The 72,089-nt window shown below is 36.2% G+C and overlaps 2 protein-coding genes across 2 annotated transcripts in view; both read right to left on the bottom strand.

The window, feature by feature from the left end:
- The window catches only part of Kiaa0408 (KIAA0408 ortholog), a 21,120-nt gene extending 11,195 nt beyond the window's left edge, over positions 1-9,925 (bottom strand). Inside the window, exons 1-2 of the mRNA XM_076858273.2 lie at positions 9,725-9,925; positions 4,006-4,256 (exon numbers count right to left, since the gene is read on the bottom strand). Of these exons, the coding sequence (XP_076714388.2) occupies positions 4,006-4,140 (135 nt within the window). The 5' untranslated portion in view covers positions 4,141-4,256; positions 9,725-9,925. The remainder of the gene's footprint in view (positions 1-4,005; positions 4,257-9,724) is intronic.
- Positions 9,926-21,838: 11,913 nt separating this feature from the next.
- Mtcl3 (MTCL family member 3) lies at positions 21,839-57,671 on the bottom strand. Its single transcript, XM_076858272.2, has 6 exons — positions 56,559-57,671; positions 55,874-56,098; positions 54,039-54,197; positions 27,464-27,535; positions 23,335-24,510; positions 21,839-21,949 (listed from the first exon to the last, which is right to left on the bottom strand). Exons 1-6 carry the CDS (start codon positions 57,669-57,671, stop codon positions 21,839-21,841), a joined length of 2,856 nt encoding a protein of 951 aa, XP_076714387.2.
- Between the last annotated feature and the right edge of the window lie 14,418 nt (positions 57,672-72,089).

The following is a 72,089-nucleotide window of genomic DNA, read 5'->3' as shown; positions in this document are numbered from 1 at the left end:
TAAGTCTGCAGATGCTCAGCTCACTCCTAAAAGGGGAAGGAAGTAGGCTTTTCTTTAGGCTTGACTCTTGGGAAATCTATTCAAATATCCAAAGAGACTGTCAGAAAAATATTAAAGCAAATGACTCCATTTCGCAGCCATCATCAATATCTGCATTACATGTATTATTCAAGGACTTCAACAACAGTTACATTGCTGCTCAATATTTGCCCAACACTCAGTTGAGAAAAGCACTACACAGAGTTGATCCCTGAAAGATACATGGTACATTTATTTTCCTAATGATTATAAATTTAAAAGCACTCATTGTATAAAGCAGCGTATCACCAATTAGCGCTGTGACTCAATTGTTTTGGTATCTATAAAAATAACCTGAGCTGCTGATGGCATTATGATCTGGGTTCACCATGAGGGTGGTTATGGTTTACATATGATGTGTTCCCCAAAAACTCCTGAGTTAATGCAGGAATGTTTAGACGTAAAGTGATTGACTGTGAGAGTTATAACCTCATCTGTCCATCCTAGTTTGAATAGACTGACTGGTAACTGTAGGAAGGTTGGGTGTGGCTAGGTTAGGTGTGTCACTGGGAACCTGTCCTGAAAGGTTCATCTTCCCTGTGACCCTGGTGCCCTGGTTTCTGACCCCACTATAAGCTGAGCAGCTTTCCTCTGCTGGGTTCTTCCATCATGATGTGCCACCTCATCCTGGACCCAGAGCAATGGAGTCGGCCACATGTTCTGGTCATGTATTTTAGTCACAATGAGAAAAGTTCATTAAAAAATGGATATGAAGAAACCATGTTAAATCTAAGGAGGCTGTTGGTGATGTTACCCTCCTTTTGAGAAGTCATGAGTGAAAACAATATTCCTATAGTTTCATAACAAGGGGGAGAAGTACTATTCCTAGGAAATAGGTTAGTTTTTGGTCTCTTGGATGTTGAGGAATATGCAACAGATAGTATTTGCGGTATTTGCTAGAAAGACAGATTTATTTCTGCATTTCACTTCCTTCTGTCTTCATCTTATTTATTTTTGTTTTTGTATACTTGACCATATGTGTAATTTTGAGACATCATATATTCTCTTGGGTCCTTAGCTAGTAAAGAATAACAAATAATATGCTGTAATTAATGGAAAACCATTTGCTTTGTATAAGTGACTTTATCTGATCTAGCACTCAGCACTTGTCAATAGCTTTCTGATCATTCCACCAAAGGAAACAAGCCATAAAGATTGCGATGTGGAAAAAACAAAAAGTTAAAAAAAAATAATATCTAAACAATTCAGAATTTCTATCTGTATTACTCCAAATTTCAAATGATTCAGGCATGATTGTTTTGGCTTTCCAACAGCAAATGCAATGATTATAGATAGTATCAATAGTAACAGAACAGAGATTCATCAGCATCTTTTTTTTTTTTTCAGAGAACTTGAACAGCTTTCTTTATTTGCCAAAATGGGCCACAATTTTGAGCAGCAACCTTCGTCCAATATTTCCAAGATCAACAAAAATGAACATTACAGAATTTTCTGGTCATTAAGAAGAAATATCCTCAAAGGAAAGTATGATCTGTTAAGCTTCTATTAACTGCTGGAGATTAGCTGAAGAGCTGTGCACATATAGAACCTGTATGAATTCACTCCACAATACTGATGTGCAACAAACATCATATTTTGGCTCATAATAGCCAGGATTGCTGAGAAACTCAGTTTCAATTCTTGCTGGGGAGAAATAAGCCCCTTCTCTGCCCTTGGGGAAGCATCTTAATGCCCAATGCTGGATGCTTTCATTAGGTGATAAATCACTTGAAATCTCTGAAGTTATAAGTATATGCCCGAGAGTTTACAATTCTCTAGCATGATTCAAAAATTTGCATCTGATTTATAAAAAAAATTTGTAGTTGTAGATGGACAGAACTTTATTTGTTCATTTATATGTGGTGCTAAGAATCAAACCCAGTACCTCACACATGCTAGGCAGTCCTGCATCTGATTTTCTATACAGATTTGATGATAAATGTTAAACAAATACTGTTGATTATGCTTGTGACATGCTGCAATATTTCCAAGTCCTGATTTCTAAATTTTAGTTTGAAAAAATTGTCTTGATTTGTGATAGGTGAAAACACTAAAATATTTTCCTCCTATTTTTCTTTTTGTACCAGGGATTGAGCCCAGGGTACTTAGCCACTGAACCACATTTCCAGCCCCCCGCCCCCTTTTTAAATTTTCATTTTAATATGGGATCTCGCTAACTTGCTCAGGGCCTCGCTAATTTGCTGAGGCTAACTTTGAACTTGGAATCCTCCTGAATCCAGCTCTAGCCACTGGGATTACAGGCACATGCCATCACATTGAGCTCCTCCTATTTTTCTTAATCTTTTTACCCTAGCTTTGTAGCCTGTAAGAAGGTGTGTGTGTGTGTGTGTGTGTGTGTGTGTGTGTAAAATAAGGGGAGCAAAGTGTTAGTTTCAGGTATTGAAAAGTATCCTTTGGCATTCTTGGTGAACACGTTGTTATCTATAAACATATTCCCAACTATGTAGCTATATATCACAGATAGCCAGACATATATAGCATGTAGCTACTCTGAGGAAAAAATGTTAGAGCTCTTCTCTCTTCCTGATGCAAAAAAGGAGAGTATCTCCGGTAGCTATAGTTCTGCTTATAGCATGTTTAATGCCTGCTGGTTGATAATGGCTAATGTTATCTATATATGGAATCTGTAGAGTTGTTAGAATAATTATACAACAATAACAATTTGACCAGACAGCAAACTGTTTTAACAACATGGCTTAAAAAATTGATTGCATCCCTTAATTATTTTGCTTGGATGCTAGAATTGTTTGATACTGTTACCAACTGAATCTCCCCCAAGTCTTGGGGATCAAGTGACCCATGACTGTCAGTTTCTGATTGAATTAGCATTTTAGATTCTGGTTTGACTTAGGCATTTCTTTGTTGCTCTAACGTCAGTCTCTGGAAAGAGACAGGAGATAAGGGAGCATGCAGAACACATTTTCAAAATATAAAGGGGGGAATAGTAAATTTGTCCTCTAATCTCTTAATCAGATATTTGGTGACTATCTTCTCTCTCGTTCATTTTTTTGTTTTGGCATACCAATTTGATGGTTTGTTTGTAAGTCGTTAGGTGTTATTAGGAAAAATTTAACACTATACATATATAAGGCACTTTTCTTGCAAAGAAAGGCCCAAGAATCTTTTAAAATAATTGTTTTGGTAAGATACATAAAATCATATAAGGCAATACTGTGGATTTTATCAGAATAAAGCAAGATAAGTATAACTAGTTCCCAGTTAGAGCAAGTAGGAATCTATACCAGTGCAAATGCTTGAAGGAAATATTCCAGGCCCAACAGGCTAGGGGTTGTTAATGAGAATGACTGTGTTAGAGTCATGATATGATATGTCATTTTTCATAACTCCTTTCCTAATAAATGTAGCATACCTTACCAGAAAAAAAACTCATGTCCATTATCATTTCCTGTTTGATATGTGACACTCCTTTTTACTATACTAAGTTATCTGATATGTAATTTCCTTTAGTAGACATTACTTATCATTTCAGGAAAGATATTCTAATTGGGCTATATTCTAATGCCCAATTATAATTTTGCTAATATATGTTCACCAATTATGTATTTCTTGCATTTTCTTCTGAGGCTGTGATATTTAAAAACTCATGCAGAATACATATATCACTTTGGACATTAAACCTCTCTGGCCAGAATATGGTAGATTAATACATTTTTGAGTGACTTTTCAGGGTCATACTTTTCATGCAAGACTATAAAATAAGCATAGTCCCTAAGATGCCATTAGGTAAGCTTATGCTATTTTTAGTATAGTAAATGCCAGTGAGACATGCAATCTCTTTGGTGGAATAAGGAAAATAAAAATGGTTTCTAATATAAAACAAACTTCAACAAAAATTTGATCCTGAGCTTGAAGTTTACAGTATATTCAAAACAAATCAACTTGTACCTCTTCTATCTTCTTCTGCATGATCTTCCATTGACTTTCCCATTCCTTTCTTTCATTGTCAAACTGGTCCAGTAATTCCATCTTTTCCTTATGCCAGCTAGTTTCTGTGTTCTCCCACTGCTTATGCAGGTCCATGGCAACCGTGTGTCAACGAAGAAGTGTTTCTGCTCGTCTCCGCCTTCTCTTAACTGTTTCTTGGAACCTTGGAATTGTTTTATTTGAAGCAGTCTCACTTGCCTTTAAAATAAAGCCTAATATAAACAACAAGAGAGAGTTCCAAATTCATATGCTTTTTGGAAACACATTTTATCATTTTATCAAAGGGCCATTGATGTAAACAAACTATAGGAAAATTGGACTCAAAAGAAGAAGTTATAAAAATTTGCTTAAGAGGAAAAGAACACAGTCAATAAAGTAATAACTATTGTCCAAAGATTTTTTTTTTCCATTTTGGGGACCAGACAGCAAAATTATAGTGGACAAGATGGTTAAATGCACATGTAAGATATAAATAGGCCCTTAATTAACTACCTAATCTAAAAATAGAGTATTTTGTAAAAATCTAAGCTTTTAAGTATGAAATTCAGCTCTATGATCACATGTACATAACTGTGGCAGATTCTGCTACAACAGAATAACTCTGTTCTGATGCAACCTGGTTATATACTTGTGATTCAGAGTCTTGAGCCAGTGCTAAACTATAGTCTCTTCTGTATTTAGATCAAGCCATGCCAAATGTGCTCACTCTACCAACTGAGACCTCAAAGTTGGCTGTCTATTTGGAATACAGAAGTATAAATAAGAAAGCAACTTAAATCATAAAAATATCATTATTTTACCTCATCGAGTATGAACTTAAAGCATCAAAACTATCCTGTGAGATGTATGTTAAAACTAATTCAAAATTTCATCTCATAGGCTATATATTATAACCTGTTTAGAAAACTGAATAAAGAGAACTGAAGGGAACCTTTTGCTCAGTTTGCAGAGAATCTTCTAGTCCATAAAGTAGTAACTGAAATAATTAAATTTTTAACATTCAGGATATGTACATTTAGGGTTTGAAGATACAATTTAAAGTACCAGATATGTAACTTTGTTATAAGTCATCTAAAATATCTGAGATTTAGTTTATTAGGATTAAAATGAGGGACATTCACAGAACTGTTATAAATACTGACATATTGAATGCAAGGCAATGTGAAAAACTTTTCAAATTTCCTTAATTATTTTGCCTTAAAATATTGCTTTGATTTCACTTGAAAGTAATCTTATTATCAAACTCATTTTTTTATATTTATTTTTTAGTTATAAGTGGACACAATATCTTTATTTTATTTTCATGTGGTGCTGAAAATTGAACCCAGTGCCTCATGCATGCTAGGCAAGTGCTCTATCTCTGAGCCACCACCCCAGCCCTCTAAAAAAGTATGTTTTAAATATATGAATCTGTTTAAAATAATTAAATAATTAAGCCTACAAGAGATTTAGGGCTAGGGGTAGCTCAGTGTAGAATGTGTGTTTAGCACATGGAATCTCTGAGTTCAATCCCCAGCACCCATCCCCCTACAGAAATGTAATTCTTCAATTTACCAAGCCATTACCAAAATGCCATAACGTACTAATATCTACTTATGTTAATTATGGACAAAGTTCTCAATAGTCAATATTCAATGAATGCAGGCATTGCAGAATTAAGCCGATGTAACCAAGCACCAGGCACAAGTTTATATTCATAGGAGATATATGCACATTTCATGTCCCAAATATCAGCTAAACATCAAAGGCTAATTTTATTTCTGTCAGACTCTTCTGTACATACATATCTGAGTGGTAAATGGTTTTAAATATATATGTGTTTATACATATGCAAACACACACACACACACACACACACACACACACACACACACACACCGGACTGTAATCTATCAATATATCACAACACACTATGAGGATTAAAAAATGTTACTTCTATATGCAGAGTTCTACCTCCAAAAGCACCCTAGTAATACTAATAATATTGGGAGACATATTCTCACTCTTCTCCCAAACTATTTGCTATAGACACTTGGTGAATTTTACCTATTTCTTTGGCACTCACAATATCATGATTAATTTGGTCAAGAAAATAATTTCAAGCTTAGCCAAAAAGATGCCATCATGTCTCATTTTATTCACATAATCATACTCTAACTTTATTTTTCATCCCCTCTATCATGTCATCTTTCTTTTGCTACCCTCCATACTTACAAGCCAGTAGGAACAAGTATTTATCCTTAATGTCAATGAACATTTAATAAAATGAAGATAGTAAAGAATTTACAGATTTGTGTTTGTTTAGATCAAGTTAACATTCACTGGTCTTCCTTACCTAGTTGACTTTTAGTTTCATCTAGCAACTGTTCACAGGAAATGCAGACAGTGTTTATTTTGAGACTAACAGACTGCTTTAAAACTATATGTAATTAACTGTGAGCTGAAACAGTCTTGCTGACCAAAAGTTACTTGCCACTGGTTCTGCTTAGGAATGATGGAATGATTTGAGATTCTAAGGGAGAGTTGCAAATTTAACCAAAGAAGTTATAAAAAGAAACAGACTAATTATAAGAAAACTGGAAAAAAGTTGCTATGGCAGTTCATTTTTATCCCAATTATCTTGAATATGGAAATGTTCAGAAATCATCTTCATAGAGTTTTCCCACAATTTTGCAGCAAACAGTTCTAATTTTTCTTTCCAGTCCTATCTTTTCTTGAATAACTTCCAATTAGAGTTAAAAAGGCACCAGGCTTCTTTTTTTTACATATCAGAAGATCACCCTGAGATATTCTAAATCAGTCTTGTTCCTGGTGATAGGGCTGTAATGTGAGGCCAGGTCATGCTCCTGATGCAGTCTGAATCCTGCGCTTTTCTGCAAAGGGCCAAACTCATCACTTAACATGAAGAGGGGCCAATCTACAGAGCTTCCCCTTTCCAGAGCCAGAACAACATCTAGTGCTAGGAAATATAACAGTTATGGATCAAAAAGAAGTCTTTGCAAGAACATTTCTATAGAGCAGGGTCTGTGCCAATTCTTGTGGGAGGATTTAATTAGCCTTTCTAGCAACTCAGTCTTATAAACATAAATATCATACAACTGAATATATTGTTTCTGCCTCTAAACATAGAGTGGGGGACCATAGAATTACTTTGTGGATTAAGTGAGGAAGAGAGATTCCTTAATAAAAGTGCTTAAATGCTACTTTGTACCATAATGAACACTCGATAAAATGATTGTTTCCTGGCTTCTCCCTGCTATCCTTCCCCCCCTCTTGTCTTCCCTCTTTTCCTCCATCTATCCCTCTTTCTTTGTCTATAATTAAACTGGTTATTTTGACCTTTATTTAAATATAAAATTGACAGAAGAAAAACCTAACTTGCTTGTGTGAATGCTTAGATTCTCCATGATTTTCCTTTGCCATCACTATTTTTCAAGTATTTTTATAAAGAAACATGTCAAGGGCTGGGGATGTGGCTCAAGCGGTAATGCGCTCGCCTGGCATGCACAGGGTGCTGGGTTCGATCCTTAGCATCACACAAAAATAAAATAAAGACGTTGTGTCCACCGAAAACTAAAATAAATAAATAAATAAATAAATAAATAAATAAATAAATAAATATTTTAAAAATTCTCTCTTTTTTTTTAAAAAAGAAACTTGTCAAGTTCAATATTTAGAAAAAAATTTTCATTGCTAGTAAAAAACTGAATGCAACTTTATAAACTGCATTTGTTATAATTTTAATTAAATATTTTAAAGATCCAAAGGGGTAACTTGGTAGGGATAGAATGTTTTGTGATAAGAAGTTATGGGGTAAAGTGGTTCAGCAGATTCAGATACTCAATTTTAGTGCTTTCCACTGAGGCAAATATAAAAGTTCTCTTTGTTTTCAGTTGTCGCTCTTTTCATCCCACAGATCTTGGCATCTTTGTGGGAGAGAAGGGAGGATTTCTGTGCTGCACCCCCTTTTCCATGACTCTTTGCTCTCCATTTCATTTCACTCCTTCCAGAATTTCATTCAGAATAAAATTTTACTGGAGCAAATTTTAAAAGGACAGAGTGAGCTGCATTACTTAGTCATGCACACGTTCTTCCCCTAACAACTCTAAGCTAGCATTACATAATCTCTTTTAACCTACTTCCCCTCTCCCAGGCTGGAGGCCAGGATTGTAAAGACTTGTGAGTGGGTTGCGTAAGTGGTGACGGGAGGCAAATAGTTTTGCTAACCTTTCAGCCCCACCAGTAAGCAAAATTAAAGAAAGAGCAGCAAAGGGGTCTCACAAAATGATTTGCATCCCCCACAGTAGCCTCAAGTCGGGACATGACAACACTTCTCCATCTGAGAGGTCTTCTATTCTTAATTATAGCAGGCTCATTACCATCTGAACTTCCATCCTGCCCACTGAAAACTAGATGTTAGTAAAAATAAACTGAACAGTGATAGTGGTTACTCCATTGCTATTTTTCTCTTTGGAGATTTTTGTTCAAAAGGCTTTTTTTTTTTCTGTCTTATTTCCTGTTGCTTTTCATATAGTTGAGGGTTTTTCAGTTTTAAAAGGACACATATTTCAATGAGAATGTCATACACAGCTGGTACTGCCAATCTCACAATTCCTAGAAAAAGTCATTTGGCCTGAAGAGGCTTTGCTTCTGATTGACTTTGAGGGGTTAAGAATCCCCATGCTTATATCTATCAGAGTAAAGTACCATTTGCCTCCAAAATTCCGTAGCCCTCTCTCCAGGCTATTGTCAATCACTTGTATCATTTTAACTAATTAATTGATTACATTCTTCCCCACTATTCATTAGTAAATGCATATATCTAGAGATCACCCTGATTTGATTTTGTTAGAGGGCAAATTTTTTTTTTTTTTTTTACCATTTATTGTTATTTCAGCACATTCTTCTTGTTCCAACAAGGTCAAAGATAATCACATGCAATTCCAAACAAATCATTTTTGCTTTCTCATTTAATTACCATTTTCTTCCATACTTTCTCTCCAATTATTTACTCATCTAGAAAACATCCAAGTTATAGGCACAGCAGTTTTACTTTTCTTAACTTAGAAGCTTTGATAAAAACTTCTGATGTGGATAAACAAATGTCTAAAATAAATCATCTCAAACAGAAGATATTGTGGTAAAATTTCCTCCTAACATAGGTTAAGCTACTAGGAAAGTCTCAGATTACAGAAACACAACCTGTAGTACGTGCACCATTGTCTTGGATAAAACATTTATTTATTTTTCATTGCAACTTTCAAATACCAGTCATCTCAAGGGTTGTGAACTTTAATTAGCAAATACTGAAAAACCTTCATTCTAACAAAAATTGCATCCTTAAAAGTATAGCTAATGAAAATCCCATGGTGGGCAAAGTGCTTTTTGAACAACTGAGAAGCAGTGTTTGAGAAACACAGCCTCAGAAAGCGAATGGCACTGTCAGTTCAGACTGGGGGAATCCACCACAGCAGCTGAGCGGCCTCTTTCCCAGAGTCAGTACAATCCGTTATGCACCCCGCCCACTGTTCTTCAGCCCAGACATAGACACCAGTACAGGCAGATGTTGAAATCACACTGCACTTAAAAAAGATGCATAGCTTAAAATGTGTCAGCAGCAGCCTTTCTGTGTTTTGCATAATTAACCACTTGCTTTCGAATTTGCCAGAAAGAAACATACCTTTTTGCCCTGGGGGGGCAATCCTACAGCAGCTGGGCCATGGTCAATCTAGTTATGGAAGGAAGCAGAGTAGAGGGCTAGTTGTCTAAAGAGCAAAGTCTTAGCTCGGGGAATCTTGATTCTTTACAAGAAAAGGACATGCAGCCTGAGTCCAACCATTCTGCAGAGCAGTACTGAAAAGTTCCTTTGAATCCTTCAACACTTTCACAAGTCAAAGAGCTGCTCAGCTCGCTGTCACAGCAGCAGCTGAGACTACTGTGACGTCAGTTACTTGGAGGCGGCCTTCAAGCCACTACTTCCAACCAGAGCTCTGTAACTTTAGAGCAGCTCATACTCTGGGTAAACAACTCCAGGTCCAGGACATTTTTAACTTTTATAATGGAGCCCAGTATTTTCAAACTTGCCAAAAAACTGGTTGTTAACATCACAACAGCCAATTTTAGATTTGTTTTATTAGGAAAGTAAACTCATTTCTTATGGGCAAGAAGTATCTCTCTCCTTGCTTCTTTCTCCTTCTCAGCTAAAGCAAGGATGTACTCTGTAGTGCCATTACAAGTTTGTGCACAGATGTGGCAGAACGTGTAGTGATTATATATTACATAATTATATATTATATATTACTCACACACACCACACATACAGAATAAAATCATGTGTGGCGAATGTGGGGTGTGTGTGCATATATAATATCAAAAAGTTTGTAAAAACTTTAAAAACATCTTTCAATAAAATAGGACATATGTAAAGACCAGCCTCATAGCTCCTTTTGATTCTTTGATAGTATGTTGCATATATCTATAATAATAGTGATGTCTTTACATTACAGGGAATTCAAGTACATGGGAGAGAATACTAGTTACAGGAGTGAAAGAAAAACAACAGTAAGATACCCATGTACTTATTTTCAGTTGGGATGTGCTGCAGACAAAATGGGGGGGAAAAAGTAGCCCAAGCATATGAAAAAGTTCCCTAAACATGATTAAATTGGCTTATTGTGGAAATGCTAGGAAACTTTCTTTCTTTCAGCAATATTTCTAGTGTGTATTTGTGTGTACAGGGGGTTGTACATAAGTGTATATGGTGATGTGTGGTTTCATTTTGTCAAAAGAGTCTCTAGAGTAATTTTGTGTCTAATTTGGCAAATAGGTTAAAGTTTGAATAATAAGATCTTGTCCCCAAGGTGAAGAGCTTACTGATATGGTTCTTAAATCATTATATGTTCATTTTCACATTATTTTTGCCTACTTCTCAATTCTATTTCATAGATAACTAAAGCATTTAACAATAGTAACTTGTTCATGGTAGGATTTTAATATATGTAGGAGAATTGAAAGAAACTCTGGTTTCATAATCTCGATAGGAAAAACATCAATTATAGTAAGTATAATAGTAATTATTCATTGAGATGCAGCTTTCTGCAAGGCTCTGAACTGAGTACTTCAAATAAATCCTTATTTTACTTCACCTTCTTTTGTGGGGGGAGGGTACCAGGGGCACTCAATCACTGAGTCAAATCCCCAGCTCTATTTTTGTATTTTTTATTTAGAGACAGGGTCTCACTGAGTTTCTTATCACCTATATGTTGCTGAGGCTGGCTTTGAACTCATGATCTTCCCTTCTCAACCTCCTGAGCAGCTGAGATTACAGATGTGCACCACCATCACGCCAGGCTTAATTCACCTTTTTAACAACAATGCATGTTGTCGTTACTCTAAACTTATAACAGTGGCTTAGAGATGTAATAAGTTCACAGAAACACTCCATGTGGAGAAGGGCTTGGAACTGGTTTTCCTAATTGAAGGCACTAGAATTTTGTCACAGAGATCTAGGTTTCAATTTTATGATCATTACTTACCTTATCTTGGAGCCTCTATTTCTTGTTTAAATGAATCATTACATGTACTTCATGAGACTGTAAGACTATGAGGGGATACATACAGTATCAGGCACACAATAAATGTTACCTATTGTCTTCCCCCCTTCTTATGAAAATAGAAATTCAGAAGAGTAAAGGAAGAGGCTGCTCAAAAGCATTATTACAGAACCATCACATCACATTGTTTCTTCATTCTTTTCCATTTCAGATAATTTAATTCCTATGTGGTTTTTGTAAATCAAATTAAAACTCTTTCCCAAGTCCTATCAGAAAATTATAGGAGAAATTACACTGGATCATACTTCAAACTGTCACTTAACAGTACTTGTTTCAATAACACTTTTACTGGGTGTCCTGGTAACTGTTAATCAGTTTCTTGTCTTAGGAAAGCTGATCTTAAATTGTACCTCAAATCAAAAACTAGTAAAAGATTTTTAAAAGATTTCAATCCAAGTTTATTACTTTTTCTAGTATTTACTAAATCTTTCTGTTGAATACATATGTATATGTGCACACATACACACACACCACACACACACACACACACACACACACACACACACACACACACAATTTCCATGCTGTTTCATACCAAAAGACTTGGGTAAATCAGTTAGATGTTAGGATACAAAGATAACAGATATTTTCAAACATTTCCATAAAAACGTTTAAGAAAACTTGGTTTTAAGAAAAGTTCCTTTGTGTGTATAAAATAAATGGATTTAAAAGACTGACAGTAAAAGTCAGATATCTCAAGTTGCCTGACATTTCCATGCAGGTGTCAGATGGCTGAAAACTTCTATGGGAAAAAAAGCAATATGTTGCATAATTCAGGCTATTTCTTAGCCATTTGAATATTTCAATCTTCAACTATTTAAAATTCACCCTAATTACTGCTGTTATGATTTGGAAAGAATTACAACGTTCATACCTGTTGACATACTAATCTGCTTTCAATGTATAACAGATATGTAAATAAATGTATATAACAATGCTTAATGAAAAATAAATGTAGAAAGACAAGCTGCCATCAAGATATCATAAGGAAAATTCTAAAAAGGGTTTAAAAAACTATATTATATATTATATTGTATTATGTTACATATGAGCACCTTGGAGAGGGTGAAAGAGGTTATACTCACTGCATAAGTGTCACTAGCAGGTGTTTCCAGACTTATAGAAGTTTAGAGCCAGAAAGAGCCTCTGAAATCATCTAGCTAACCTTCTCATTTTACAGCTGAGGTCTGAAGAGGCCCTGATGTTAAGTCATCTGCTCAAGGTCACAAAGCCATTCACTGGGGATGCCAAGAATAGAATCCAGGTCTTCTCATTCCTGTTGGAGTGTCTTAAGTTTAGAATTCCAAGCAGTTCCAGAGAAGGGAATCCAACCCAGGGATAAAGGGTGTTGATGTGAGAGAAGAGTGAGAGATTGATTTTTGGATTTTTCAAATTTTAAATTCAGTTTTCTTTTATGTCCAGATGAGAGACATGATATTCTGTCTTTCAGGTATGACATAAGAGTCATAAAGCAAAATATTTATTTTGTTAACTATTTAAAGAAACTTGTTTCCTTAGCGAATATAAAATACTGAGCCCAAATACAAAGACAGGAGTTTTTTTTTTTTTTACTAATTACTAAGCTATTTTAACTTTTACTAGTTATTTTAACTTAGTAATTCAAAAAAATCTGGGGATAAACAAAGCAGTGTGGCCTTGAGCATGCCTGTACATATTTAATCTATAGTTTTCTATTGCTAGGATGATCCTGAAGCATTGGAGAGCAGTTACTTAACCTCTTAATGCTACAAACTTGGTTATTCTGAGATTGGGTGAATTTTGACTTCTTACTTAGATAGCTTTTTAGTTGATTTTTCCTTTATCCTTAAACATATTTAATAGTTAAAGAGTGTGGTATTTACATTTTCATTAAGAAGGAGATGAAAAAGATATTAAAATTACTTTTTAAAAACAAAACTAATCCTTACTCATCTTAGAGACTATTAGATGACATATTTTAAGTAAATCAATCCTTCTAGAATAATATCTACCCTTTGCAATTTTTAAAGTACTTGTTTTAGTCACCTTTTTCTTTATTATGATCAAAAGATCTAACAAGAACAATTAGTGGAGGAAAAGTTCATTTGGGACTCTTTCTTTCAGAGGTCTTACTCCATAGACAGCTGATTTCATAGCTCTGGGGCCCAGAGAAGACAGAATGACAAGGGGCATGGTGGAGGAAAGTGGCTGAGGATATGGCAATAAGAAGCAAAGAGAGGACTCTGCTCATCAGTAATGAAATATAAACCCTGAAAGGCACACCCCTAAGGATCTCCTTCCTCCAGCTTCACCCTATTTGCCCACAGTTATCACCCAGTTAATCCCTCTTAATGGATTAATGCACTGGTTAGGTTAAAGCTCTCATAACCCAATCACTCCCTCTCTAAACTTTCTTCCATTGTCTCACACATGAGCTTTGGGGGGACACCTCCTATCTAAACCCCAACAGCACTTTGAGATACAGAATTTCAGTTGTTTAGCAGAATTCTTGAATCTTAAACAATCTTTAATTCCTAAGGAAAAGTCTTGGGTACTTGAATCACATTCCCTTTAACAAATATTTGTAAGCACCAACTCTGTGCCAGGTTAGACCATGGGGATTTGAAGAATAAGACAAATCCTTGTCCTCAAAAATCTTGTTCAACTCTAAAGGTGACCTAAAATGAAAGCACAGCTGCATTCTAAGCAGCCTACTACCTTGAAATAAATACACAAATTTGGAGAGCCTTTCTCAGTGGTTCCTATATCATTCCACCAAGGGGATGACAGTTTAGCTTTCCTCTGATCCCTAGCTGCATGCTGCACTCCCTCAGAGATTTATATTTAAAGAAATACCCAAGTTGGAACTTCCCCCACTGTGAACTTTTTGAACCAAACCATCCAGTGGCAAGGTCCAAACTTTTGAATTTTTTTCCTTACAAATCTGGTCTATGTTTTTTTTTTTTGAGTTCCAGAATGGCAGTTTTAACTATGTGTGAGTAAAATAAGTATAATTTTTATACTTCCAAGTCTTTGTTTTTGGATATAAAATTATGAAGGTAACACCCAGAGTGTTTATTATCCTTGGAAGTTGCATATTTAGATTATTGTGTTTCAGCTAATGTTCTGTTTTCCAATTACTGGATGTTTTCCCCAAGAATCATGGGATGCTGGCTCCTTCTATTCTGAGGGTGACATGTCAACAGATACTTTAGCCAAACAGATCTGTCATGGGGCTTATATATAGGCATTTCCAGATGACAGAAAAATTCGAAAGAAACAGTTTTGAACTATCTGTTCTTTTTAAGGACTTGCTCAAGTTCTGAACAAAACAATAACATATTTGAGAAATGTGGGCTATTTAAAACTAGAGACAGACCTTGCTTACATTTTTCAAATTTATTTTTTTAACCTTTCATTAAATTATTTACAGATTCATGACTTGGGAGATGTTGATGACAATAAAATCAAAATAATAAAGGGACTCTTCTAAGGTTATCTTTTATTTAGTGACCAGAAAAGAACCTTGGGAATGCCTCTCAACCACAAGAGGGCCACCCTGAGTCACTTCTTTCTGCTAGAAAGTTCCAGCAATAAAGCATGGTTAAGAAAAGCCATTTAGTGAGTGTGGATAGGAATTAATCTACAGAGAGTGATTAGCTCACCTATGTCTTCTATTGGAAATGTTAGTTATCACTACTGGATGATAACATTACATTTCCAGTAATTATCTACTAAAATGCTAGCGATAGAAGGAATTGCTGGTTAGTCATACCCCAGCATAGAAAAGAATTGGTAGCACACAGAAGAAATGAGTCAATATAAGTAAGCTTTGAATGGAGCTTGGTTAGGTTTTCTGTTTCATTTATGGGACATGGAGTTGGGAATAGGAGGAAAGATCCAAATGGGGAGATAACATGAGTGGGTGCTAGATTTCAAGCCCTTGGTGCTCAGGTGAGAACTGTGGCATCATTTGTGAGAAAACTACAAAAAAAAGGATTAGGAGGTGGGTACAGAAAGGGAGGCCCAGAATCATACTTCAGTGTAGCCTAAGGTTCCTCCTCAATTAGAGGGTTTCTGCAAAGTAAGTCAGACTCATTCCCTCATGGCCAAGGTTTCTCAGTAAGTCTGCATGAGCCTGTAATTATAATACCTTGAATGGGCAGTTTCCCCATGAGCATCACAAAAAATTATAAAGGACAAGGGAACAGAACAGATTGCAAAATGATGGTATCAAGCTATGGGACAGATATTCAAGGGCAAGAAATAAACAGTAGCATAGCCCCCAATGGGTGTGCCTGGCTCTTTCTATATTCTGTTGTTATTGATGTCATCAACATAATTGGCAAAAAATATTCCCACAGACTTTCTTTTTCTTATGCAACTATTTTGAATCCATTTACTTTATAAACTTTTCAGCAACTTCAAACAAACAGCTACTTCTGGATCAACAGTATTCCTTCTAAAGTGAGTATAATCAGAGACATTAGTTGCCCCTCCTGGAGAGTTTTCTCACCTTTAGATTCATGAAGTCCAAGGCTGGGTCCAAGATCCCCACTCTCCTTCAACTACTTCCTTTGGGTTTCCTCCCAGTGGTTTCTTCCACTAGGAGCCCCAGTAGATACGCATGCTATTTTAGGTAAAGATGTTAGGATTCTTAGGAGCCACCTCAACTTCAGAATAAATTAATTTTGGTAATTTTACGTGTTGAAACTCCCCCTCTGAAGTTCTAAATGATAGATACAGGCCCACACATTTTCTATTCAAAATATTTATCTCTCTTTTGTTTGTCTAGGTGATAAAGAAAAGAAATGAAAGAGAAAGCATGTAAACAAACAAAACAACAAAACACGGTAGACATTCGTGAAAAAGAAGGGAATTGTAAATTATAATTTTTTTCTGACTTTAGGAAATAAAAGTCAGTATAAACTCTTTTAATTTTTTATAAAGCTCTTAAATTCTCTTCCCTTATTAAATCATCTGAGGCAGGCAGGTAACCACATGGGCCTCTGTCTTCCCCTTATACTCTTTTTTAGGTTTGAATATATAAGTTAAGGCAAGCACTTATGACATTAACTTAGCTAAATTTAAAGGTACAAGATGTTGGACATCTTACAAAAGAAAGATGTTTTTCAGTCTTCGATATCATGTATGCATCTCATTTGTCAACACAGACAATATGGGCAGCTTAACTCTAAACATTCACTGGAGGGTACAGAAAATAAACACAAAAAGCTCAATTTTTTTGATTCAATAATTTCCAGAGCTCCATCTCTGAAGAATTCAAGATATTAAAACTCGTCAAATAGTCAAGAAATTACAGCATTTCTGAATAATTTGGAGTACTTTACCACTGTGTTAAATAGTAGGTGTTCTTTAGGACAATACAGTCTGGTTGAACAGTGAGCTGTGTGAGGTGGGTTTTCTGGGGGCATATCCTTATTCATAAAGAGGTGTTACATTTGCTGCTCATATTCTTTGTTTAAGTGAGCTATAGCAGTACTTTACTCAAAAGGTATTCCTTGAAGTGTCTACAAAATTATCCACCGTTTTCACTAGGACAGAACAGATTAGAACTGCCAGTGAATAGAGAAAACACATCTTCAAGCAGAGAAAGCATGGGCAAAATGTACTAATTAATGAAGTTAACAGAAAGCAGCTTTAGAGACTTCAATTTTTGCATACTTTCAGAATGGCCAATGTGAAAAACAAGCACCACTGCTTCTCCCTCTTCCGATACAGCAATACAAAATTACAGTTTTAGAAGCATTTGGGATGTTACCACATTTCTTACTATAATTACAGAGATTTTTCTACCATGCCCAGACCATGAACCATTCTTACCGAGTTCTCCCTGAAATTTCACTTTTAGGTTGCTGAGAATAACAGGACACATACATGAAATGTTTAGTTTCTTTCATCAAAATGTATGTGAAATCACTTCATCTACCAAAAACCAAATCAAAATTGCAAACAGAACTGAAACTATTTTTCATTAGACCTAAGTGGTATACAACTAGAATTTAAGCAGTTATGTCTTCATGGATAATGTTTTTGAATGGTACCAAACCCCATTAGTTCTAATAGTCAATAGCTAATTAATTAAAAAGTTAATTTTTCTCACATCCTAATACAATCTACCACAACTTTCTGTTTAACCTCTACATTCATTTAAGGCATCTGACCCAAAGCACAGCTCTACCAGAAAAGATTGGGCTGTCAGCAGATGAGAATGTAGCTACAAATACTGCACAGATATTTGGACTTAAGGCCAAGCTACCAAGTTGATATTCCAAACTTTGCTGGCATCTGATTAAATAACCATTTCTCATCCTACCATCCAAATTAAAGTGAAGAATGGGGGAACACAAGCCAATACATATTCCATGCTCAGCACTGAATTTTCCTTTGTTTTATGAGTTTTGAGTCATTTTACGCTTAAAAATAGCCAATTGAATTCCTTTTTTCTTAAATCTAGGACAAATTAACACAGACACTCCTTTCTAGGCCCAAGAATGTGCCACGTAAGGGAATTTTCTACAATAAGTTTGCTTACTTGAGTTTATTTTCAGTGGGATGCTTAAATATCTCAGCTTTAAAAGTGTAAATAACATATCCCCTTTCTCAATAACTGGGGGACACCTTTTTTTTTTTTTTTAAATGAACAGAGAAGTGTTTTTTCAGCACTAGCTTAATACAACAAAGATAATGCAAACTGCAGCCTCAGAGGGGAGGGGAAGGAGATGCTGGGGACTCTCTTTTAGAGATCTTTGTTAACTACCTAAGTCTAGCTTCTGTGGTATAAGAGAGAGGTACACCCTAGATATGGGTGCCCATAGAAGAGCTCACAATTACAGGGAGAAGATAGCCAGGGAAAAGGTCACTGGGTCCCTGCATGTTCCTTGAGATACAGGTAGGTCTGAATGCCCTGATCCTGGATGCATTTAGTCTGAGGGATATATACATATACACTTAAACACAACTGGAAAGCTGGCTGTGCAGTGGGTGGGGCAGAGTTGAAAAGAGCTTTTCTAGAATTCAACAGAATAGTAAAGCTTCCTCACTTAAATCAGAGGACATGGCAGAGGGACCACAAAAGCAGAATTTGTGAACCATAGTCAAGTTAGTTCTCTTTTAGCCTACTTTCCTCTAACCAGTATCTTATAAGGGTTCTATACATTCAAGGCATGGATGGAGTTCAAGATTCTCATGAAATTCTTCTATAAAATCAATGCCTTAGGAATTCATAAGTAAAATTAACACTCTTGTTGTCACGATGATCATAGTTACTCAAAAAGAAATCTAAAGATGAGTGTGGTGTTTTTCTTTTTAATATTTATTTTTTAGAAGTAGTTGAACACAATACCTTTATTTTATTTATTTTTATGTGGTGCTGAGGATCAAACCCAGGTCCCCACACATGCTAGACAAGTGCCCTACTGCTGAGCCACAACCCCAGCCCTGAGCCTGGTGTTTTCATCAGTCCAGACACCCCTCCTTCCTTATTCAAGTCACAAGTTATTACTGAGGTATTTGTAACACCCTTGTATATATTTTCAGTGTCCTCTAGGAAGACCTAGGGAGTTTATTATAATGGAATATTAGATCATCATGGATCACCATGAGGAATTAATTCTGTTTGCACATATGTTTATATCTCTGAAGGAACATGACCCTGCACTCACACACTCTTCATCTTGGTTCTCCTTTCTGTAACATATGATTACTATTTGTCTACTTTGATTTTGTTGGATTCAGACTCCACTGAATCACAGGAACTTTAAGATCTACTCCAACCCAGACAATTGGTAATCCTCTATCCTAGTATCACCTTATTGTAACCTTAGATATGGCCATATAGAATGTGTATACATATTTTAGATAACTCAAATGTCTAAAGCAGTGTTCTAGGAAATTAAAAAAATACAAATGCCTAGATCTATATATTCAGTTTTAATTAGCATGGGGTTAGTCCCCAATTCTAAATGTATCACAGGAACTCTGATGTGCAGCTAGGATTGAAAACTGCTTTCTATATATTTAAGTCTTGTTTCTTTGATAAAAGAACCTAAAATTCCAAAGCCATTTTCTTAAAGCCACAGACAGTAGTAAATGGGCAAGATGCTTCTAAAGTGAACAAGGGCATGGCGCACCAGGTTTTCTATATGGGCCAAAGAATAACTTGTGATATGGAATTACAGGAAGCCTGAAGTTCTGACCCTTTCCCTTTAAATTCTAGAGAACTTCAAGTCATTGTCACCACCTGCCACATTTCCATACATTTCCAAATTTTCCATAGGTAGCTGAGAACTACTACCTGCCTGGAGGCGTCTGGTTCTGAATGCCATAAACATTCTAGAAAAATTTCAGCCTCCAAATGTTTACTTTCTGTTCCTTTAAATAGGTACCTGGAGACTTATTAAAAAAAACATTAAAACTTATTAAGAAAACAGATTTTGGTTATTAAGGAGGTTGTTATCCTTGAGATACAACTATAAAAATTAAACACTTGAATATTAAGAGTTTAATCAAACTGAACTTATCTCATTTAATTTCTTTTTAAACTCTTAGATCTTTGACTCTCTAGGATGAAAAGCCAGAAGTATGAATTGTCAGGTTCCAACTGTTGGTTAACCACTCTTCAATCCCAATCTTTCTTCTTCATAATGACCTCCCAAATCAAACCAAACCAAACCTAAACTAAAATAAAACACAAAGCAAAAAAAAAAAAAAAAAAAAAATATCCTCTAAACTAAGACAAATGGTATGGAAAGTAGAATAGGTATTTTAAATTGAACTTTCAGACAGTTGTTGGTTTTTAAAAAAGTTAACATTGAAAGGGAAATGGATCTGTAGGGGGATGATGCTATAAATGAAATCACAGTCTTTTATAAGTTAAATTCCTGGGATTCAAATATTCATTACCAGTATCCTGTGGTAGAGCAAAGTTTTTCCATACATTATTCTCTTTGTGGATGTCAAGACTCTTCACTTTATCATAGATTTTCATATCCACTAACCACCCATGAGTATTTACATGTATATACCTTCAACTAGTGCTGGAATTTCTGAATCTTGAGTGGCACTGGTGCATTCCAGGTTTCCACTGGGTAAGCTACCAAAAAGATGGACCAAATAGGAACTTGGGGTACACACAGTGTACCAGTCTACTTCAGGTATGAGGAGACGGGGATACTCAGGTTCCCCAAAGTAAGTTTATATCTAGAGAGCAACTCCCACTGGAACTATGCTTCTGGCCTTGAATTGTGGTTTAATGGAATTCTAGAGAATGCATTTTTTTCCGTGCTTGAAATATTTCACATACCATATTTCTAGTGTATTTTCTACTCTGAAGGCAGTTCTATGTGGCAATCTGTTATAAAGGCTAGGACTCCAGAAAATAAGCTCAATTAGTAATATGTGGCTCCAGGTATAGTAAGTTAAGGCAGACACATTGGTTTGGTGAGAAGCTGATCAAATACAACAGGATGGGGAGAATTATTCTCTTCATGAACTAAGTCCTAAAACACCTTCATGCTTCCAAACACATCTCTCCAGACAGAACATGTCAGCTTTACAATGCATTAATTAGTTTCCATGAGGGTCACATTTTATTTATTCACCATATTTTTCACAGATATTTATTGCAGGTCAAAATTATCTTGTCATTCTGATGCAACTCACAATGTATTTTATTAACCTATAATTTATAGATGTGACTATAAAATCTAATAAATGATTATAAAACCTATAATTTATAGAAATGACTATAAAATCTATTATAAAGTACTTTATAAATCGGCATGATTTTTGGAACAAAATCCAACTTATGAATGTTCAGCTTTGAATTATCATGATAGTCAACTACTAAGAGATTATCTTGTCAATTACCTGTCAATAATTATCTGTACAAATATAAAGAGTACAAATCAAGATGTAAAAGAATGAAGTAAAAACTAAGATGACTGACACCCCCAAAAAAGTCAAATTTACTTTCTTACCTGAAATATTTTGTGTTTGGCCTTCTTGTTGAATTGGGAAGAGGTAAGATGAGCTGTGTCTTTTTACAGAAATAAGCAGTCTTCAGTGTTTTTACAGCATTGGTTACTACAGAAACTAGACTTCTTTTACTTCTTGTCTTGAAGGGTGAACAAAATAAAACAAACTGAAAATACTACAATGAATGGTAAATGATGAAAGATTTACAGTACAAAAAACAGTGTAAAAAGGAAGACAAGTTTAAATATTGTTGTGTAAGACAGCGATGAAAATAATACAAGAATGAGAATAAGTAAAATGATAGGCTGGAACATCTGGGAAGGTAAATGCAAAAACAAAGAGAAGAGTTAATTAATAATAATTTTTAAAACGTCCATTCATATTAACTAATTAAATTATTCATTCAACTTAAAATAAGGAATTCTCCCATAAGCCTATATTTACAAAATCTAAAGTCTATAATTATACACAATGCTTTTTCTCGATTTACTTCTACTTTTTTCTAAGGATATAATGGGAAAAAGATCACATGCTCACAATATTAAAAATCTACAACAAGGAAATTAAAAACCAAGTATTTGATAAAATAAACAGAAAAAAGTAAGCTTTAACTTTTCAAAATTCAACAAATTTCATCATAAAACATTTTTTTTCATGGCAAAGCACAGCAACATGCAAGATAAATAAGCAAAGGGGTTGAAATTAGCTAGCTGCAACTAACAGGCAGTTAATCTCTGTCATGCTTATGTGCGTAAACTAATTTTTAAATATAAAATGTCTTGCGGTCTAAAAAGCCATGCATGCTGTTGTTCTTCCATGGGTTCTCCAGTGGATACAGGACACTGGGCTTGCCATAGGGGACAGCACTACCTTTTTTGTTTCACAAATTCTCTTTTATGTGGTTAACTTTGACAAAATGCATTGGTCTTTCAGTGGCCACCATACCTGGCCAAAGCAGCTCAGTCCAATTCATCCGGTGTGCCTCTACAAATCAGGATGGAGGAAAAATGCTGGTTTTCCCTGTTCTGGAATAGTTGTTACTATTTTTCTGAGTTAGTTTTGCCTTAAAGCTATGGTGTAATACAACCGTATTGGTCCTGGGATTCTCCATTATAGAACTGGCAATGATTGTCTCTAGAAATAATCATGTAACATCAACTTATAGTACAGGGGTGGCATCTATTTGTCCCTTTTGGTAGGTCTCTAGGCCAAGATGGGTCTCCTTACCACTGGTAGTTCTCCATTAATTGTTTTTGTTCAGAAACTTTTTTAAAAAAGTCTTAAACTCAATTTGAATCTTGACTCAAAAACCTGAAATTGACATTTGAAGATTGCTATTGAGGATCTTCTTGTCACACAGTAAAGTAATATTGAAAAATGCTGACCTTCTAAAATAATATATATTAAAAATTCTTGAATCTTTACCCAAAAACTTGAGTAGTGATGGTGTTAAAATTTCCCTTTAAATGAAACAGGGGAAAGAGTTACCAAGTGATTGGGATACAGAAATCTCAGGCCTGAATCAGGAGCACAGTGTGAAAAAAGAAGAGCCCAGTGGGCCATCAAACCCATTAGGCTCTGAGCTAGGACCTCCCTAAGGTGGGGTCTGGTGTTCAGGCCGTGGAGACCACCCACGAGGGACCACAGCTCCAAGGGCCAGCCTTGCCATCGCCATGGCTCGCAATAGGCAGAACTGTACCTGACTCACGGATATGGGCTCCTCGGCGCCACGGTCGTCCGCGGACTTGGGCACCTCCAGGCGGTCGATGAAGGTCTGCAGCTCCTTGCGAAAGGCCTTCATCTGTGCGTTGATGCGATAGAGCAGCTCATGCTCCCGGATGCGGCTGCCGTCGTCCTCCTCATCCATCAGTCCGAACAGGTCCCCGTTGGTCACATAGATGCGCGCCTCGGTGATGATGGTGCTTGTGTCGGCGATGAGCCGGTCGATGGTCTTGCCCAGGCGTTCGGCCTCAGAACGGATGTCCTTCATCTGCTGCCTGTCGGAGAAGCTCTTGGGCCAGGGACCTGGCGCAGGGTAGAAGGAGCGGGTGGGCGTGAGGCAGCGGATGTTCCGCACCTCCTCGGAGTCGCTCTCGCCACCGATGGGCCCTTCCCGCTTGCGGTGCGGTGGCCGCGAGTCATCGTCGCTCTCTTTCTTGCCCGCGTCGCTCTCAGCGTCGCTGTCGCGGGGGCTGCCACGGATGCCCAAGTGCGAGGCCAGGTCATAGCGCTGCATGTTGGACATGAGCACGCGGTTCTCATACTGTAGCTGCATGACCTTGCCGCTGAGCTCGTTGATCTGCAGGCGTGCAGCCTTCAGCTCCTCCTGCAGGGCCTCTGTCTTGGCGCTGTCATGGTGTCGGGCACTGTCGTGGCTTCCAGACTTGTACTTGTACTTATTCAGTTCCGCAGTTATGCGCTTGTTCTGCTCTTCCAAGTCAGCCACGTTCCTCCGCAGCAGCTCCGTTTCGTCCTCCACCAGCTGCAGGTGCTGCCGCAGCTCAGAAAGGGATTCACTCTGTTCCCTCATGAGAGGGTTGGACGACCCATTGAAGTCATCGCCCCTGAGGTCGTCCAGTTCAGCCTTCAGGCCTCTGTTCTCCACCTCCAGTTCAACGATTTTCCTGCCCAGGATGTTGGCCTCTTCCTCCACCAACCTCAGCCTAAGCTTGAGCTCCGCCTCCCTGGTACTAGGAGGACCCCCAGCTTCTCCTTTGGGCAAGGGACTGTCCAGATCTCCATAAAATGATCTGTACTTCTGCAGCTCATGTTCGAATCTGTCCTTCTCTTTATCGATCTTGGCCATTTTCTTTCTCATCAAAGCAGCTTCTTCTTTAACGAACTGCAGCTGGCATTTCAGATCTTCATTGTCGTCCTCATTTAGGGAAAAGAGGGAAAAGAATAAAAGATCATTTTTATGTAAATAAAGAAAACAAGAAAGGACACCTGCAAAAACAATTTTTTTTTTTTTTGTAAATAAGATTTAATGGCACATAGAAGTAGATGCTGTGTGTTTTCTCCAAACCATTTACATTCTTTGTCCAGGGAAAGATTAGGATACTATTATATCCTAGAAACACAAGAAAAGGAATATAAAACAAGACAAAACAAAAAGATGATCATCACTATTTGGAAATAATTATGTTGTAATTGCACACAATTGTTTGGTGGTCATTTAAGAATGTTCTTTTTGTTTATTTTTTATATGGCTGGATTTCCTTAACTGCAATAAATATGAAACCTATTTACTCTAAAGAACATGATTAGTATGCACCTACTCACTGGCATTTATCAGGCAACTACTTTCATTCAGATGCTGGAAAGTTCTTTACAAATAAGACCAATTTTAATACTCAAAATAAATTTCTTAGGTAGGCATTAAGATTCCTGGTTTAAAGATGTCTAGGGAGTTGTTCAAGGTTAAACAGCTAACAAGTGGGAAAGAAGATGAATTTTGAGTTCAGTTGTTTGAAATTAGGGGTCATGATCACTTTGCCTTGCAGAAAACAATCTTTCCACCATCGTGATTTAAAGAATTATTTTAAAGTCAACTTTAGGGAAAAGTCTGACATCCGAAAGGTCCCTCCAAGGAGAATAGTGATGACCATTTACATCATTTTAAAAATAGGATGCACTGCCACCAGTCTGAAATGGATAGAGTTGGTTCTACCTGCTGAAAGGATAATGCACTAGACCCTCTATAAAGTCCTCTCACACATTCTTATGACAACTATCAAAGCCTCTTCATTTAACTAAATTGAATAGTACTAAAGTAGAAATGGAAATCCACTTTTTCTGAGAGTTTTTACAGAAGTGCATTGTTATATATAAAAATGTTTCCCAAGGTTAATTGCCCCAAATTCTTCTAAATATGTACTCTGGGCTGTTTAACTTCTGTGGCTTTGGTTTCCTTATTTTATACATTTTATTTATTTATTTAGTTATTTATTTGCAATGTTGGGGATCAAACCCAAGGTCTGGTGCATGCTAGGCAAGCGCTCTACCACTGAGCCATCCCTCAGTCCTCCTCATTTTAAAGTGGGAATAAAAATGCCTTCCATACCAACCACTCAGAGGCCCCTGTGTTTGAGCTGCATTCTGGTAAAGAACTAGGGGAAGATGAGGAGAAAAACGAGCTGCTTCCAGAGATGCTCAGTAAGTATGGCCCAGAGTCTTTGAGATGGAAGAGATGGTGAACAGGGCACAGGCCTCCCATCGTCCTATCTGCTAATGGGAGTGTAAAGTGCTAGAAGTTGCTGATCTGAAAGCCTGAACACCACATTCCTTCTGTCACTAAATCTCCATGTCTGCCCCTTGTATAGAGGATTCCTAAGCCAGCAAAACACAAGTTAATAAGCGTAAGCACAGTCTGTATTCAGGCTGATTAAAAAACACATATTCCTTGCACTGCACATGCTGCCTCTAGAAAAGAAGCACAAAAGAAAAATAGGATGAGGGGGCAAAATTAAAGAAAGCAGATGTATTGGTTTGTTTACTTTCCTTTATAAAGGGTTTAGGGGAAAGGATGGATGCACAGAAGAGGTGATGAAAGAACATCACCAGGGCATAGAAGAGGAAAAGAGGGTAAGCCACATACAGCTTTGAAAAAAATCCATTTCAAAGGGGAGAGAATCTGTAAGAGACTGCCTTGAGATCAAGGACACATAACCAAGGTTGAGATCACATCAGCAGAGAAACCAATGGGAACTCTGAAGTTCTGAGCTTGGGTATCCTTAAGAAGACAGGAGGGAGCTGGGCATGTGGTGCATACCTGTAATTCCAGAGACTCAAGAGCTGAGGCAGGAGCATCTCAAGTTTGAGGCTAGTCTCAGCAACTTATCGAGACCCTATCTCAAAATGAAAAATAAAAAGGGTTTGGGATGTAGTTCAATGGTTAAGCATCCCCTGGGTTCAATCCCCAGTACTGGCTGGGTGGGGGGAATAGAAAGAGGGAAAAGGTGTGAGAGAGAGGTGGGGGGAGGGAGAGAGGAGAGCAGAGGAAAAGGGAAAATAATATATATGTAATGGTCATTCTTTAAAAAATGGATCAGATCAACTTTCACAATACCACTTTAAAGTTCTCTAATGAGAAAACACGTTGTAATTTTTTTTTAAAAAATACAGACATTAGTGTTATATATCCCAACTTATGTGTTTAAAGTCAATATCTAGCTAAGTGTTTTCAGAACCATAATGTCACTTCTGTCCCAAATATTTCCTATTCTGATTTAGAATCTTCTTCATCATCACTTGCTTACCTTGGAAGCAGAGCTAGTCTTTACTGTGGCTGTGTTTCTAAAGTTCTTAACAAGCCCATAATGAGTACATCTTTTTCATTTGATTTTTATTCCTTTGTTTCCCTTCCTTTTGCTTCTCCTATCATTGGTTTTGAGAATTACTTCCTTCTTAGGTTGTCTAAAGACATCATAAACCTCTCTCTTCCTTCTACCATCCCTTCCTACAGCATTGCATTTTTACTCTCCTGTTACTATAGGAACAGCCATTCCATTGACCTTATTAATTATGAAAGAATGAGATTAGCACCCTGCATACAGTTCTCAAATACAGTAGCACATAAAAGACTAATGATATGTTGCTGTGCGCTTACAATGTAAAAGCAATTGTAATGGTGCTCTTACTGATGTTTTCTGAGCAAATGTACTGAATACTTTATGCCACCTGTGTCCATAGCTACATAACTGATATGCATAATGTGACTATGTTTTGCATAAGTCTATTTTGCCATTATGGCTATTTAAAAATATAGCTTATTATAATATACATTTACAGTTGCTTTATATGCAAGTTGAAATTTTATTTCCACATACCTCTGTGGGAGTCTGTTGAGCCTTTTTTTCAGATTTTGGCAAATCTTTGCTTCCTCTTCTTTTTAAGGATAACTGAAACAAAGCATGAATATGTTTAGTTTGGTAAACTAATTTTAGTTAAACCAAAATCTTAATTCAATTTTTTTAAATGTTCTAACCTCATATGACAAAACCAAGACAAAAAGTTTGATCAATAACTATACAAGGAGAAAAAGTATCCAAACCATGTAGATTAAGATATAGTTTTACTTTAAACCGAGATCAAGAGGGCAGTAGAATGTGCCTGGCAATTATCTGATTAATTTGATAAATACAGGAAGCTTACTATAAAAATGCAGAAAAGAACTCAAGTCAAAATGTAGTTCAATGAGTCAATAAGCTATATAGTTCTAATGAAGGCAAATGCTTGTTAATATTCCACATCACTAAAGAAAATTAAAGGGAGATTAAGTTATTATTTCCAGTGTTAGAATTAGGTTGAAACAAGCTTGTAAAGAAAAATTTTCAATGCATTTAAGTAGGATTTAAAGACTCACATTCTTCTCTCAACATATGTCCATGCAAACAAGCATGAAACATGCACTTGTAATAGGGAGTGATATGGGTGTGGTGAAATAAGAGGGCATGCTCCATCTCAGGAAGTAGTAGGTAGACTGGGAGCAGCTCCAGGATACAGGAATGTGAACTTTTTCAGGAAAAGCTGGGAATCTTCATTTCTATGTAAAAATTTCCCACATTTTACTATCAAGTCCTAATTAAAATTCAAACAAGCACTTTGTAACTCATAGGATACTAACTAGCCCCAAACTGTTTCATGGACCAGCAACAAATAATCTTTGATGCTCAGTTCTGTTTCTCACACCAATACAGCAAATGCTGGTAAATGCCATGCATTAGGCTCCGTGAAGCAGAGACTTTTCCTTAGTGTGGCATCACCTCCATGAGAATAATAATGCTTGCCACTTGGAAGACTAGAAAAATACTTGCTGAACTAATGAGTAAATATCAACGATGAAGTTCTGAAGTTAAAAAGAAGGATGACAGAAGTGGAGACTGACAGTAAAAGCAGGAATGGCTTCTCAGAATGGGAGACTTCTTGAATTTGTAAAGAACTGAAATTATAATTCTTTACATGTCAATGTCTAACCCATGGGAATATTGTTTTGATAAGAGTTCTTTTTTTTTTTTTATGTGTGTGTGTATGACCAAAAGACCAAGAAGAACAAATTTAAAAGAGGAAAGGCTTATTTGGGGGCTCCCAGTGTCAGAGGTCTTAGATAGCTGGCTTCATTTCTTGGGGCCTGAGGAAAGGCAGAACATCATGGCGGAAGAGTGTGACTGAAGAAAGCAGCTGGGAACATGGCACGCAGGAAGCAGAGAGAAACAGACTCCATTGACCAGGGACAATATATATATCCCAAAGGCACAATCCCAATAATCTACTTTCTCCAGCTCCATCCTGCCTGCCTTTGGTTACCACTTAGTTAATCCCTATCAGGGAATCAATTCACTGATTTGGTTAAGGCTCTCAAAACCCAATCATTTCACCTCCAAACCTTCTTGAATTGTCTCACACATGAGCTTTTGGGGGACATCTAATATGGAACCCATAATACATATTAAGGCACAGATGGCAGGGGGAATAAGATATTGTTGCAACTGCTTTTATTCGGAATGCCGTGAAAGGACACAGAGGTAAGCAGTCCATGTGGTTATTCATTCTAGTTCTTTCCAGAAAGAAGTTCTCTATGTTGCTTGTATAATCTTATATAAATGAAAGTTGTAAGGATTAACTTACCATATCTGAAAGTGATTGATGAATCAATTAGCAAAAGCAATCCCAAGAATACTAAGAATATATTGAGCTGAATAGGGAACCTGGAACACTCTAGGCAGTCTACTTATAAGAAACACTAAATTCATCTTACTAAATATTTTTAAGTGCTTTGATATTGAATTCATTTAATTATATGTTTATTTAGTAATTATTAATGCACTTCATAAGGTGCCTATGCCACAACAATAATAAAATGACGTGATCTCAGTTCTCTATGGGGTTTCCAGATTCCTCAATATGGTCTGTTCAGTCTGTAACTAATTACTGATAACATAAAGATGATAATTACTGGCATTGATTGAGCATTAATTCATTTTTTTACATACATTATCTTGACTAATTTTTAAAACACCCTTTAAACTCTCTTTGAAGATGGTTAACCTAAACCTAAGAAAGGTAGATAAATTATCTATCTACAGCAGGGGTTCTAAAAATGTGATCACCAGAAAGCATCATCAATGTCACCTGCAAAGTTGTTGGAAAAGACTTACCCCAGTGATCTATGACTTAAACTCTGTCAGTGATTCTGAGGCCAATGTTCCCACTGTCTAAAGTTACTGCTTGCTAAGTAGCAGAATCAGAACTTTACCCAAGTCCTTCTGATCTCTGGGATCTATTAGATTTCAGGGGAGAAAGGCTTAATCCAGTCTGGGGCTGGAGACAGTTGGGTAATAAGTCATGATTTTCAGAATGAAGTAACAGCTTCATCTCAAATTTGGTAGATAAGTGGTAAGCCAATGAAAGAGAAAAAAGAAAAGGAACACAATACTTTGTGGAAAAAAGAAAAAAGAAGAAGGAGGAGAAAGAGGAGGAGAGAGAAAGAGGAGGAAGAAGATCAGGAAGAAGAGGAGAAGGAGGAGGAGGAGGAAGAAGAGGAGGGGAAAGAAAATCTAGCACACAAAGAAAATTCAGTATAACTGAGACTTGCTGGTGTCAAAGGTCGAATTTTGAGGACATCAAATACAGTTTGGATTTTATCTCATGCAAGTGAATAACTGTTCTAAGGCTAACTAGGAACAGTGATGGGTTTTAAACAAGGACCGCCACAGACTGACATTGTTAAGATGGCCAGAGGTGGTGGTGCACACCTATAACTCCAGCCATTCAAGAGGCTTAGTAGGATTGCAAGCTCAAGGCCAGCCTCAGCAGATTAATAAGACCCTCAGTAACTCAGGGAGACCCTGTCTCAAAATAAAAAGGACTGAGGATGTAGCTCAATGGTAAAGCACTCCTGTTTCAATCTCCAGTACCCAAAACAACAACAACAAACAAAAAACCCAAAAATGCAGGTAGAAGTCCAGAAGATCATGAGAGAAAGGAATGATATTCAAGGGTTATGAGGGAAAGTACGATCAATTTTTGGAAACTTCATCTTTGGTCCTTGTGTTTCATCCACTCCACGGACATGTTGAGTTTCTGGCATAAACATGTACTGGAAGGTCAACCAATGTGACTAAGAAATATCTTACTCTCTGGCTAAAGAGCTAACTGTATGTGATGACTAAAAAGGAGGAGGCACAATTAACTAAGAGCAACAATTGAACAACAAACAAAAGACTGAGAGAATAATGGGAGAAGCAATGATTCCAGATTCAGGAAATCAGAGAAAATTATTCAAGAGGGCTGCTGTTGGAAGGACGTGTAAAATTTCAACAGACACAAAACTGAGTAAATAACAGCAGGAAAGATAAGGAGGAATGAGTGTGACTAAAAGATGCACCAAATTCTGAAGATAAATAATGAAGAAAGAGCCACTGTAGAGATGGAGGTAGAAGAAGATGCTGGAAAGACTGAGGTCAGCTTGTGGGTCTGAGAAATTTAGACTTTATCCTGCAGGCAATGTTAAAATGAGAACTCTGAATTAATAAAGGAGGAATACTGCATTTTTTCCTAAGAGGCATTTTCTACTTTACTTTTATTTAAGTACCATTCAAGTTGGGTGTTAAACTTGAATGAAGCTCTGAAAAGAGGTTTCCCTTGAATAAAGGTACATTGTCTTAAGGTGCCTCAAGGACTGCTAAGGCCTCTCAGTGTCACATTCAAATTTCTAATAAATACTTAATCATCTTTTATTATTCCAATAAGTTTTTATTCACTTTCTTACTTCTATGAAACAAAGTTGTGAGATCTATAAGGTTAGAGAAAGGAAGTCAGTCTGAACAATCCCTTTCCTATAAGGAAAAAGCTGTCATTTCCGCTGTGACCATCCTGCCCCACCTTTATCTTCTACATCTAGTGACCTCTAGGAGGAGAGCATGTGGGAGGCTAGAACAAATTTCAGATTTTCATCCTTCGTGGCAAACCAGCACTTCAATGATTCTCCAGAAAAATGTGTTGAAAACATTTCTTGTCCATTTCTTAATTCTTTGCATTCCCAGCCTCAGATTATCCAAAAGAGAAGGCTGTTCTTTTCAGCAATGAGAAGGCCAGGAATTAGAGAGTTTTGCCAATAATTATGTTTGCACAGCAATTACATAAAATGGATGGTTTATGTTCTAAAAATGTTTTCAGATTGTCTTTCTTTCTCAATTGAAATCTGGTGCACTTACTAATAGGTAGCATTTTTATGTCTTTAGCAATTAAACAGAGAACCAACTAAAATGCTACCAAAAGGTATGTATATATGGACATGTATGACATGTGTAAAAATGCATAAAATCAGAGTGAGCTGTTTGTATGGTGATTAAATCAAGAATAGCTACATTAATATCTAGGACTTAAATATGTACCATGAATTGGCTGAGTACTTTATATATACTACTCATTTAATCTGACAACAGCCTTACGAGTTAGACATCATATTCCAAAGTACACAAAGGACAAAGAAGAAATAACCCAACTAGTAAGTGATTGAACCAGAACCCAGTTTCAGAACTCTAGATCTGACAGCTACATTACATTGTGGTTCCAAGGGGAGAACATTGTAAACTAGCAGACAGGGTTTTATTATTTCTGAGCATATCCTTTTCTATGCTCTCTGGGCATGGACAAAGGTTGGGACACTAATTGACATATTCTGCACATGTGTAATAAGTCTTTGTATTTTCAACATAGGAGCCAGCAGAAGTGACATACAAAATTACTGCTTCTCATAGTCAATCTGTGAATACTTGTGACTTCAATGTCACATTAAGAGGGAGGCCCAGGGATATCTGACTGAAGTTTGGAGGAAAACTCAAAGACAGAGGACTCTGTCTCCACAGGTCCAGGAAGGGCTCTATTCCTTGAAATCTTTTTCCTTTCCTTCAATTACATTCTTAACACTTAACCCAGAGAGACTGGTAGAGACAGGACTGGTGAAGAGGCCTAGAGACCTTGCTCAGGAACACACTATCCGCTCTCATCCTAGAAGAGAGACAGGATTCCAAACTTTATACTAGGTCATGCCTCAGAGGGCCACAGGGGAGTGCAGGTGAGAGGGAGACAGATGCCAGGGTAATTAGGCCATGCCATTCTCTTCCACAAAATCTCCTAGTGGTTTTCCATTTTGCTCTGTTAGAGCTGTGCTTAACTAAGGCAGCAGATATTGATTCCGCAGTGTATTTATTCTAGTAACATTCTATAAAGACTTGATCAGTCTTTTCAAAACATATTCTGGGGCTGGGCACAGTTTCTAAAGCTCCCAGGGTAAGAGAGTGTACTGTGTGGTTGGCTCTGTGAACCACCACCCTGCTCTGCAGTAGACGCCCCCCGCATTTCAAGCAAGCACTTCAACCTCACCGCCCTCACTCTCTTCCTGGCTTTCTTTCCTCTATTTGTCCTGGACATCCTTGCAGTTCCTCAAAGATGTCAAGCACAGTCCAGATTTGGGGCCTGTGAGCTACAGTTACCTTTCCCTGTAACATTCTCCCCTCATGTACTCTCAGGACCACTTGCACCCTTGCTTCAGGGACCTAAAGCTGGAGACTATGTCAGACTACTTCACATAAAACAACACACACCTCCTCCATTTTCTTCCACCGCAAGTTCTCTGTCTCCCTAATCCTGCTGTATTTTTCTCCATAGTTCTTCTCACCATCTGAACTGGGCTTTCCTCCTCACTCTGAAATACAAGCTCCACAAGAACAGGCTCCTGGCACGGATCTCTTTCATAACCTCTGCTCTTGGAGGTATATGTGACACAAAGTGGGTACTCATTCAATATCATCTCCTTCAGCCTTATTTTGTACATAGATTTGTTTTGGAGGCATTGCAAGAAGTTGGCAAATGATTAAAACAAAGAAAAACATAACTGATGTGATTCTGCAATTTGTATTTGAGGTAAAAATGGAAAAGCATAACTCACATGAATCAAATGTATGAAAGATGAAAAAAAGAAAAAAATAAAAAAATTTAAAAAAAATAAAAAAATAAAAAACAAAGAAAAACCCACAAACAAAAAGGTTCACTTTAAAATTTCCATTTAAAGCTGAAAAAGCGTAAATGTCTCATTCAACTGTTTCAACAACAACAACAACAAAAAGTAAAGGACAAAAATGTTTGAACTGAAATGCACTAAAACAGGACATAAAACCTATGTCATCCTACTCTACTATTTTGCTTGATTTTTTTCAATCCATTTTTACCACTGTCACCAATTAAGATTCTGGATCTCAAAATAATTTGTAAAGATGCCTAGTACACGTATTCTTTGATGGCCGTGTTGCCTGAGTGGCCCTACTTATCAGCCCATCTTGTGATTTCTCTTTTGTCACTGGCCCTCCTTTGGCCTTCAAGTGCCTGCACACTTCTGCCTCTGTCTTCATGCCCTCAAGTTCAGGTCCAGGACTCTGCTCTAAGCTGTTCTATGTTCTCTCTTCTTTGCCTTCAGTCATGGCTTAAGAGGAACTTGGGTAGAAGTCAGGTGAGTGGGTTTTTTGATTCTTTCATTTTCCTTTGATGTCCAGCAATGTGATCATTCTGATGTGATAGATTACTTCTTTTCATGTCATGTAACTCACTAAGGGTTTACATAAAATAATCCAGAATTATAGGTATAGAGACATCTAACCTTTGACTCCAATCGGTGTCTATTATCTATTAGTGATGAAGGTTTTCCATAGTAAACTGTTTACAAAAAAGTGGCATTATCTTTTTGCTCCAGATAGGCATCTCTGTTTGTAATAACCCCACAAAAAGGCACAGTGAAGTTCTGTCCCTCTTTAAACGGGGCTGACTTTGTGACTTGCTTTGACTAATCATATGTCATGGGAGAGATGGCATGCTAGCTGTGAGTCAACTTTCATGATCCCTTATACACTACTGGGCTATTTATCTTAGAAAGCTGCTGCCCCAAATATTAGATCTGGAGCCTCTTGCTTGATGAAATGAGTCATGTGGCCCCATTGTTCCCATTGCCTGAGTCCACAGCCAATCAACCTCTATGGGCAGAGCCTCCTAGGTGATTATCAGCTGACCACAAATACATGTACAGACCCAGCTGAGGCCAGAATAATCTAAAAAATGGACCACAAAATTATTATGAGATAAGAAAAAAAATGCTGTTTTAGCCACTAAGTTTTAGGCTAGTTTGTTATACAGCACTAGCTAACTGATACATTTACCATACATATTTCACCACTGGGATTGAAAAAAACACTAGGCTAATGAGCTTTGTACATATTTACAAAAAATATTCCTTTTGCCAACCCTAGGAAAAAAACAAAAAAGTAAACCTTCAGGAGAAAAAAAAAATTGAAAGGGGTAATCAGATATGGGATAAATGAAGATCACTGTATTCTCCTTGTATTTTTTCCCCTGCCTTTGCCAATGTTTTGATTCCAGAAAAAAACTTTTTAATGAAACTGAGCACTAAAAGTTGTTTTAAAAGCTCACCTTTTAGTTCTAAATTGCAGATTCTTCTTTTAATAAAAGCAGGTGTTCAATTAGCACCATAGGTGTGATATGAGTTAAAAGCTAATAAAGTTCATCTAACATTTAAGCTTATTACTGGGCCTGGATCAGCACCTTTTTAAAGTATTTCCTTCTGTTTGAACTTGGCTTTTACTCTTCATTTTCAGGAAAAGGAGGTGTACATCTTCACAGTGCTCCCCTGATCTCAGCTTCTAATTTAAATCTATCAATTCCAACCTCAGCATTAATAAATTTTATCTTTCTGTTTTTATAATTCTCCTATGCAGGGGAAGAAAAATAACTTCAATTTTCACAAAACTCTCTAAGTCAGAATTGAGACATAAAGACAAATACAAAAAGAGCTGTCTCCTGAAAATTCTCAAATGTAATTTAAGGACCACGTTCTCTAAGCTTCTTCTGGTAGTTAAGAAGGACAGGATTTAGAAAAGAATAGAAAAATGACAGTAGGAAAAGAAAGCCATCTCTAATTCATCTACTCCAAGAGTTAACACTGAAAATAAGGAAATTAATTGACATTTTAAACCTGGGATTTGTCCCTAGAAGGTAAGAATAAATGAAAAACCTGTGGATTTTTCATTATCACTGAAGATGGTGATGCCCTTCTGGGCAGAGTCACAAAGAAAAATGTCAGAGATGGAGAGTTATATGTGGCATGCAGGTGTCTATGTCATGAAGATGGAGACCCAAACCTACAACAAACAAATCAGCCTTCTTCCGCCAATGCCTTTGTCCTTTCTCCCATCTCATAAGCCCAACCCCATTCCTATCTTCTGAGCTATGAGACTGCCAAACTTATTTTTTCTTATTTACAGTGAATGCCTAAATAAAAGTAACTTTTAAAAGCTGAATAAACTATTTTTCTGCACTAAAAACTTTGATCTAATGCCAAATTAAAGTTGCCAGAATCAAGCTATTAGTTTAACTTTTATATAATTTTTTAAGTAAAAGTATCCAGTGAATTTTCCTTTCCTTGGCTTCTCCATCATTTTCCCATTGTCCTAAAGTAGATCACTACAGCAGAGGTCAGGCTGACTGCAGTTATATGATTTTGTTATCACTGAGGAACATTAATGAGTGGACTTTTGCAGGTCACCAAAGAAAGAAAACTTTCTAATCTTTTCTGTGTGGGAATCAGGGTTGTTTCCTCCAAACCAAATGGCTTATACATAGTGTCTTTTCTTTTCAAAGGTAATTTTTTAGTGTCAATAATTACTTTAGATGTAATCATTTTTCCAATACTGCTTAAATGTCTTTAGATTGGAACCCAGTCTCTGTGACTAATATAGTGAAATTCAGGTAAACCTTGGAAAGTAAATGTTGAACTTAACTTCAGAGGAGGTAAGAAGTTTTAAGGTTCATAGAATATCCAAAAGAAAAAAAGAAGCAAAGACTTCTCTTGTTAGTGGGACATGGATGCTATAGGACCAGAGAAGGCAGAAATGAAAGGAAATTATAACAGCTGGGGTCTATAAAATTTTTGTGAAAGTATCTGCCTTCAAAGTCAAGTTTGAACCCAATAATTGCCTCCCTCCACTATATGTTTCATACCATATGGTCAACACATTTCCTGGATCCTTGGATAGAATTATGTCTTTACTCTCTAAGCTTCTCTAGGATCTCAAAGCTCAAAGCTGTGAGAGAGTTTTTTTTTTTCTTTTTTTTTTAAACAGGTAACTACTTCATCATTGTAGAAACTTTGTTTGGAACAGAGTATGGGTTGTTACAGAGTCTGACAAAGTACTAATAAAGAACTGATCTCAAAGCAAAACTACATTGCTTTGGAAAGGCAGCAGAATACAACAGACACTAGTATGGCAATATATAAATCAATGGAAGTGTAACTGATGTGATTCTGCAATTTGTATAAGGGATAAAAATAGGAGTTCATAACCCACTTGAATCAAACTGTGAAATATGATATATCAAGAACTATGTAATGTTTTGAACAACCAACAATAAAAAAAAATAAAAATAAATAAAAAATAAAAAAGCAAAGACATTATGGTTAAGGGCTTCTTTGATATTCACATCCTGTATTACACTTGGATGAGTAGGTATGCTACAAAGGCTCAGAGAACTCTGGATCTAATGCTGCAAGATTTCTCAGCCAAGATTTTGTTGTTGTTGTTGTTGTTGTTGTTGTTTATTTATTTGGGCAACTGGTTAATGATGTTTGAAATACTAATAATTAAAAATTATTTTATGCTTCAGATACTCTATCCACAGTAAATAAATGCTTACTAAGCTATAAATGACATCAGCAAATGCAGAGATTTATATTCCCTTCTAATTCGCTCATGTTAATAAATAATGGATTCTAAGAATCATTGCTTTTAAACAATTAAAACACATTTAGAAAATTATTACTGGGAAGTGACTGTAGTTCCTTATGACCTTTCTCTACAATGAGTCAGAGAAAAAAAATCTGTGGCCAGCATTTGTAAGTTGAAAGGATGAGCTGTCTAGTATACATTGTGTCTCAACCAGCTTCTAACTCATTAATACAATAATCTTAACATCATTTTGTGTCAGGTTAAAAATCTGACAAGAAATATGCTTGAAGCTGCCATTACAAAATGACAGAACACTAGGGGATGGTATTATATGAGTGTTTTTAAGTTATCCTTCAAGCAATTACACATTTAAGATATTTAATAATGTAATTGTACAAGTGAGTGTATTTAATAATTCATAAAATGAAACGAAAAGGATTTAGGAGCAAGTTTGAGGAGGCAATTCCTGGAGTAGGCTAAAAAGTAATAGCCCACATTTATGCTTTAAAAAAATTTGGAGTTAGCTGCCAAATTTATATAGATTTATATTCTCTTCTAATTTGCTCTTGTTAATAAACTGGATTCTAAGTATCATTGCTTAGTCAAGTAACTGCTTAATCATTGTAGAAACCAAATTAAAATTTGGCACCTAACTCCAAATTTTAATATGTGACTAAGTTACATTTGAAAAATTCAGATTTTCAATTTCATTTGAAAAATTGAAAGACCAGATAAAGCTGGGTCCAGATTACTGTGTAGCAATTCTGGGCTGAAACATAATAGTGAGACATAGGCTCTCCAATTTGTCCCATTGCTCAACATGGTCAGTTGAACTCATTTATGATTCTACTTGACCCCTGGTGACACTGGAATTGTCAAACTCTGCCCTAGATTGATTGCTAGGGTGACCTAAATAGGACAAGCAAAAGAACCTCCCATTCAATTCCTTACACCCCTACCAGAAGTGTGCTTCCACAAAAGACAGGCAATGCGTTCCTTTCTACAGATGGCCCTAATGGATGAAAGTCTTTGTTTTGATTCCAAACCTATTTAAAGGTAAAAATCAAAGTTATTTAAATAATAAATCTCCTTTATCTTCTACATGCAGTACATTGAAAAAGCAGACATTGAAAAAGAGTGGTCACATCTCAAGTATTTCCTTTTCCAGGCTACATACACCTTCCAGTTCTTTCCAGCATTCCTCATATAACAGATTTCATAACGAGTTGTGATCAATGAAACTTCCTACGCCTTTTTTTTTCTTATAATTAAAATACATTTCTCCTTTTTCCACTTTGTGTTTAAAAAAGTAAAAATCAAATTCTAGGACATCATATTTGTTTATCTTAAATTTCACCTGATTTATTTGAGTTTATCCTCTAGTTTGTTGCTATCATTCTGATTTTTTGTTTTGTCCTTGCCTGTGTTCTTTTTTTAAAACTTCTTTTTAATAAAGGGTATTATGCCTAAATATTCTTATTAGACTAGAACAGGTATTAACTACAGATGTAACTGAAATAACTGGAGAAAAAAACACACAAGGAGAAAACCGAGTTTACTCCTTGTGACAAATTTATGAACACATTATAATAAAGCAGGACAATCACAATCTCTACTGCTTCTCCTTATGTTACAAGTAAGTAAAAATCATGAATAGAGTATACTAATAGAATGTTTTCTCTGCAAATCTGAAGTGGATTGAGAAAATTTTGTCTCCATGGTTTGATTCAATGATAATCAACTAAGCCCAGAGAATCAGCCTTTTTCTCACCTTTAAAGATATTGAAAATAGAAATATAAGTTATTGGTTTCATTAAAAAATTCTGAGTATATTTAAAAGGACAAAGAGCCAAATCAACTCTTTTAAAATCAAGTATCATACTCATGGAATATATTCTTATGTGTATGTTCACATTGAGAGCAAATGTGTAGTGAGGATGTGTACATAAGTATGTTTGTGAGGTTTGGAAAGATTTTCAGCACACCTTATGAATTACTCAATAAATTCTAAAACAAAAGGATAATCAAAATCCTTGCAACTTCTCTCCACATACCAAAATGATAATGTTGATCTGTATTATGCATAATGACACATGTCCATTGAAAATGTTATCATTTGATTTTACTTTATATTAAAGGGCATCTTGATGAGCATTCAAAGTGTACTGTATTTGATCCAATCAGTCAGATCATTTCAAAATTATAATGGAAAAAGCAGGCATCAGTAAATGTCTGATAATTTAATTTGTAGAAAAGTAAGTACCATATTCTAGATTAAATGAATCATTTTGTCTCTTGATTTAATGCTAAAGAATTTACACCCAGGAACATACAACTTTAGACATGAGACAAGTTCCACATATAGTAGTACCTAAATAAATCATAAATAATAAGTCATATACCTGAGGAATATGTACATAAAGACAAGAGCATAAGGCATCACTGGAATAGGAACAATAGGACAATATTCCGTAAGTCTAGGAAAGTTACAGACAATAATCACAGATGAGTCAGATTTGTATCTTAAAGTCTTGAATTTTAAAGAAAATTAACCCTGTTCACATTGTTGCTCAAACTGACAGAATCCTGGGTTAATAAACACGAAGCTATCATTTACTTACTGTTAAGATATCCTGGAAAGCAAAGACAAAAATGAAAATACAGGAATAAAGGAGATTAAAGTTAATTATCTAGTATCTGCCACAATCTGAGAAAATTTTACTTTAACAACAGCATCTGTGAAATTCAAACAAGAAATATAGTTTATTGAATGTATAGCCTTTACTGTCTTAAACAGAAGAATTGGACATGCAGACCATGCCTGTTTATTGAAAGGTTAAACTTAAGTTTGTCACACGACCCAACAATTCTACTCTTTCGCATACACCCAAGACAAATAAACACATAATCCATGAAAAATATTCTTAGAAACATTATTCAGAAGAGTCAAAAATTGGAAACAATCTACATATCCCTCTACTGGTGGATGGGTAGGTAAAAAATGATATTTATACAAGGAAATATTATGAGTCAATAAAAAAGGATGGATAAATGATATAACAAATCAACTTTAAAAATATGCTATGTGAAAGAAGTCAGACATAAGAGACCACATATAATCTGATTTGATTTATGTGAAATATCTAGAAAAGGCAAATCTATGGATATAGAAAGTACATTAGTGCCAGGTATGGTAGCACACACTTGTAATCCCAGTGACTAGGAAGGCTAAGGCAGGACTATCAAGTTTGAGGCCAGCCTCAGCAACTTAGCAAGATCCTGTCTCATAATAAAAAATAAAAAGGTATGGATTTGATCCCCAGTATGGAAAAAAATGTATATTAGTATTTACCTGTTCTGTTACATATTAAGTAAAATATCATATTGATTTTATATTTTCCTAATGATGTTGAACATCTTTCATATTCTTATTGCCCATCTGTGTAACTTATTTTGTCTAGTGTCTAATCAATATTTTTACCATTTTTAGTTGGATTTTTGTCTACATACTTTCTAGTTCTAATTTAGGTTATTCTGGAGGAAATAGCTATTACAACAAAGAGTGATAGTATTGGCTAGAATATGAGTAAACTGGAACCCTCATCCATTGCTGGTGGAAATGTTAAATGGTACAGCTATTCTGGAAACAGCTGGCTGTTGTTTTAAAAAGTTAAACATAAATTTACTGTATGATCCATAAATTTCTCTCTATGTCCACACAAGAATAAAAACACATCCTCACAAAAACGTGAATATGAGTGTTCATAGTAGCATAACCAGAGACTTGGAAAATATGTAATGGTCATCAACTGATGAATGATAAACAAAATGTGGCAGATATATACAACTGAATATTATTAGGAAATAAAAAGAAATATGTTCATATATGTTCCAAAGACAAACCTCAAAAACTTTGGTCTAAGTGAAAGAACCCATATGCCAATAAGGCCAAATATTGTATGATTACAATTATACAAAATGTCCAGGAAATTAAACACTATAGATAGAGAAAACTGGTTAATAGTTGATTGAGGTTAGGGTTGAGACAGAAGGGGACTACAAATAGGCACAAAGAATCATTATGGAGTGATAGAAATGTTCTTAAATTGGGGTAAGGTAATGGTTATACAATTTTGTATACTTACTAAAAGCCATTAAATTGTACACTTAAAACAAATGAAGCTATGTTATGTAAACTATACCTCAATAAAGCTATTTAAAATACATTAGATTGATTTTAAAAATCAACTTAAAGGAAAGAAAACAGCAACAACATTATGTTGATAGTAGTTTAACAATATTTTTATACCTTTGAGGGGCTGGGCTTGTAGTTCAATGGCAGAGCACTTGCCTGGTATGTGTGAAGTACTGGATTTGATCCTTAGCACCACATAAAATAAACAAATAAAATAAAGACATGCTGTCCATCTACAACTACAAACAAACAAACAAACCCCTTTTTAAAAAATATATCTTTGAAAACTGTTTACTATGAAAAACAGAAGACAGCTTTAGAAAATGTCATATTCTTAATGAGTCAACAAAGATGGTCTCTGTGAATTAATAAGGTCATAAGAGGAGATTAAGCTCTGAAAACTGGGGAGCTGCCAGGAATAAGAAAACTCAAAGGACACTAAAATTCAAGGCAAGAATTAAATTTTGCACTCTCTTTACAAAGCAGATGACATGGCAGAATATTGATTCAATAATATTGAGAACCTGAGAAATTGTCCAAGGACACAGAGATAAAGAACAAAACAGTGAAAGAAGGATGAGAAGCCAGTAGTAAGGAGTACAAAGTAGGAAACACCAAGAAGAAAAAAGAAGAGCACATGTGATTATTCAGGCTATAATATAAGAAAGAATTTCTGAGATGAATAAATAAATGTTCATTTTCATATTAAAGGGTTTACATGCTCTGGACATATGATAAACAAAGGCCATCACCTAGACATATCCAGGCAATATTTTGAACATGTTATTGTCCTTTAGCTACTCAGATTTCTTGCCCTTCTCTGCCCATTAGTGCTCCAGGAACCTGAGTTTCATACTCTGCTTTCCCCAGGTTCCCTCCTCACCTGACTCCTGATTGGCTTTGACCAACAAGTGGCACTGGTGAATGATAAAGGATGGAAGGTGAGAGGAGAGATGGGTCAGGGTGTTTCACCTGTTTCTTCATTTTTTCCAATATCACATGTAAAGCTACACTTTGGACAACAATTCCACTTTTCACTGGCCTCTGTAGCAATGTGTCCCTGGAGGCAGTGGTGGTTTCTAAGCGCTGCTGGTCTCTGAATGTCTCAGCACAGCTCTGCTTCATTCCCTTAATCCTGCAGATGCTACTCTGAGTAATCCCCATTCATTTCAACCATGGGGGTGGGGGGTGAATTCTCTTTCCTACTAGAGGATTCTGATACAAAGGTTAAAAATAAATATCCAGAAATATGGAAAGGGAAGATAATTTAACCTACAAAAGAATCAAAGTCAAACATCTTACACCTGTCCACTGCAAAACAAAAGCCAAAGTTAATAGAACAGAATATATAATGCAAGAGGAAATTTTCTTGACTTAATAATTAATTTCATGATGCCATTCTGTATTAAGTCAACCAAAAGCTATTGTTAAAAGGAAATCAGCTTAGAAAATACAAACTTTTTCTGAAAAAACAGAAACATTAGCTAATTGATTAAAGATTATTTAAACACAGTTCAGAAATGTAGAAGTTGTGGTGTAAAGTCAATTAAGTATTAAAATTGCTTGAATATACAGAATTATTTATGACTATATGTACATGAAAGTTGCTTTAAACTGAAATGATTACTATAACAATGAATAACTTAATACAATCTTAGTCTATACATTTAATATTAAATTGATAAAGACCAGGCTAAAGTTTAAGGGGTTGGACTAAAGGAAGAATTTTTAATCCCTTCTTTCATTTTTGATTTTAGTAATTAGGAAAACTGAAAAACATATATGTATTCCCCCAAAAAAATTTTTCTCAAAGTTAACAAGAGTATGATTTAAAACAAGATAACTACATTCAGAATCATTTCAGAACATAATTATTCTAATTTAAGTTTAGTTATATCTCTAAATAAATGAGTCCAATAGTTATATTTTATCCTTGTAAGACGATACTTTCCATATACCAAATCCTACTAAGCATACACAGATGATTAACTTGTTAAAATTCTTTCATGTGCAAGGAGACAGAGGCTGTAACTACATACCAGCATAACAGTTGCTCATTATGTACCTGAACACAATAAAGAACTGGCTTATCTAATTATTTCTACTATTATTCAAGGTTCTTGGCTAATGAAATGGTAAGAAACTGCTACCTTGTGAAGGGAGGAAAAAATAACATAGTTAATTTTATTAAGCACTTTTGCCTATGATTAATTGGCTGGACAAATTGGAAATAACTCAGCTAGGCAGAAGATGAACACAGAATACTTTGAATTTTTAATTCTAAGCACTTCTAAGTTGAATCATACTGAATATGAATGGCCCTATTAAGTGAAATAAGTAAGTGTAAAATGGAAAATGTCAGAAGAGAAGCTAAATGACATCTTCAAATGTCATCCGCAAATGGCATTTACCATCTGGATAAAGATCAGTTTAACTGACCTTGAAATGTAAAAACATAATTAGAACAGAAATAGCAGATAAATAATTATTTTCCATTAAAATTCATTGAGTCTAAAATCATGAAGGTGTAACTGAATTTTCAACTTGGAAAATACTTCCCAACATGCAGTGAAACTGCCTGCTGTATTTGCTCAAAAGTAAAGCAAGAGACTGGGGTTGTTGCTCAATGGTAGAGCACTTGCCTCACACATGTGAGGCCCTGGGTTCGATCCTCAGCACCACATATAAATAAACAAATAAAATAAAGGTATTGCATCCATATACTACTAAAAATATATCTTTTTTAAAAAGTAAAGCAAGTATTAGAAAAACAAAGAAACCAAGTAAATTCTAATTTAGGGGAATTAATGATATGCTTCTTTGACAGCAAGTTTATCTTCTTAAAAACCTCTTTATTTTGCCTTAGTATTTATTGGTAGTTTTTCATATATAATAGTATATATGTGAATTAAATAGAAATATGGTTCTTAAGTTCAGGAGAGCATAGGATTTAGTTGTGGAATTAATAAAAATTAAAAAGCTACCTAAAGGATCTTGAACTTTAATACTTTTGATCAAAAAGAGACCTCTTCTCTCTTCTGAGGTGTTTCTCTTTAGACAGAAGATTCACAGGGCAGCAAGGAAGGAGACAGACAAATGGGGACAATCAGGTTATAAGCTCAGTTGTTGAATACAGTGGCAGACAGTGCAGCTGGATTGTCTGCCTGTCTCCCCCCAAACATCTGTAAACATGAGCTAAGGGATGGTGAAGTGGCAAGGACTTCAGGACAAGCACAGTGAAGGAGGCACAGGGACAACTGAAAGAAGTTAGAATGGCTTTACGTGAAGCAAGTATAAAGGGGTGCTTTAGAGAGCTATAGATTTTAATAAGAAAATAGAAGACAAAAATGTTTCAAAGGCCTGTATAAAGTCACTGGAGTCCTGGTTGGATGCAATAGTTCTCTCCTACGGACTTAAAAAGTTGTTTCTAGACTTGGGTCTTAATCAGCCAAACTAAGACTGTGTGATAGTACACACAATACCACCTTATATAGTACTTCAATGTTTACAAAGCACTTTCACCTTGTCTCATGTTATACTTGTCAGCAGACTGAATAGGGGAAATACTTCCCTTTTGAAGGTGGTTAAGATTTAGCTATTAAGCGATGTATCTGAAATAACAAAACTATTATGTCTGTAAAGAAAGAAGGCAGAATCATTATGTTTCTGGTTTATTTTCTCCAAAGATTCCCTTTCTGTAAGATAAAATAAAAATTTTCCCCTGTGGACAGGGTGGAAGTCTCTCTTGCTCAGAGCATCCCTTAATAGACCCTGTAGGTGTGCAATGCTTGGAGATTCTGGAGTATTAACGTTCCTAAGGAAGACAAGTCATTTACAGGTCAGGAAGAACACTGAAGTGGCAGCTGAGTGCCTATAGCAAAGCCCCTGGCCAGTAGAGACAGACAGATCTGGCAATGGACTCAGCCAGCACACTGGTGATATTGACCTCTCTGAGCCTTGAGTCTTCATCTCTAAAACAAAACTACTTTCAACATAATTATATGTAAATTATCTGGGACAGTCATGGGCATCTAGTCCTCTGCACTGGTGGCTACTGAATAACTGCAGCCTGGAGTATTGCTCATATTTCTCCTGCCAAATTAACTGCTGAATGTTAACCATCCCAAATGTTAATGCAAATTTAATTGGATAGTTTTGGGGAGTAATAGGATCTGCATTTTGCATTTTGACACCAAAGCACATAGATGTTAAACTGCAGAGCTGATGCCCAGAGTATCAGAGTTATCTTCTTGTCCTTGTCCTTGAGTTCCTGTTCTCATTGTCCTTCCCAAGAACACTTATTTGACCTTGTTTCAAGAGGGACTTGTTGCTCCTGGGGGATGACTAGAATTTGAAAGAAGCAAGGTAGAGAATTAGAAGTTTCCATAGCAAAGTTCAAGACACCTTCACTTCTGGAAGTCAGGTGAGAGGCTCCCCTTGCTCACTTCTCATTTTGTCTGTATTTCACTTAGCACAGTGGAAAGAATCTAGTTCTGACTTACTTTTCTCTATTATTCTCAGGCATAACACCTTGCTTAATGACCATGCAATCTCTGTTCAAAATTACTTATTATTCATCAGTTTTGTATCAGGTTCTTTTCTGGTTTCTTTTTTTTTTTTTTTGGTGGATACAACAATAAATATGACAGACCCAGTTGTTAGGCTGAGGGAGTTTATAGACTGGCATGGGAAAAATTATACATATAAATTGAATATGAAATAAGTTATTATCATATTGCAGAATAAAGAATCTAATTGCCTACATGCTAGGCACTGAACTTGACACGGAAGGGGCTGTAGTGACCATATCGGGGCCTCACCTCATAGTCTATACTCTGTAAGTCTTGTAAGGACTCATTGAGACAGTGGACATCAAAGCATTTGGTAGGGTAAGGAATGTGGGTACCTGCTGTCCAAGTACAACCTCTACAAGGCTATCTTTCCAGGAAAAAGTAATTAACTTGAAGGTAGGGATGAACTCAAGGTGACATTTTCTACCATCCCTTATATATTCATACATATGCTTAGTAAATGTGCTAAATTAAAGTTAGATTAAGTATATAGTTTTCAACTTCATATAAAAGGCTGAGATAAGAGGCTATTTTTGGCTATTGCTAGGGGCAAGGCCCTTCTTAAGAAGCAAAGGGTGGCCAGGTAGGGAACAGTTTTGTTAATTACTACTCCAAGCCTAAGGGCACTACATAGATCACTTAGGCCAGAGCTATACCCCCAGAGTCCCTTAAGGAAGGGACTAGGGTATTTTAACAGGGGCTGGTTCTACATGAGGTTTGTATCTGTCACATATATAAAAACTAAGCAATTTCAAACAGAACTTTATTATGCTTTTGGAAACATAAAGACTTGCAACTTCAAAACCCATCAAAGTTATAGGGAGTGAAAATACATTAAATTTCAATAACAAAAAATACAAATGTTTGGATGTTTAACTGGGGACTTGTGCTCATTAGCTTACGCATCGTACTCTCTGTAGTCAGAGCCTGGGCAACCTTCATGGCAGCAGATTTCACCCCAGACAACTGTATAGTTATATAAGAACCCACTCTGGAGATTTTCTGCATAAGTTAGAGTGTCTAAGTGCCATCATTTGACATACTGGTTTATTTATTGAAAAAGACAGTGAACACTTTGGTTACTTGGTCTTTATGGCTTCCAAGGGTAGAAAGTTAAGGTGTCAGAAAGTGGCCCTGGGGGCTGGGATTGTGGTTCAGCGTTCAGCGGTAGAGCACTCGCCTAGCAACGGTGGGACCCGGGTTCGATCTTCAGCACCACATAAAAATAAAATGCATTCTGTTGTATCCATCTACACCAAAAAATAAATATTAAAAAAAAAGAAAGAAAGAAAGTGGCCCTGATTATGGGGTAGGTTCCACTTGTCCTCAGCCCCACATATCAGGTCTTTAGTTCTGATTTCCACAGCATGAAACGAGGCTCTGAATGCTGAATAGCCACCGTCAGAGAAGTCACTTGATGCCTCACACCCTGTGCTAAAAACTCTTAAATAGGGCCCTTCAGTGGGTGCAAACTTGCGAGTTTAATACAATAGTTTGTCAATTAAATTATATTCTCTATGGCCACGCTATATACTATAGCAGGTATTAAATTACTGTTCATTGAATATTTGTTAACTACAACCTATAGCACCCCCCAAAATTCTGTTAACTAAATATATAAAAATTAATTTTCATAATTAAATAATACCAACAGAATTGAATTTTATACCTAACTATGAAAATTTCTGGGAGAACAGAGATGGAGTACTGACATGGTAGAAAATGACATTTTCATAAAGAACTTTGAGAACATTTATCTTAATTTTTGCATTTACAAATAAGGAAACTGAGGCTTATAAATTTCAGGTTACTTGCTCAAGGTTACAAGGAATGACTGATAAGACCTCAACACTAGTTTATAGACTCTAGGGTATATGTTTTTTCTCTAATAAAGCACACCCAAGTTCACAGCTAATGACAAAATGGCTTAATTTTAATTTCTATAAGATGTTAATTCCTAATTTATTGACTATATGGATGAGAACTGACAAATGTTTAGAGGGCTGGTTTATTCATTATTTGCCAAGTAAAGTCTGTTCATAATTGCCAAAATTTTGGTGTATTATAATCAATTTCCTTCATGGTTGTTTCAGAGGCTTCATATGAAACTCAATATTGCCTCCATCTGTGGTTATAGCTAGGAAAGCAATAGGAAAAAAATTCTTTCAATATTTCTTTCTCTGTCTTGGTTACTACTAAACTCAGAGATGTTTCATAACAATGTACAACCTTTCCATTATGTTTTCCTTTACCTTCTCAGAGAATGTACTTGAACTAAGTTTAAAATCTTGTTTCAACAGTTTTATGCTTTTATTTGTTAAACATTTAATATAAGTTCTTTAGGTAGGTCAATGTAGAAGTCAAAGAAGTAAACAACCCTCCAATAACTCTATATATAACTGCCATGAATATATTTAGCACAGGTAAACTGCTAACCTTTCAGGTGGGTCATTCAAGGTTTAGCCTTGGACCATGCTAAACTGAACTCTAAGCAGAGTAAAAAGTTGGGGACTTTGCTCCTATGAATACACTTTATCAGCAAATGCAACACACATTGAAATATGCATGTATTGAATAATGAGGCTCCTTATATTATAAACATCAAAATCAATAGACTTTCTAGATGGGAACTGGAATTGTGCTAAGAGATGACTAATCAGGTAAAAACTGTAACTTCTGTGCTTTACAGTTTCAAGAGTATAAAGTTTAAAATTACTAAAAAAGAACTGTGATCTGATTCCTATGTAGAGGTGCACAATGCTGACCTGCATTTTTATGTAAGTAACCAGAAATTTGAAGTTTAAAACAAAAGTTCAAAATATTTCACAAAATAATACACCAGTTTCTAATCTGTATACTACTATGCTTCTGCTGGGGGCTTGGTGTCTGAGTAAAAGAGCCATTTACCCAACACTGAATCTTGGAAACTAGTTTAGAATTCAAGTAACTGCACATACAATTTCATTTTGAAAATACAACAAAGTTCATAATAACTAAATATGTTCACGTTTTAAAATGCACTCATAACACATGGTCACTTTCTGGAAGACAAACTTTCTGATGTTTATCTGGCACACTGTATGTTAATTTAGTCTCTAGTATTCCTGTCTACATTATTCAACAAACTATTGGCTTTACAAGACATGTCTAAAATAATATGGCTTAATTGAGGCATTATAAATATCTATGGTTATTTTATTAAAAAATCAGTGATTACTGTTCCATTACCAAACTTTAATAAACTACTAGAACAAGGGGAAAATATTTGCATGCCAAAGAAATTCCTCATTAAAATCATATCTTGAGTTGCTTCATTGAGTTATCACTTAGTATTTCTCTCTTTTGTTTCACTTTATAACTTTGATTAAGAAGCCCTATCAAAATCAGGTATAGCTATAATCAATTCTTTAATTTAAATCATATACATCTATATATACATAAAACTATAAACATGTAGAGGAAGAACTTGTCTATTAAAGTATAAAAAGAATCTGAGTGCATAGACATACTCTCAATGTATTAAAAAAATAAGAAAGAAAGAAAAGAGAGACTACTGTTAAAATTTATAACACTAATTATTTTTGTGTGCCAGAATGAAAGTGCATTGTAATAGATAGGATATATTAACCAAGTGTGCAGGAAATAAAAGTCCCAAGATAGACAATGTTATTGCAGTTGGCAAGTGAATAGCCCTCTGCAGCAAAAACTGAATAAGTTAAGAAAATTATTTTCTTTTAAGACTCTTATGCAATGATGAGGGATGAGAAAACACAATAGAGATATTGAAATGAAAAAGATCTAATGAACAGTTCCTCTCACCATCTCACTCTCTCTTCTCTTTGGTCCTCAGCTGGTGATTTCTTTGCTCAAAAATCTGCCATTACCGCTTCTTCAATGCCAGAAGTTAAAAGTGACATTAGAAGACCCTATCCCTCCTAAACAGCATAGGACATTTCAAAGCTTTGAAAACACATTTCCCTCCTGCAGCAGAATTATGAAGGGCAGTGACCCTTGACTTAATGAAGCAAAAATTCACCCAACCCAGAGAATGTGTTGTCTGGAGCCTTCTCCACACCCTCACTTTATCCAATTTGTGCTTGACAGTCAGAGTTAGGTGCTGTTTTCACAAAATAACTTTTACAGAAACCTCTGTCTCTGATCATTTGTGATGCTGAAAAACAGACTATATTGTTCCCTGAGTTATAGAAAGTAAAGATATTTTTCTCCAGCAAAAATTCATCCTGCTTATAGCAATTGTGTTTTATAATCAGAATTAGAATGCTATTAAGATTTTAAGGCAGCATTCTAAGAGGTCCCTCTTGTTTGCAGTTGGCAGTATATCAGCTGTTTCAAAACCAGCAACACATGGCAGAAGACTAAACTAATTACCTCCATCCCACCTCTACTCAGTTCTTTTTGCTCCCATGTGTCTACTCCATGCTTTCAGGGCAAGAGATAAGCAGATGGATATGAGCAGGTGCATAGGATCTGGTGCAACCACTAGCCCTGAGTGCAATTGGTCAATACCCTTGAATCTAGTTAAAGCCTTAGTAAATGGTTCCAGACTCTAGCAGATGGTTTATTGGTCCCAGTGGTGCTGTTCCATGATATCTATGTGACTCCATATTAGGAACTAAAATCTTAGAATAAGAAGATTGCTTCTCTTTAGAATGTTCTATTTAACATTTTATGACTTTACTCTATAACCAGTGTCTTTTCTTCATAATGGCGAACTTGGCCTGGTTTTGTTTTTCTCCACTGGTAGAATGATATGAAGGGATTATCATACACGTGGATAATACTCAAAAAGATTCGAATATGTTTTCACTTTATAAACAAGGAAACAGAGTTAATAATATCCACTCTGCAAAGTAAGCCAGTTACTAGTGCATCTCAGTTTTAAAAGTTATCTTCTTAGAGGATAACAAAGTTATCACTACAAAAATCTTATTTGAATAAAACATTTCTGATTTATAAACATTTTTAAATGCCTTTTCTATTTCTTATACTTTCCTAGTGTTATGAATGCATACCTCAAATGAATGATTATGGAACATTCCTGCCAGAATATATTTCAGTTATTAATTTAGTACTCCTTAAATCCTTATATGCCACTCTGTCCTTTTCTATTTCTATTTTTCTTCCCCACCATTGCCTATTTTCCAATGACGTTTTTAAAATAAAAGGCTATTTTAAAAGTTGATGTCTTGAACAAATATGCCCAAATTTCCTATGTTTTATGGTTGTGTTTGCTAATCAGGGATTGGAGTTCAGCTTTTACAACTCCAAGGAGAATGTAAATTGTCTCTTTGGCTTCAACATACATGCCCACACTGACTGGCACTGCAGCATCATTTTCCCATCCCAGAACTGGAGCTCTGAAGAAGAAAAAGTCACAGGGAAGTGTGTAGGAACAGAATCAAGGGAATGCATCTTCACAATGACTGTCCTGAGGATATTCCCAGGTCACATCCCTTCCTTCCTTGGGGAAGATGTACTATTAGTTTTTATTTTCAGACGGGCCAGGTCGCCATCTATCTTTCTAATGGATGGATGATATCTGAACAATTTATCCTTCCCAGAAAATCAGAAAAGCTTCCAAAATGAAAATTAGAAAATTGTTATACTATTCTTAAATATAACTTTGCATATATCCACTAGAAGAAGAGTCACATGAACCCAAATTACAAGGTATTTCCCTTTTATCTCTGGTAATCAAGTGATGATTGCTTTTACTCGAATGTTTGTAATTACATAAAAAAATGAGAGAATTCAAGGGATGTATGTACAGGAAAAGGAGCCTAATGAGACTGATGGTGGATTTTTTTCTTTGCCCACAGGAAGATATAAAATGGCTACTCTTGTGGATTGAAAGGTGTTCTTTTTGTCCCATCCTTCTCTCCAAAGTCTTACATTAATGAACTAACTTCTAGTACCTCAGATTGGGGCCTCTTTTAAAGATAGGTTCTTGGCAGAAGTAGGTTAATCAAGTTAAAGTCAAGTCATTAGTAGGGCTCTAATTTAGCATGACTAGTGTTCTTATAAGGAGAAATTTAGAAACAGCTATAGGAAAATACTACGTGAACATGAAAATGGCCATCTAAAAGCCAAGGGGACAGTTCTGAAACAGAGCTTTCTCTCACAGCCCTCATAAGGAACCACCATGTTGAAACTTTTATTTAGGGTTTCTCTCCTGGGAGAAAGTAAATTGTAATTTAAGTCACCTAGTTTCTGATACTTTAATACAGCAATCCTAGCAAACTAATACAGCTAGCGACTTCATTTTGTATCCCTGGAAATGAAACTTTTATTGACACTCTTAATTGTCATTACTGCTGAAAATAACACATATCTCTATTAATTTCATGTTTGATTTCTTTATAGAAAAAAAAATCTATACTGCTCTTTAAATGGCAATGTTCTGAATTTCATTATAAAAGTATGCAGTGGCAGACGTAGAGAATCATCTAAAATAACTTTTATAATCTACGATTGAAAGAATAGAGGTAAGTAGAAGTTAGAGGTCTTTTAAGGTCACCCAGTTACTTACTGGTGAAGATAGGTAAGATGGCTCTCAGTCTCTGTAATATTCTACTATAGTACAGAGCCACTCCTAACTAGTAGTCAAGGATCACATATCATTAAAATGATTTTCCCTGTTTTGTCGTGTTAAAAAGATGTTTAAAGTCAATATGTCAGGATAATATAAACATACACTAAGATCATAAAAAATGGTTTACTCTACTAAAACAACATTCTAAAAAGTCCTTACACTATCATATACTTAATCAGACCATCAATATTTTCCTTTTTACATGGTAAATAAATTTTGTACCATTCTGAGGTAAGCAAAGAAATTATAGGTGGCTCAGTATCTCAGAAATAATCAGGATTTTCTTTAGAATTCTGTATATCCAAGCAGAGGAAACTGTTCAGAAGGTCACTTGTACCTCTTCTAGTTCTTTGAAATAATTTTAATTCTCTACATAATAGTTTTCACAAGTTGCACTTGTGTATATACTCAGGTAGTTTTCAAAAAACATTATTTTAATTCAAATTAAATAAATATAATGGAGCTAATTATTTATTGCTAGATCTTTTCTGTTTCTTCTCCAATTATTTTCTGTGATATTTATTTTTTTTCTTTGAGAAGACTCAAGGTAAATGAGGTAGAAATCTTCAAATAGTTAACATTGAAGAGAGAACTTTGACTCTTCTACCCTAAAGTGTAGAACTAAGATGAATTGGTTTAAATTAGAATTAAATGATTTCAGGTCTAAACAAAAAAACCCTTTAAGCATACATATGGTGTGATAGAACTGGCTGGTATGGAAGACATTCAGGTTGGTCATTGGTGATACTCTAAGCATCAGACCAAGGAGTTGGGGGACTTGTTACAGAGAAAGTTCAATCAATGATTGGTACAAATTGAATGGCCTTTGTATCCCTGTCCATTCTAGAAGTTTACATTTCTATAAACTCAGTGCTTATCTCATAAAACTGTTGCCTTAAATTAACATAAGCTTCATTCCTTCATACTCTTGACACCTTTATAAATGGTTTGCTGTGTCATTTATTTAATTAACAAACATTTAGATAACATAAGGATGAAACATCAGTTGCCACTCATACTATGTCAAGTCAGAGGCCAAGCTCAAGCTAGAATTTTTTCTTTGGTGCTCAGTTGTTGGTATGAAATCAGGTACTTGTTAGTACATCAGATAAGAACAACAAACTGTCTTAAGATCATTAAAAAATACAAGTGTTTTAGTAGTCATATTGGTCTTTGGAATTTTTTTCTAAAGAGCTAAAATAGACATACATCATAAAATAATCAAATACTAACCTCTTTCATTTTTTCCAGTTCATTCTGTAAGGCTTGCTTTGCAATTTCAACTTCTATAAGCTGTTGCCTCAGTTTCTCATTTTCATCTTCTGTTGTTGTTCTCTTTTCTTCCACATTTTCCAATTCATGGTGAAGTCTCACAGATACATCCTTTGCAACCTAAAATAAAATGTTTGTAATAATAAAATAAAAATTTGATTCATATTGAAAGTATCAGGAGCCAATACCTATATAGTGGTTACCATGTGCCAGCCAGTATTCCAAATGCTTTATATATAAACCATTCACATGTATCAACCATTTAATCCTCATGACAATCCCATGAGATCAATACTATTCTCATTCCTGTTTTATAAATAAAGAAACTTATTATTCCCTTTTTAAGGATACAATCTTAGAGAGTTGAAGTAGTATGTTCAAGGTCACACAGCTAACAAGTTGCTGGGAAGTCAGGCTGTAGAATTTGCTCCCTAACTTGTATACTACAACCATGGTAATAAATGTTCTACTGTATTTAATCACATGTAGAAAAAAAATTCATATATGTTCTCTAACAAAACCAGCAGGTGATGCTTCCATTATTGCCCACATTAAAGAATGGAAAAAAGCAGTTTCTACAAGTAGGGGATGTGTTTATACTTTGATCTTATAACTAGAATTCCATGCACTTAAATTTAGGGAAAATTTTAGTCCCTGACATTAGTTTTTTTTTTTTAATAACTATGAATTTTTTAATCCAAAGTTTCAAGATTATCTTGAATATTTTAGGGGTTGAAAGAAAAGTAGCATTGTCTGGTGTAGAGGATTAGAACACCAGCTGTGGCTGCAACCAGGTGGGGAGTGAGCCTGATACCTCCTAGTGACGTTCTAGAATCAAGAATCAAGCATTTAACTTTTGTAAAAGGTGCAGCCTCTGCATCTGTAAGATGGTTCCATTAATTAGCTCTACCTTACAGAGGTGTTTTTTTTTTTTTTTTAAACCATGTGAAATAGTAATGAATGTAATCATGCTTGCCACAGTGCCTGGTACCTATGGAGCATTTGACAAATTTTAGAAAAAGAAAAAAAATTAATACAACAATTACTTTCATAAAATTTCACTCATAGCTTTCTTTAAAAAATGTACAGTAATTACATTATATTTTCATATTTTAGTGAAGTCAATATAATTAAAAGTATATTTGTCTGACTTGACAAATTTAATATCTGGTTTGCATTCTCAATGAACTTCCTATAGTCCAACTGAACCCAAGAGAAGAGGCCACAATGGTCTAAAAAAATGCATCTCAAGGTTAGGATTTCTCCCCTGGGAGAGTTTCTGAGGGAACCACTTTCATTTGCTTCACTCTCCCTTTTTTACATGGGATGCGATTTGGACAGTTTTCCTTTCAGGGAGTTACTTATGAGGTAAGGACAGAAAGGAAGGAGTCCTGGAAGGTGAGGAGTGGAAACTTGGAAAAAGAAACTAGACAAACACCAGATGCTAAATCAAGGCCACAGTCTGAGCAGTGCCACGCCCATGTTTCAGCCTAGTAGGAACGTAGCCTCTTTCCACCGCTTCTGAGAAAGCTATGGTTAAAACAGCAGAGCCCCCCCACAAGCTCGATCTCCGCAATAGTGTTCTTTCCACACACACAACGAACTCTGAACTCTTTGGACCCACCTGTTTGTTCTTTCCCTTCTGGGACCCTAAGTTTTTGTGTTCAGCCAGTCACTCAAGATCAAAGAGTCCCTAAATCTTTTGTCAGTCATAATCAAAGGACGCTGAGCCCTCAAAGTCCCCACCCTCTGCCCCTGGCGCAGGCCATCGAACCCCCAGGCCGCGTGCTGCAGACCTTGAGGTCCTGCTCCAGGCTGCGCAACAGCTCCCCATCGATCTCCCCAGTCTGCGCGTAGCGGAGTCTTTTGCGCTCGGCTTTGCGGAGGCGGTACTGCAGGATCCGGCAGTTTTTGTTGGCTCTCTCCAACTCGTGGCGCATTTCCTGCAGTTGACAGGCATCCTCCTCGAAGAAAGTGTCCCTCATCTCGTCCATCTCAGTTCTCAGCTCATCGATCTCATTCTGAGGAGGTGACAGGCCGTGGGTCAAAATCAGCCTCGCCTCCAGCACCTCCGACATATACCGTACACACCCCATCCTAGCTTCAGATTCTCAACTCCCCCGACCCCCTCTCCAAGAGGCAGTAGTGACAAGGAGGTGAATGAAGAAGAAACTTTTTTAAAAGGGCTCACTTAAGGTCTTCTCTCGCTCACTTACTCTAGCTCGCTCCATAAAGTGGGGCAGACCATAATAATTAGAGAAATGAAGGTCCAGATTTGATTTTAAGTGAAAAACCTAACTCAGATTATATCAGGTTCTGTTTCAAATCTGCACCCGGCCTACGAAATCCCCTCATTTATTGCTCGGCTTCCTCTCTAAGGCTCCCTAACAGGTTAGCTGCCTCACACTTGCGCGGGGACACGCCCTAATCTTCCGAGGCCCACGCTTCCCCTCCCCCACTCGGTTCCCCCATCCTCCTCACCTTGAGAGTCTCATTCTCTTCTCGCAGCTTCTCCATCTCCTCCTGCATTTCTTCTTGTTCCTGGAGCTGCTGCGGGTGCGGCTGCGACGAAGGGGGCGCCGCAGCCTGCATGCCCCCGCCGCTACCACTGCTCTCTGCGCTCTGCTGGGGGCCCTCCGCTGCCGCCGCCATTGGGGAGGTGGAAGGGAGGACGAGGGGCTCACAGATGGCAGGGGCGCCAGCGACTGGGGAGCTACGGCTGCTGCTGCCGCCTCCGCCGTTCTTAGTGTGCATCTGAGCCGCGGCGGCCGCTGCCGCCGCCCGCTCCTTCTTGAGGTGGAACTGGATGAGCTCAGATTGCAGACATCCTTCCTTCCAGTAGCTCCCTCCACCGCCGCTGCCGCCCCCCACAACGCCGCTTCCGGAGTTTCTGCTGCTGGGGCCTGGGGTTTTACCCGCAGAAGAGGTGGATGGCGAAGGGGAGGCCCCCTCCCCGCCGCTGCCTCCCCTCTGCTGAGCGCGTACGCCTTTCCCTCGCCAGCCCCTGGGCGGCGGCGGCTGCGGAGCGCCCCCCTCCCTTTCCCCGGGGCCGCCGCCGGCTCCTCCTCCTTCCCCGTCCCCTCCTCCTCCTTCCCTGAGAGGAGGGGGTTCCCCGACTTTCGAGGGCACGGATTCTAGCTCACGGGATGGCTCCTCCGGCAGCCCCGACCTCCTGCCGCCCACAGCGGCCAGGGTCGCCAAGGGGGCCGCTTCAGCACCAGCCGCGGGCTGGACAGCTCCCGGAGCAGCCCCTTTGGGCGCCAGGGGCGCCGCCTTCTCCGCCCCGCCTCCGCCTCCTCGGGCACAGGCCTGAGATGCCGCGCGGCTAGTAGCCTTGTTACCCTGCTGTTGTTGCTGCTGCTGCTGCTGCAGCTGCTGCTGCCGAACAGAATTGAGTTTGGTGCCAGCCCCCACAGCGGACCGGTTGGCCCCGGCTGTCTGTCGGAGAGAATTTTCCCTTGGTCTAGCCGGTGACTGAGCTCGCTGCTGCTTTCTGCTGCTGCCCTCCGGGTGCAGACGAGCCTCTGTGGCTGCGGCGGCGGCAGAAGCTGCGGTTGCGGCAGGGGCAGCGCCCCCGGTCGGTGGCTGACTCATGTCGATTTAGGAAGACCCTACCGGAAGAGATTTGGAATCGTCCATCACTAGATCAGCCTCCCCTCTTACCGCCACCAACCTGCCCTTCTAAGCTGGGACAGAAACAAAAGAGGAGCAACATACAACATGTCTGCATTGTTACAGAGCAAAGGGTGGTTTTACTATACAGGAGAAGCCCCAGAAAATTATGAGGTTTGGAAGACACTTAATAGAAGCATTGACTTTAGAAATAGGACGTAGAGTTGTCAATTCTCATTTTGCCCAAGGTGGCGCTGTCTCCATCTCAGTCTGTCAGTAAAATGACAGCACTTTCAAGGTATCGAATTTTGGGAAGGATAACCTATGGGGTCAGAAAGGAATCAATGGGATCAGAATACGGCAGAAAGAGGCTTCAGAGTTGTCAAACCTCTGCTTTTTCAACTTTGGCTTCTTCACCATTGAATCTATATGTATCACCCTGGTTTAGTGGAAAAGGTTTCATTGAATTAGTATTCCTAAGTATCAATTAGAGGGAAAAGGCTATGATGTAGACTACTAGAGAAAATTTGCTATAATTGGATTAATGACACTTTTCTTAGGCAGCACCAAGTCCCAATATTGTCTTTACAGTAATAGAAATGTAAAAATATAAATAATGAATGACTAACCCTCTGTTTCACGAAAATAGTGGTGTTAGGAAATATATGGTTTAATGATTTTTATCTTAAAAATACTTTTGGAAAAGTTTATATGCAGGTCTGCAGTTTCTTAAGTTTCAGGTAATGAATTTTCCTATGCTTACCAGTTTTGTGATTCTTATGAATCATTTTAGTTTTAGGTATAATTGCAAGATAGAAACTACTTTCATTCTTAAGGATCTTCTTAGATGGTGTATAACAGGCTCAGTTTTAAGTACCTTTAAAGTGCCCACTCCTTCCCTCCTATAGAGCCAAATTCGAAGACAGAATGACCCAGCACCAGAAGGTTGTTGCATTTTTCCTCATGATAGCAAAATCAATTTCTATTGTGTATCTTTCTAAGATACATCCATCATTGCCTTCTGAAATCTGGAAAACATCAAGCAAGCTACTGCCTCATGGGTTTTCCCTAATGAGACAGTTAGCTAGTCCACTAATCAGTTTGGTGCTTTTTCCTTGGAAATGTCATTTCTCTCTAGAGCACTGAAAGGGCATTACTAGGCATAAAGCTCTTCTTGAAAAACAAAACAAAACTACTCCTCTTACAAGAGAAGATTGCCACTCATTTTCCTTGAATTATTCCTGTTATTGTCTATTTTAAGTATTACAACTTAGCATGTAGTAATCACTCACTTTTAAAAAATAAAACAAAACATTACTGAAAGCTATCTTCTCTACCTCTCTTTCTGTTTCCTGCATCTCCTTCTAACTCACTTTGGAATATAAAGACAAACAAAGATGACTGGTGGTGGAGATAGGGTGTTCATCAACTTTCTATATCTTCTACTGGAGCCACAATGCTATTAGAATATTTTGTCTACTTAATCATCATGGGTCAGCCTAATGTGGGCCACCAACAAAGTTATATTGCCAATGCAAACTTATTTTTGTTTTAAATTAGCAGAACCACTCTTGAGCTGAGAAGCCATCAGAAAAGCTTACACTTGGCCCCCAGACAGCTTTAACCCAGAAGAAAGCTTCTGGTTCCAATAGCTGGGCTCCACAATAAAAGGCACCTGACTGCTGTCACTTGACTCCCATAAAGTGACAAAATGCTGCATCTCTTCAAGTCTTCCCCTGTGAAAATTGCCACCCAAGTCACCTGACACGGCCCACATTAATAACACTTTTAATATCGAGTTTTTCCTGCCCTCTGACCCACCCCATCTCTCATCCCCATCCCTTTAGAAATCCAGAGGAACTGCTCACTTCTCAGCAGAGACGGAAGAAGTTGAAGCAAATCAACAATATTCCGGGAACCTCAGGGTCTATTCCAGTGTCTTTCAGAGACCAGGAAAATTCATCTTCTTAGTATTATATGCGACTTCTGGCAGAGCAAGACTTTGGGCCCGCTCTTCCCAGTTTCTCACCCACTGAATTTCTCCACACAATGGCGGTAACCAGAAGACTCACTTGCCCTCAGACTCGGTTGCTTCTCGGCTGTGGATTGCAGGGCTAAGGCTGCAGCTCTCAGTAGGCAAACGCTGGAGGTACCAAGCAGTGCCAGACGCTTCCCAGGAAGTGCAGTGGTATTCATGAGCTGACCTCACCGGACTGGGCAGGGGAGAGGGCGGGATGGCAAAGGAGGACAGGAGAGAAGTAATGCAAGAGAGATTATTTTCAAGAGGAAAGAGAAGACGGGGACAGGGGGTCGGGGTGAGGGTGGGAGGAGGGAGACAGCAAGACAAAAAGGCCAGAGCCCCGCCCGAGATGGAAGATCTGCAGCCGCACTCAAAGTCGTAGCTCCGCTCTCACATCCCGTACTTGGCAGAGGATTCCAGAACCGCTTAAAATCGGACGCATTGGTTTTCTGCAAAGCTTTGTTTCGGGTCCGATCAATCTCCATCAATTATTTATCTGAGTTATTTTCCCAGGGAGGCGGATTCGAACAGCCTTCCGGGCGTGACTAGCGTCTCCAGATGCAGCTGCGAGGCGCTGGCGGGCGGCTGCTGGGAGTTCTCTTTGTTCACTCACTTTAATTCTCAGTGGAGCTCTCCACGAGGTGCTCCCTCCCCACCCCCAGGCCGGGCGGAGTCTTCGGTTGTCGTTTCCGCGAAGAGATAATGGTTGCCAGACCCAACGTCCCAGACAAAGGGTTCTTGCGAATCCACCACCAATTTAATACAAGCCGAATAAATATCGGCTTACAGAGACCGTTTGCAGACCAACTCGCCCTGCCTACGTTTGCCTGTCTCCTTTATTGAATGCCAGTTTCTTCTGTGAAAACAAGGAGCAATTGCTGGGATCCACGATCTTTATTGTAGTGCACACCAGTAACAGGAGTCAGGAAGAATGTAGTTATAGAATATCAGCTTAGAAGAGAACTAAGAATTTATGCTTTTATGTTTATTCCTACGGTTACACAGTGACAATATTTTAAAAACTGGAGTAGAAAATTCTCTCTTTCCCCCTCCAAATGACTATTTATCCATTTATTATTTATTTTTGTGGGGATGGTCTGTGGGGGAAGACAGGGGAACCTCCCTCCTGCCTATAAAAATTCCTTTGTGAACTTGCAGATGAGAATAAAAGTAAGACACTACTTGAGAAAAGGCAGCTTTCAAAATTAAATTTCTATTAAATTTTTATGGTGGTTGTGCAGGTAAAATTTTTGTAATAATGAAATTATTTATGCTAACATGAACTTTAAAAGATTTTATTTTCCAAGTGGATATTTTGCCTTAACCATAAAATAAAAACAAATTGGAAGTAGCTTCCATAGAAGAAATTATTACAGCAAAATAAAAACATGTTCAAGCGCCAGAGGTTAATATTCCCAGTGACACAGGAGACAAATATGGTATTATAACAAAATAATTTCATGTCTCAAAATAGATGTTGAGAAATGGTGTGTGCTTGGCACTGTCCAAGGTGCTAGGGATACAAAGAAAAATCAAGAATTGTGCGGGGGAGGCTCAAACTTATGGCTGAAAATTGAGATAATTTCCTTATTATTGAAATATTTCCTTATTCAAGTATTTTTTAATGGAGAAAATGTGACATCTGTGACGTATAGAATGAAAGACTCAAACATTGATAAGCATATCAAAAAAGGGGACTAGCAAAGTGAAAATATAATTACAAGTTATTCTGAATTTACATTAGGTGATCTCATTATGTGCTCAAATTTGAGTTGTAATATACTTAAGAAATATTAAATTTACAGGTTTCTTTTAGCCAAAGTAGATACAAAGTGCCTAAAATATTTCTCAAATTAATATCTTCATATAAAATATTGGCATTATAAATATAGTCTAAGGACACGAAACAGAGGCACTCCTTCTCCTGACATGTTACTGTATTCAGGCAGCTCTGTTTCAGTTTTTTCCTGAGGTATAAATATTTATTTCAATGCAATTAGTAACTTTAAGAAGTCTAAAAAGAATCAAGAATAGATTATCATACCTGCTTAAATTAAACAGTGTACCAAAATGTTTTACTTTATAATTTAGTAGGATACAATTTTAAGGTTAAAACTATAATAATATAGGATGACTACAAGCAATACTTAAAGAAGATGTGCCTTTACTTATATAAAAAAGAACTTGAACTTTTGAACTAGAAATTTGTCTGGTTTATTATTCTCTTATTTGCTGGTTTAAAGAAAATTTCTTCAATTAAGCAAACCCCAAAGATGATTATTCAAACAATTTTCCAGAATCTAGAAAGGCATTGGCATTATTTTTGCTGTTTCAGAAGCAGGCTCATCAACTGACCTTTTAATGTCTATTTGCAGAGTAATGAATCATCTATTCTGTAGGCACAGCAAGATATGGATCTTCAATCAAGAGAAGAAGATTCAACTCTGAATCCCTCAGGAAATAATGGCTTAAAATGTCTACCCTTCAGTTATAATGACTTTAGCCATAACACATCATTTGAAATCTATTTGATTACAGTTTTTAAGGTACTTTCACTCTGTACACACACACACACACACACACACACACACACACACACAGTGAAGTAAATCTCTTCCTTATTTAAAACACAGCATACTTGAATTTCAGAGATGTTAAATGATTTATTCAAGTTCACTTTCACAATCAACTTGAACTAGTTCTTTCCTCCAACAAGTCTGCTTCTTATTTGTCTCCAGTGCCCTTTTCAAATACCACAACTTAAAAATCTATATGGATAAGTCTGATTTTGTATTTGTATCCTGCTTCAATCTATTTTTACCTATGCATAAAACATCACCATTTGGAGGTAATATTAACATTTTATTTCCCATGTGCATTTTTTTCTCTTTCCTTCAACTGGTCTCTATTTAAATCTATTCTTTCTTTTTGAAAACTCAACATATTCCATATATATTTTTCTTTTAAGGAAACCATCACTTGATATATTTTCCCATTAAACCCTGGCCTTTATTGCTTTATTTTTTTCATTTGCACCTATTTTCATTTTTTCTTTTTTAATTGTGGTGTGTGGGGTGTGTGTGTGCAGGAGATTAGACCCAGGGCCCTGTCCATGCTAGGCAAGCACTCTACCACTGAGCTAAACTCTCAGTCCCCTTTTCAAAAATTGTTATATTATCTTCTTTAATTTCCTTTGCAACAATTATCAAAATCCAGAACCTCATAATTCTGTTTAGCTTTCTGCAAGTTTCTATTAGTCTGCTGCAAATACTTATACTAAATGTTAGATTCTTTTTGCCAAATCCATAGTGCCTAATGCTGCCAATCTACACCTTCCTTAAGCAATACTTTCCTCATGTCACTCTGCTTATAGTCCAAAGTTTTCTTTCTATACATCAAGGAAATGTACCATCCCATCCTGTACTAAAATGCTCTCCCTAATTCTTCACTGTCCACCTCCCTGACCTACTTAGATTTTTTTTTTTTTTTGTCTCTTACTCATAAACATGCAGGCTCATTCTGCTTATCTTCCTCTCCTCTTGCTTTTCCCCATACTTCACATGTTCTTCTTCTTCTGTCCAAAATCTGCCCATATTTTAAAGTTCAGCCTAAATTTCAAATCTTTCCATAATATAAACTTAGTTTTGTTAAATTTTCTAGCCTCAGTTTTTAAAACTTATTTATTATATTCATATATGCAACACATATTGCTGAATTCATGTTATTAATAGTATCTAACTTGTGTGATAATTATTACAAAATGATGAAAGTTGTTCTTTATCACTGTGCATGGAAAGTGGTAATCATAACCAATGTTAAATGATTACAATGTGTCTGGCAGAATAAACTGGGAATAAACATCAGTTATCATTTTTACTATTAATATTTTATCAATATTATTACATTAATTAATCAAGTTTTGTAATTCCCAGATTTCAGTAAAGTTAATTAATGTCTTACGGCCATGATGGTGTATGCCTATAAACCCAGTTACTGGGCTGGGATGTGGATCAAGCGGTAGCGCACTCCCCTGGCATGCGTGCGGCCAGGGTTCGATCCTCAGCACCACATACAAACAAAGATGTTGTGTCCGCCGATAACTAAAATAAAACATTAAAAAAAAAACAAAACGCAGTGACTCTGCTGGTTGAAGCGGGAGGATCTCAAGTTCAAGGGCCTTAGCAAGACCTTATTTCAAAATAAGATTTAAAAAAGGGTTGGAAAAGTAGCAGAGGCAGAAAACTCCTGTGTTTAATCCGCAGCAGCACACAAAAAGCATCATCCTGGATTATTTGATAATCATGAATATAGATAGTAGATATATTAAGATAGTATTCCCATTTCTCTTGTTACTCTAACTAGGATAGAGTTGAACAGATAGAAGCTGATAAAAAAAAATGTACAAATTGACTGGTAAAGTTCTAATAGAAAAAAATAGCTGATGTTTCTATTTTTTTTTTTTTTTTTTTAGTAATTTAGCTAGGAGATGTGCCATTTCTTTGACTTTTACTGGTATATGTATATAGTCACATGGCACATTTGTTCTCTGGATTACTCTTAGATAATAATGAATCATAGACTTGTTGGCTTGTAAACCTCATGCTTTATCCTTTTAGATTTAAGCGTCTACCTAAACCATATTAAACATTGTGTTAAGCCTAATTTTAGGCATCAAAATAAGGGCTATTTTATAATCAGAGTAAATGCATATATGTGAGGGTTTAACATTACAGTTTAACATTCTGACCAAACCCTTTTAGTTTAATTCTTATATTAGACAATGATATTGAGAATGAGAGAAATTACCTTTGCCATGGTTGGTTTAGTTACCCATGTCTCTGCTGTTGTTACACTCACTGTTGAGTCTTGATAGTCAAACTTCTAATATGTTACTACTCTAAATTCTCAAGAATATTCAGTTTTCAAAATTCAACCCAATGTCTAGCCATTGTATTTTTCAATGACGGATTGCAACTTGGCCTCATTTTCAATCTTGTCTTAGTGGAGATTTTTAACAAGTCTGATATTTATTATACAAATGCTATCCACTTTCAGGATGACCATTAAATTTTACTCTAATAAGTTGAAATCATCAAATTTTCTATATAAGCATTTTTAGTTGTAGATGGACACATATCTTTATTTTACTTATTTACTTATTTTATGTGGTACTGTGGATTGAACCCAATGCCTCACACATGTGAGGCAAGCGCTCAACCACTGAGCTACGACCTCAGCCCTATATAAGCGTTTTAATAAACTTTATCTCACCTATCCTGTATCTTCCTGCACTCTCAGCATTCATTGATAATTATTATGCTTTAAGATGAACACAGTTTCCGGGTATGGTGGCACGTGCCTGTAATCCCAGCAGCTCTGGAGTCTGAGGCTGGAAGATCACTAGTTCAAAGCCAGCCTCAACAAAAGCAAGGTGTTAAGCAAATCAGTGAGACCCTGTCTCTAAATAAAATACAAAAGAGGAGTATAGGGGTGGGGGGATGTGGCTCAGTGGTTGAATGCCCCTGAGTTCAATCCCCAGTACCCTCCCCAAAAATGAGTACAATAGATCAATACTCATTATGCCTGAAGAGTAAGAATAATTTCCTAACTTACTCTATATTTCTCTTGGTATTTTAGTACAAGTTGTACTTTTCTAGTTTCTATCTTTTCCCTTGCTCTCTGAATATAAGAAAAAAAAAGTCTGAGGGTTCTATGTATAGAATTCTAGCAAGAATTCACTGTGCATGAATTATGGCAAACTTTTATATTATACACTTAAGATTAAGGAAACTGCAAAGTTAATATTCTAACATTTAGCTGATCCAGTTACAGAAAAAAGAAGCAACAGCTACCTATATTTTATATTCTAATATCCTGCTTCTCTTGTTGTAGATCTTAAATGTTAGTGAGATCAAATATAATTCAGTGTGTAGTCACTCAAATTTTGTGCATTATGATTTGCAATGATTAGGGTATGCTAGGTTACTTTGTCTTAAGTCATTAGTCACCCAGTGATATTTATTTTATATAAGAATTTATTCAGGGTCCTCAAAGGAAATATGTGACACACTTAATTTAAGATAACTTGAAGAATTTAAGATAATTTTAATAGGATTCCCTTATAAAGGGACTATTTATAAGATATAGATCAGATGTAGGAGAAACGATAATGTATATTTCAGTAAACTGTGATTGAATAAGAGGGTCGTGCTATCACAATACTTGGTAAGAAAGAAATGGCACCATTGACCATCACATTAAAAAGATGAGACAGAGCAGTCACTGCCACCCACAAAAGTACATATTTAGACCATGCTACCTCGAGAAGAACAGTGGTTTTCTACTGGATAACATAACCAACTCAAGGTGATCTCACAGTGCAGCGGGGTTTAGGTAAATGTTCATGAATATTCAATGAATATTTCAGCCATCTCCCTGTATCTGGTCTCCCACTTGGACTCTCCATTGGCTAGTTAAATGAAATCCACAGAGCTATGCAGCCATTTGACACAGCCTATCCACACTAGTCTCTCTTGGTTTGAGAAATAGATCTAAAGGGGTCAAATGTGTGTGTGTGTGTGTGTGTGTGTGTGTGTGTGTGTGTTTTCAATTATTTTATATTAACACAATTTGCCTTATTATTTAATTCTTTACAAAAAATTTTTGGAGAATAATTTGTTTCTTAAGTAGATAATCATATGATATTAATTTCCTCCCTTCTAATCCTTTGGTTTTAAACATATTTTATGTCTAGGACCACTGTTGCAATATTGGACTGAATATACTCTATATACAAAGATATGAAAACCTGTACTCTATATGTATAATAAGGGTCGTAATGCATTCCGCTGTTGTGTATTTAATAAAAATAAAATCAATAAAACTAAAAAATATCAATAATTTAGCAATTATGAGATTAGGAATAAATAAAAATTATGTTGATATGGTATATTGACAAATATTTTCCAAAGTAAGCAACATACTTGATGATTTTTTAGAAATATTCAATTTAAAATTAGAACCCAGACATGGAGATTTACTACCATTACTCTTATGCAATATTGTGCTGAAGCTTCTACAGGGAAACAATGAAAGAAAAAATAAGTTTAAGGATTGGAATGGAGGCAAAATTGGTCGTAATTTTTTGTTCTGTATTGATATCATATCTACCAAAATCCCTAAAGAATCTATAAATGATTGACCCTAGTTAGCTAAGCTTGTTCTATAATAAAGTTATCAATTATAATGCATGTTTCTGCACCAGTAACAAATTATTTTAAAATATGTATATAATTATAACTACAAAATATATAATATGTTTATTAATAAAGCAACAAAAATATATCATAACTTTTTGGAGATGGTGATGTACTTCTTTCAGAAAAATTAAATAAGATCTAAGTCATTAAGAGATTGATGTTAATCGATGTGGATAAGATTTGGTCTTAATTATGTCATATTTTTCCTAATTGATTCATAGATTCAAATAATACCAATTTAAATACCATAGGCTTATTTTGTACAATTTAGTATTTTATTCTTAGTTTCATATGTGTCTGGGTTTAAGCATAGTCATGTCACAAAATGAGTTGGCATACCCTACCAAATATTGAAATTTACAATAAAATATTAGTTAGCTATTGGCTCAGGGATAGAGAAACTAGAGAAATAGACTTGGTAAGTAACAGGAATGAAATTAAAATCATCAGAAAATAATTTTTTTTGGCAATTTTTTTTTAATTTTTTTTATTGTTGGTTGTTCAAAACATTACATAGTTCTTGATATATCATATTTCACACTTTGATTCAAGAGGGTTATGAACTCCCATTTTTACCCCGTATACAAATTGCAGAATCACATCAGTTACACTTCCATTGATTTATATATTGCCATACTATCAGAAAATAATTTAATCAATGGTGCTAGACAAAATAATTTAATAAATGGTGCTAGAATGGTTGCCTACAGAGATGAAAGAAATCTGGATACTCTATAACATCATAAACATGATTTGAAAATGGATTTGTGACTTAATGTGAAAGGCAAAACTTTAAAATTATTGAAAGATCAGGAAAATGCATTTTCCATATACTTCTACCATACTTTTAAAATGTTAAAGAAAATTCAGGTAAAACTAAATGCTGCAATGGATGTGGAGCAACAAGAAGATTTTTATAGCTGGTATGAGTATAAACTAATGTAGTCACTTTGAAACATTGCAATGTTATCAGAAATAGAGAAGGCACAAATTTCTACAATTTGATACTTCTAATCATAGTGATAGAAATTCTCATATGCTTACTATGGAGATGGCTGTGCATTCATAGAGACATTTGCAACATCAAAAACCTTAAAAGTACCTGAATACTAAAATTGTAATATATTCATTCAATATATTCCCATAGAATCCTGGAAATGAGTGAACTGCAGCTATGAACAAAACAGAAGATTCTCAAGAATGTAGTGTTAAGAAAAACAAGCAAATCAAGAAATATATGACTAAAGAATTTACATATGTGAGATTAAAACATGTGAAACTAAGCAATATATTACTAGGGAGGCAAGTATAAAAATCAAACTAGATAGTGATGCTGAGATGCCCTATGGATGTGTGCTTCAGTCTCAAGGCAAACAATAACTTTGGTTCTGAACCAGGGGCCAAATGACCTTCAGATGGTCCTGGTTAATATGGACAGTCATGAAGATGCCTAGTTAAAATTAGCAGGTGGGAGAAAAGACCACAATCTATGTATGACAAGATGTATGGCAATACACCATGGCACTTTGAAAAATCTGAATCAGTTGGAGCAACTTAAGGGAATAGTTCATACCAAAGTCATTACTGAAGAAGATCAGACTTCATGAAAGATTCAAAGAATCCCTATAATCCTTATTATTGATGATGGTTTACTATAGTCAGAAAGGAGACAAAATTGAATGCTCTCAGAAAACACAATTATTCAGATAGATTCAAGGTATCAATTGAGAGAAAGAACTGGAGTTGATATAGCTACTACAAGTTGAATTCCTGATGGGCCAAGCCCATACAGTGGATACAGCATGTTGCTGATTAGGAGCATTCTGAATTGAGACTTTAAGAATAAGGGGCTGGGACTCAGGAGGACTACAAGGAAAGTTGAAGTTCCTTGTTGGTGGAAATCTTGGAGAAATCAGTGAAACTAGACATTTTGTGGGAAGCAAATCATTATATAAATAGCTGAAAAGAAGTCTTGCAGAAATAGAAATATCTACTATGTATTCATTTATTTACATAAGAGATGACTATACATATTATTATAAAATAATTTTAAAATGTAGAAATATTTTGACTAAAATCTTGAAGTTTACTATCACATCTTTCCCTCATTTTATTTTCTAACACAAAAGAGTTCACTGTTGAAAATTTATTGTATATGCTTGGGGATCTTGCTTATGAATTTATCTTACAAATATGTGGTTTAGAAAGCAAAATATGATTATAGTATGCATTTATGCCTGAAACATACTTTATTTTATAGTATAGGAGTTGAATACTTTCCCCTATAAGTCATACAGGTATGCCTTAGGTTTCAATTGCTGCTTAATATACCACACTGTTGAACATACCAAAAGTTATAAACATTTATGTTTTTTATGACTTATTATTACAAATAATGATATAAAAAACTCCAATTTGTACATAAACCCTATGCACCTCTGTTCTGTGGAATTGATATTTAAATGTAAGTTACTGATTGAAATACATTCTCCTTTAATTTTGTAAAGATTTGCCTTTTTATTCTCTAGAGTACCATTAATTTCCTTACTGAAGGTGCTTGAGAGGACTTTTGTTTTTTATCTTTTTGACAAAACTAGATTTTTAAAATTATTGCTGCTATATTAGATTTTAAAACTATATACAATTTTATTTGGTATACATTTCCCTGATTATTTGTAATTCTAAGCATTTTTTTTATATACATTTGTTTTTGAAGTGTCTCTTTATCTCCCTTATTTGTTTTACTACTATATTCAATCCTTATTGAGTTTTAGGAGTTTTTAAAATTCCACATGATATATATTTTTTTATAATCTATTCATAAATATTTTCCCTAGACTGTTTTCTACTTTTTGGATTTATGGTTCTGTAGACAACATTTTACGCTAATATGCAGACACATTTTTATTTTTATATTTCTACCTATGAGGTTTGCATTTTGCATAGAAAGTTCATCTCAATAAAAATATAATAATTTAACCCTAAAAATAGACTCATTTTATACATACAAAAATTTAGGTTACTAATTATCCCAAGGCGACATAGCACTTTGGTGTCAGAATAAGATTTGAATCCCGGCAGAGTGGCACACACCTGTAATTTCAGTGGCGCAGGAAGCTGATCAGGAGGATAGCAAGTTCAAGGCCTACCTCAGCAACTTAGTGAGACCCTGTCTTAAAATTAAAAATAAAAAGGTCTGGGGATGTGGCTCAGTCATTAAGCACCCCTGACTTAAAATCCCAGGACCAAAAAAAAGAAAAAGAAAGAAAGAAAATATTTGAATCCAAGTATTCTGACTCCAGAATACATGCTCTGTATTATTTTATAAATTTTTTACTATTCTAAATTTCAATACTAATATAGATATTTTTGACACTATCTACTCTGCTTATTGATCTATTTCTATGCTAACCTATGCTTTCTTAATGATGATGAATTATACACCAGCTTGATATCTGGTAAGGCAAATAAATACCTTTATATTTATTTAAATCTTTTCTTAGGTATTCATATCCATTTTTTCTTTCAGGTGAACTGTAGAATTAGCTTGTTAAGTTTCATGAAAACACTGTCATTATTATCTGACTTTGTACATTTATTTGGGAAAATTAATGTCTTTATAGTGTTAGAACATTTTTCATAGGAACAAAATCTATTGATTTTTGACTTTTAAAGGTGCTCCTTAATAATATTTCGGGATTTTTATAAAGTTACAGTTTTCTTTCAGTTTAAGTTTCAGCTATATATTAGAAATATGTTTCAATTACAAACAGAATACTTTTAAACTTTATTTCTAATTATTTATTTCCAAATACAGAAACTAATTATTAGTTAATTTTTATATTTATCATATATCTGAATACTCTTTTTAAAAATTTATTTATATGAGGTGCTGAGAATTGAACCCAGTGCCTCACACATGCTAGGCAAGTGCTCTACCACTGAGCCACAACCCCAGCTCCTAGCTGAATACTCTTGAGGATTCTATTCTAATCTCTTGCCACAGTTTTGATCTTGAATGTGCCCCAAAGCTTATGTATTAAAAGCTTGGTCCCCATCCTGTAGTGCTTTTGGGATGTGGTAGAACCTTTAGGAAGTGGGCCTAGTAGAAAGAAGTTAGGTTGTAGGCATGTATCCTTGAGGGTGGCTATTGAAAGCCTGGCCCCTCCTTTCTCTTTCTGTTCCTCCCAGACACTAAGAGGTGAAGAGGCCTCCTTCACATTTTCCCACTATGATATACAGTGCCATCACAGGGCCAGAACAACAGGGCCAACAAGATGACTATGTTCTGAAACCTCTGGAATCACAGACACAAATAAACCTTTTTCATTTTATCTTGATTATCTCAGGCATTTTGTCATTATGAGAAAGCTAACTAACACAGAAAATTAGTACTAAAAAGTGGGATCATTGCTGTGAATATACCAGACGATGTGGTTCAAAAACCTCTGGAATTGGTTTATGGGAAAAATTTGGAAAAGCTTGGAGAAGTGGGCTAGAGGAAACCTAAAATACTGCCATAGGAGCTTAATGGATGATTCTAGTGACAAATAGAAGACCAGAATGCTGGTAGGAATGTGAGAAATAAAGGTTATGCTCAAGAGGTTTTAGATGGAAATAAGGACTCTATTCAGAATTGAACTAGAGACCACCCATGTTGCATCATGGCAAAGAATTGGCTTTTTCTCATGCCCTGTGACTGTGGGAGGCTGTGTGTAAAGTGATGAACTAATTTATCAAGTGGAAAAAATTTCAAAGTAGTAAAGTGTTCAGGCAGCAATATGAGTATTACTTGCTGATTTTAGCAAAAGTTGTTCTGAGAATTAAGAGCAAAGGGGAGTAAAGTAGAAAAATTTGGAAAACTTGCAGTTTTACCAGAAAAGAAGCATATGTAAAGGTGCTGCCAAGAATCTTTAAAAAATTAGTATCATTAAAAAGAAGTCAAGGGCTTTGCAAGAGGTAAACAGAAAAAAATGCCTTGAGGGTATCTTAGGTATTGTTAGGGCCCTACCTATAGCAGACTTAAAGGTGTAAAAGTATAAACTCCTTTCAACTACTTTCATTTGAGAAGAGAGCCCTCAGATTGCCCTGCCACCACAGGACTAAATAGGGAACTGCTTC

Source organism: Callospermophilus lateralis, chromosome 6, assembly GCF_048772815.1.
Source record: "Callospermophilus lateralis isolate mCalLat2 chromosome 6, mCalLat2.hap1, whole genome shotgun sequence".
Taxonomy (NCBI): domain Eukaryota; kingdom Metazoa; phylum Chordata; class Mammalia; order Rodentia; family Sciuridae; genus Callospermophilus; species Callospermophilus lateralis.
This window is presented reverse-complemented; position numbering and strand designations above follow the sequence as displayed.

Coding starts and splice junctions, on each gene's coding strand:
- Mtcl3 (XM_076858272.2), bottom strand. CDS start 57,671: ATGAGTCAGCCACCGACCGGGGGCGCTGCCCCTGCCGCAACCGCAGCT. Junction 56,099..56,558: donor AAGAGAATGAGACTCTCAAG/GTGAGGAGGATG, acceptor TCACCTCCTCAG/AATGAGATCGATGAGCTGAG. Junction 21,950..23,334: donor AGCCCATATCCGTGAGTCAG/GTACAGTTCTGC, acceptor TTACCTTCCCAG/ATGTTCCAGCCTATCATTTT.